This window comes from Oncorhynchus tshawytscha, unplaced genomic scaffold, assembly GCF_018296145.1.
Source record: "Oncorhynchus tshawytscha isolate Ot180627B unplaced genomic scaffold, Otsh_v2.0 Un_contig_8992_pilon_pilon, whole genome shotgun sequence".
Classification (NCBI taxonomy): domain Eukaryota; kingdom Metazoa; phylum Chordata; class Actinopteri; order Salmoniformes; family Salmonidae; genus Oncorhynchus; species Oncorhynchus tshawytscha.
This window is the reverse complement of record NW_024608909.1, coordinates 1-72,089: the sequence shown is the minus strand read 5'-3', so window position 1 is coordinate 72,089 and position 72,089 is coordinate 1. Positions and strand designations below refer to the sequence as shown.

Sequence of the window (72,089 nt, the reverse complement as noted above, 5' to 3'; positions counted from 1 at the left end):
TAAATTCACAGACTACACAAAGATTCCTTGATGTCCTTCCAGATTCCCTCTGTCTACCCAAGGACGCCAGAGGACAAAAATCAGTTAACCACCTAACTGAGGAACTCAATTTAACCTTGCGCAATACCCTAGATGCAGTTGCACCCCTAAAAACCAAAAACATTTCTCATAAGAAACTAGCTCCCTGGTACACAGAAAATACCCGAGCTCTGAAGCAAGCTTCCAGAAAATTGGAACGGAAATGGCGCCACAGCAAACTGGAAGTCTTCCGACTAGCTTGGAAAGACAGTACCGTGCAGTACCGAAGAGCCCTTACTGCTGCTCGATCATCCTATTTTTCAAACTTAATTAAGGAAAATAAGAACAATCCAAAATTCCTTTTTGATACTGTCGCAAAGCTAACTAAAAAGCAGCATTCCCCAAGAGAGGATGACTTTCACTTTAGCAGTGATAAATTCATGAACTTCTTTGAGGAAAAGATTATGATTATTAGAAAGCAAATTACGGACTCCTCTTTAAATCTGCGTATTCCTTCAAAGCTCAGTTGTCCTGAGTCTGCACAACTCTCCCAGGACCTAGGATCAAGAGAGACGCTCAAGTGTTTTAATAATATATCTCTTGACACAATGATGAAAATAATCATGGCCTCTAAACCTTCAAGCTGCACACTGGACCCTATTCCAATTAAACTACTGAAAGAGCTGCGTCCTGTGCTTGGCCCTCCTATGTTGAACATAATAAACGGCTCTCTATCCACCGGATGTGTATCACTAAAAGTGGCAGTAATAAAGCCTCTCTTGAAAAAGCCAAACCTTGATCCAGAAAATATAAAAACTATCGGCCTATATCGAATCTTCCATTCCTCTCAAAAATTTTAGAAAAGGCTGTTGCGCAGCAACTTACTGCCTCCCTGAAGACAAACAATGTATACGAAATGCTTCAGTCTGGTTTTAGACCCCATCATAGCACTGAGACGGCACTTGTGAAGGTGGTAAATGACATTTTAATGGCATCGGACCGAGGCTCTGCATCTGTCCTCGTGCTCCTAGACCTTAGTGCTGCTTTTGATACCATCGATCACCACATTCTTTTGGAGAGATTGGAAACCCAAATTGGTCTACACGGACAAGTTCTGGCCTGGTTTAGATCTTATCTGTCGGAAAGATATCAGTTTGTCTCTGTGAATGGTTTGTCCTCTGACAAATCAACTGTAAATTTCGGTGTTCCTCAAGGTTCCGTTTTAGGACCACTGTTGTTTTCACTATATATTTTACCTCTTGGGGATGTTATTCGAAAACATAATGTTAACTTTCACTGCTATGCGGATGACACACAGCTGTACATTTCAATGAAACATGGTGAAGCCCCAAAATTGCCCTTGCTAGAAGCATGTGTTTCAGACATAAGGAAGTGGATGGCTGCAAACTTTCTACTTTTAAACTCAGACAAAACAGAGATGCTTGTTCTAGGTCCCAAGAAACAAAGAGATCTTCTGTTGAATCTGACAATTAATCTTAATGGTTGTACAGTCGTCTCAAATAAAACTGTGAAGGACCTCGGCATTACTCTGGACCCTGATCTCTCTTTTGAAGAACATATCAAGACCATTTCAAGGACAGCTTTTTTCCATCTACGTAACATTGCAAAAATCAGAAACTTTCTGTCCAAAAATGATGCAGAAAAATTAATCCATGCTTTTGTCCCTTCTAGGTTAGACTACTGCAATGCTCTACTTTCCGGCTACCCGGATAAAGCACTAAATAAACTTCAGTTGGTGCTAAATACGGCTGCTAGAATCCTGACTAGAACCAAAAAATTTGATCATATTACTCCAGTGCTAGCCTCTCTACACTGGCTTCCTGTCAAAGCAAGGGCTGATTTCAAGGTTTTACTGCTAACCTACAAAGCATTACATGGGCTTGCTCCTACCTATCTCTCTGATTTGGTCCTACACGTACGCTACGGTCACAAGACGCAGGCCTCCTAATTGTCCCTAGAATTTCTAAGCAAACAGCTGGAGGCAGGGCTTTCTCCTATAGAGCTCCATTTTTATGGAACGGTCTGCCTACCCATGTCAGAGACGCAAACTCGGTCTCAACCTTTAAGTCTTTACTGAAGACTCATCTCTTCAGTGGGTCATATGATTGAGTGTAGTCTGGCCCAGGAGTGGGAAGGTGAACGGAAAGGCTCTGGAGCAACGAACCGCCCTTGCTGTCTCTGCCTGGCCGGTTCCCCTCTTTCCACTGGGATTCTCTGCCTCTAACCCTATTACAGGGGCTGAGTCATTGGCTTACTGGGGCTCTCTCATGCCGTCCCTGGAAGGGGTGCGTCACCTGAGTGGGTTGATTCACTGATGTGGTCATCCTGTCTGGGTTGGCGCCCCCCCTTGGGTTGTGCCATGGCGGAGATCTTTGTGGGCTATACTCGGCCCTGTCTCATGATGGTAAGTTGGTGGTTGAAGATATCCCTCTAGTGGTGTGGGGGCTGTGCTTTGGCAAAGTGGGTGGGGTTATATCCTTCCTGTTTGGCCCTGTCCGGGGTGTCCTCGGATGGGTCCACAGTGTCTCCTGACCCCTCCTGTCTCAGCCTCCAGTATTTATGCTGCAGTAGTTTATGTGTCGGGGGCTAGGGTCAGTTTGTTATATCTGGAGTACTTCTCCTGTCCTATTCGGTGTCCTGTGTGAATCTAAGTGTGCGTTCTCTAATTCTCTCCTTCTCTCTCTCGGAGGACCTGAGCCCTAGGACCATGCCCCAGGATTACCTGACATGATGACTCCTTGCTGTCCCCAGTCCACCTGGCCGTGCTGCTGCTCCAGTTTAAACTGTTCTGCCTTCTTATTATTCGAACATGCTGATCATTTATGAACATTTGAACATCTTGGCCATGTTCTGTTATAATCTCCACCCGGCACAGCCAGAGGAGGACTGGCCACCCCACATATGCTCTCTCTAATTCTCTCTTTTTTTCTCTCTCGGAGGACCTGAGCCCTAGGACCATGCCCCAGGACTACCTGACATGATGACTCCTTGCTGTCCCCAGTCCATCTGACCGTGCTGCTGCTCCAGTTTCAACTGTTCTGCCTTATTATTATACGACCAAGCTGGTCATTTATGAACATTTGAACATCTTGGCCATGTTCTGTTATAATCTCCACCCGGCACAGCCAGAAGAGGACTGGCCACCCCACATAGCCTGGTTCCTCTCTAGGTTTCTTCCTAGGTTTTGGCCTTTCTAGGGAGTTTTTCCTAGCCACCGTGCTTCTACACCTGCATTGCTTGCTGTTTGGGGTTTTAGGCTGGGTTTCTGTACAGCACTTTGAGATATCAGCTGATGTACGAAGGGCTATATAAATAAATTTGATTTGATTTTGATTTGATATCGGCAGACTGTTATAAGGCCATTTCTTGGAGAGACTCCTTCCCCTCCAGGAGACTGTCAAACATGATGACAATACCACCCCGACGTGTGTTGCTGGGCAGCTTCAATGTGGTGCTCTTATATAACTTGATGACCCTTCACATACCTAACCATTGCCTTGGCTTTCTTGTAGAGTGTATACATTGTTTTCAGTGCCATGATGTCCTTGAGGAGCAGATTCAATGCATGAGCAGCACAGCCAATGGGTGTGATGTGAGGGTAGGACTCCTCCACTTTAGACCAAACTGCCTTCATGATCATAACATTGTCTGTCACCAGTGCAAATACCTTCTGTGGTCCAAGGTCATTGATGACTGCCTTCAGCTCATCTGCAATGTAGAGACCGGTGTGTCTGTTGTCCCTTGTGTCTGTGCTCTTGTAGAAAACTGGTTGAGGGGTGGAGATGATGTAGTTAATTATTCCTTGCCCACGAACATTCGACCACCCATCAGAGATGATTGCAATACAGTCTGCTTTCTCTATGATTTGCTTGACCTTCACTTGAACTCTGTTGAACTCTGATTCCAGCAAAAGAGTAGATAAAGCATGTGTTAGGGTTTCTCCTAGGGGTCATGATAGGGGCTGTACCAAATGTGTGAGGTATTATAATAATTGATTATGCTTATGTTGTATTAATAGAAGGGGTGAGGTTATAAGACCCCTCCCTCCTTACATTTATAGGGTCCTTGACTACAGATTAACAATATATGTACATTATGAGGTTTAACCTCTCTGTGCACCGAACCCGTTAGCGGGATGAAATTCGACAACATACGGTGATCGCTACATAAATAGTCATATTAAACATTCATGAAAATACAAGTGTCTCACATGTTTCGAAAGCCTAGAATCTTGCTAATCCAACTGCGTTGTCAGATTTAAAAAAGGATTTACTGCTAAAGAATACGATGCGATTATCTGAGGATAGAGCCCCATAAAAACAACTATTTCAACCAGCACAGGCGTAACAAAATCACAAACTGCAATAAAATAAATTGTTTACCTTTGACGATCTTCCTCTGTTTACAATCCCAATGCTCATTGTTACACAATGAATGGTCTTTTGTTTGATAAAATCCGTTTTTATAGCCTAACACAAAACATTTTGTGAACCGCTTGTGTCGTGAATTCCGTCTCATTCCATTTTCGACGACACATTCGATGTAAATACACACACTAAACGTGACTTTCCAGTCATGTATGGTTTCATTGCAATCAACTGGTTTGTTTGTAACAAAACCAAACTTGATGGGTCATTTCGCGAGACGTATTGACTGAAAGAAACCGATTTGAAGACAACAAGTAATGACATCATTGTGCACCAATGATATGACCGCTGTTTCGTTGATTGACTGTATTTTAACCCAATGACCACTGATCGTCTTGAAATCTAGCTGGGTAGATAGCCAATGAGCTGAGGTAAACGGCAATATGTAATGTTTATGTGTTGGAAGACCAACCCACGTAGTAAACTCCGGTGTAAAGAGGGTCATTCGCCATTGAAGTTTCATTGAAGTTTCAAGGAGCAACGCATGTTACGCACAGTGTTGTTTTGGTAAAGCGCATCTTCAGCTGTTTATATATCAATCAGTATGGCGACTAAGTCAGGGAAAGCTAAATCTAAGTCTAGATATATATATATATATATATATATATTTTTTTTTTCACCTTTATTTAACCAGGTAGGCAAGTTGAGAACAAGTTCTCATTTACAATTGCGACCTGGCCAAGATAAAGCAAAGCAGTTCGACACATACAACGACACAGAGTTACACATGGAGTAAAACAAACATACAGTCAATAATACAGTATAAACAAGTCTATATATGATGTGAGCAAATGAGGTGAGATAAGGGAGGTAAAGGCAAAAAAGGCCATGGTGGCAAAGTAAATACAATATAGCAAGTAAAACACTGGAATGGTAGATTTGCAATGGAAGAATGTGCAAAGTAGAAATACAAATAATGGGGTGCAAAGGAGCAAAATAAATAAATAAACTAAATAAAGTAGGGAAAGAGGTAGTTGTTTGGGCTAAATTATAGGTGGGCTATGTACAGGTGCAGTAATATGTGAGCTGCTCTGACAGTTGGTGCTTAAAGCTAGTGAGGGAGATAAGTGTTTCCAGTTTCAGAGATGTTTGTAGTTCGTTCCAGTCATTGGCAGCAGAGAACTGGAAGGAGAGGCGGCCAAAGAAAGAATTGGTTTTGGGGGTGACTAGAGAGATATACCTGCTGGAGCGTGTGCTACAGGTGGGAGATGCTATGGTGACCAGCGAGCTGAGATAAGGGGGGACTTTACCTAGCAGGGTCTTGTAGATGACATGGAGCCAGTGGGTTTGGCGACGAGTATGAAGCGAGGGCCAGCCAACGAGAGCGAACAGGTCCCAACGGGGGGTAGTATATGGGGCTTTGGTGACAAATTGGATTGCACTGTGATAGTAGGGTATTGGAGGCTATTTTGTAAATGACATCGCCAAAGTCGAGGATTGGTAGGATGGTCAGTTTTACAAGGGTATGTTTGGCAGCATGAGTGAAAGATGCTTTGTTGCGAAATAGGAAGCCAATTCTAGATTTAACTTTGGATTGGAGATGTTTGATATGGGTCTGGAAGGAGAGTTTACAGTCTAACCAGACACCTAAGTATTTGTAGTTGTCCACGTATTCTAAGTCAGAGCCGTCCAGAGTAGTGATGTTGGACAGGCGGGTAGGTGCAGGTAGCGATCGGTTGTAGAGCATGCATTTAGTTTTACTTGTATTAAAGAGCAATTGGAGGCCACGGAAGGAGAGTTGTATGGCATTGAAGCTTGCCTGGAGGGTTGTTAACACAGTGTCCAAAGAAGGGCCAGAAGTATACAGAATGGTGTCGTCTGCGTAGAGGTGGATCAGAGACTCACCAGCAGCAAGAGCGACCTCATTGATGTATACAGAGAAGAGAGTCGGTCCAAGAATTGAACCCTGTGGCACCCCCATAGAGACTGCCAGAGGTCCGGACAGCAGACCCTCCGATTTGACACACTGAACTCTATCAGAGAAGTAGTTGGTGAACCAGGCCAGGCAATCATTTGAGAAACCAAGGCTGTCGAGTCTGCCGATGAGGATGTGGTGATTGACAGAGTCGAAAGCCTTGGCCAGATCAATGAATACGGCTGCACAGTAATGTTTCTTATCGATGGTGGTTAAGATATCGTTTAGGACCTTGAGCGTGGCTGAGGTGCACCCATGACCAGCTCTGAAACCAGATTGCATAGCAGAGAAGGTATGGTGAGATTTGAAATGGTCGGTAATCTGTTTGTTGACTTTTGAAGACCTTAGAAAGGCATGGTAGGATAGATATAGGTCTGTAGCAGTTTGGGTCAAGAGTGTCCCCCCCTTTGAAGAGGGGGATGACCGCAGCTGCTTTCCAATCTTTGGGAATCTCAGACGACACGAAAGAGAGGTTGAACAGGCTAGTAATAGGGGTGGCAACAATTTCGGCAGATAAGTTTAGAAAGAAAGGGTCCAGATTGTCTAGCCCGGCTGATTTGTAGGGGTCCAGATTTTGCAGCACTTTCAGAACATCAGCTGAATGGATTTGGGAGAAGGAGAAATGGGGAAGGCTTGGGCGAGTTGCTGTGGGGGGGTGCAGTGCTGTTGACCGGGGTAGGAGTAGCCAGGTGGAAAGCATGGCCAGCCGTAGAAAAATGCTTATTGAAATTCTCAATTATGGTGGATTTATCAGTGGTGACAGTGTTTCCTATCTTCAGTGCAGTGGGCAGCTGGGAGGAGGTGTTCTTATTCTCCATGGACTTTACAGTGTCCAATAACTTTTTTGAGTTAGTGTTGCAGGAAGCAAATTTCTGCTTGAAAAAGCTAGCCTTGGCTTTTCTAACTGCCTGTGTATAATGGTTTCTAGCTTCCCTGAACAGCTGGATATCACGGGGGCTGTTCGATGCTAATGCAGAACGCCATAGGATGTTTTTGTGTTGGTTAAGGGCAGTCAGGTCTGGGGAGAACCAAGGGCTATATCTGTTCCTGGTTCTAAATTTCTTGAATGGGGCATGTTTATTTAAGATGGTTAGGAAGGCATTTAAGAAAATATCCAGGCATCCTCTACTGACGGGATGAGATCAATATCCTTCCAGGATACCCCGGCCAGGTCGATTAGAAAGGCCTGCTCGCTGAAGTGTTTCAGGGAGCGTTTGACAGTGATGAGTGGAGGTCGTTTGACCGCTGACCCATTACGGATGCAGGCAATGAGGCAGTGATCGCTGAGATCTTGGTTGAAGACAGCAGAGGTGTACTTAGAGGGCAAGTTGGTTAGGATGATATCTATGAGGGTGCCCGTGTTTAAGGCTTGGGGAGGTACCTGGTAGGTTCATTGATAATTTGTGTGAGATTGAGGGCATCAAGTTTAGATTGTAGGATGGCTGGGGTGTTAAGCATGTTCCAGTTTAGGTCGCCTAGCAGCACGAGCTCATATGATAGATGGGGGGCAATCAGTTCACATATGGTGTCCAGAGCACAGCTGGGGGCAGAGGGTGGTCTATAGCAAGCGGCAACGGTGAGAGACTTGTTTTTAGAGAGGTGGATTTTTAAAAGTAGAAGTTCAAATTGTTTGGGTACAGACCTGGATAGTAGGACAGAACTGCAGGCTATCTTTGCAGTAGATTGCAACACCGCCCCCTTTGGCAGTTCTATCTTGTCTGAAAATGTTGTAGTTTGGGATGAAAATTTCAGAATTTTTTCTTCCTAAGCCAGGATTCAGACACAGCTAGAACATCCGGGTTGGCAGAGTGTGCTAAAGCAGTGAATAGAACAAACTTAGGGAGGAGGCTTCTAATGTTAACATGCATGAAACCAAGGCTATTACGGTTACAGAAGTCATCAAAAGAGAGCGCCTGGGGAATAGGAGTGGAGCTAGGCACTGCAGGGCCTGGATTCACCTCTACATCACCAGAGGAACAGAGGAGGAGTAGAATAAGGGTACGGCTAAAAGCAATAAGAATTGGTTGTCTAGAACGTCTGGAACAGAGAGTAAAAGGAGGTTTCTGGGGGCGATAAAATAGCATCAAGGTATAATGTACAGACAAAGGTGGTAGGATGTGAATACAGTGGAGGTAAACCTAGGCTCTGAGTGACGATGAGAGAGGTTTTGTCTCTAAAGACACCACTTAAACCAGGTGAGGTTACCGCAGGTGTGGGAGGTTAAACAAAGGGCTAGCTAAGGCATATTGAGCAGGGCTGGAGGCTCTACAGTGAAATAAGACAATCACTAACCAAAACAGCAATGGACAAGGTATATTGACATTAGGAAGAGACATGCGTAGCCGAGTTATCATAGGGTCCAGTGAGTAGCTAGGCGAGCTGGAGACACGGCGATTCAGACAGCTAGCGGGCCGGGGCTAGCAAGCTAGCAGAAAGGCCTTAGGGGGACGTCGCGACGGAAGAGTCTGTTGAAGCGCCCTTGGACGGTTACGTCGGCAGACCAGTCGTGATGGCAGGGCTCTGTGTAGGCAGTAAAATGGTCCAGGCCAATTGGCAAAATAGCTATTGTAGCCCAAGAGGTGGCTGATGGACCTCTTCAGCTAGCCGGGAGATGGGCCTAGCACGAGGCTAGCTCCAGGCTAACTGGTGCTTGCTTCGGGACAGAGACGTTAGCCAGGAGTAGCCACTCGGATAGCAGCTAGCTAGCTGCGATGATCCAGGTGAAAAGGTTCTGAGCTTGCGGTAGGAATCCAGAGATGTGGAGATGTGGTAGAGAAAAAAGCAGTCTGATATGCTCTGGGTTGAATCGCCCTGTGCAGACTGGTGGGAGTTGATCGGGCTGAGGTTAGCTGATGACCGCTAGCAGTGGCTAACTGACTATTAGCTAGTTAGCTGGCTAGTTTCTGTTGGGGGTTCCAGTTCTAAAGTATAGAAAATAGCAGATCCATACCACATTGGGTGAGGCGGGTTGCAGGAGTATGCTGAAATTGAGGTTAAAAATATTACAAATATATACGAAATATATACAAAGAAAAAAAGATATATACACGGGACACGACAAGACAAAGACGGCTGACTGCTACGCCATCTTGGATTTTTGTCCCACTCCATTGAAGTTCCACAGGACACAATCAACAGCCTGATCAACTTTATGCAAAGGAGATGTGATGCGCTGTATGAGGCAAATGGTGGTCACACCAGATACTGACTGGTTTTCTGAGCCACGTCCCTACTTTTTTTTAAGGTATCTGTGACCAACAGATGCATATCTGTATTTCCAGTTGTGTGAAATCCATAGATTAGGGTCTAATGAATTTATTTCAATTGACTGATATCCTTATATGAACCATAACTCAGTAAAATCTTTTAAATAGTTGCATGTTGCATTTACATTTTTGTTCAGTGTAACTGACTCCTATTAATGAAATGTATTATTCGTATATGATAATTGTTTTGAACAATCAAAAAGAGAATTGACTGTAATGTTCTTCATCAGCCCTGTTTCTTAGCCTTGTATTGTAACACCATCTAGTGTGGGACAACATTACTGTCCAATCCATTTTAATATTGGAGTTAAAGCTTTGATCTCCAGCTTCAGAAAAATAGAATTTGCCACTTTGTTAGCATCAGTCATTTTCATCCAAATGTTGTTGTTTTTTAACCTCATGAGTGCATAAGAAGTATAAGCATCACTGAGGTTCAGGCTCTGTCATTCCAACAGATGAAACACACCATAACTCTAAAATAACAGAAATATAACAGAAATTAAATAGAGAAATGCATTCCAAAGGGAAGGAGTGGTTATTACACTTAACCGTGTTTACTTTTCAAGATCCTTCATGCGTTCCATAACGGATATACTTTAGCTGTCCTTTGTGATTGGTTATTGTTCCTCATCCCTCGAGCCGCCAGAATTTAAAACTTAAATATGTACTTCCTGCATAGCAGAGTGACACCAGGAAGTCAAAGAACTGAAAAACAGACGGATCAAAACATTCAAATTCAGTACAATACTGGGTATGAGTTGAGTAGGCTTAAATGGACCAAATAGACATCATTCTGGATGGTACACAGTGGAATCATACCTCTCTTATCTGACTTGTAGGCATATATTTGGCATTTTAATATTGTATAATTTAATATCGCTGTAATCATAAATACTCAGTCATATTTGTGGTATATTTTCACAGTTGGCATGATTTAAATGTCTGTCGGGGAGGTCTGAGATGGTTGTCTTACTGTGGATGCTACCCAGCAGTTGTAGTTATGGCGTCCCTTAACAGCATGGCTGATTGAGGCTGCGTCCACTGCTGCTGCCACCACATACATCACTGTAGCACTACTGTTGAAGAACAGACCCTGTAGAACACCACATACATCACTGTAGCACTACTGTTGAAGAACAGACCCTGTAGAACACCACATACATCACTGTAACACTACTGTTGAAGAACAGACCCTGTAGAACACCACATACATCACTGTAACACTACTGTTGAAGAACAGACCCTGTAGAACACCACATACATCACTGTAGCACTACTGTTGAAGAACAGGCCCTGTAGAACACCACATACATCACTGTAGCACTACTGTTGAAGAACAGGCCCTGTAGAACACCACATACATCACTGTAGCACTACTGTTGAAGAACAGACCCTGTAGAACACCACATACATCACTGTAGCACTACTGTTGAAGAACAGACCCTGTAGAACACCACATACATCACTGTAGCACTACTGTTGAAGAACAGACCCTGTAGAACACCACATACATCACTGTAGCACTACTGTTGAAGAACAGGCCCTGTAGAACACCACATACATCACTGTAGCACTACTGTTGAAGAACAGACCCTGTAGAATGACAACAACAGGATTCCTGGCTGTCTCAGATACTGTAGGGTAGTACACATTATAGAATGATTTCATTTGATCACATTCATAAAGACTTGGTTCATCTATTTGCTCTCTCCCCCAAAACCATCAAGGCAGTTACCTTCATTGGTTTTCTGTTACGTTACATAAATAGTCCAAGATTATTCAATTACTAGATTTATAATAAACAACCTCAATCACTCAAGTTTCAAATAATGCGCTGTTGTATTATGTGTCGTAGTATGTGTCGTACCACAGTTGTCCAGGGGACCTGAGGGATCCTGTTGTAAGCCATGGTCAGGTAGATGATGAGGAAGATGACCGTCAGGACCCAGTACAAGATGGCCACAAACATGACCCACCCAAAGGCAGACACACGGAAGTACTCCGTCCCTGCTATCAGCATCCATACCAGCAGACCAAACACCTGAGGGGACAGGGAAGCATATAGCCAGCATTCCAAATGGTATCCTATTCCATTTATAGTGCACTACTTTTTAACAGGGCCCAAAGGGCTCCAGTAGAAAGTAGTGCACTATACAGGGAATAGGGTGCCACTTGGGATGCACACATAGTCGGATATGGCTGTACTCTGGTGGTGTCTACTTTATGGTGCATTTAAATGCATTTGCTCAAATCAAATTTGTATTTGCCACATGTGCCGAATACAACAGGTGTAGACCTTAAAGTGAAATGCTTACTTACAAGCCCTTAACCAACAATGCTTTAAGAAGTTAAGAAAAAAAGAAGTGTTAAAATAAAAATGAGAAAATAAAAGTTACAAATAATTAACCAGCAGCAGTAAAATAACAAGCGAGGCTTTATACAGGAGGTACCGGTACAGACTCAATGTGGAGGCTATATACAGGAGGTACCGGTACAGAGTCAATGTGGAGGCTATATACAGGGGGTACCGGCACAGAGTCAATGTGGAGGCTATATACAGGGGGTACCGGTACAGAGTCAATGTGGAGGCTATATACAGGAGGTACCGGTACAGAGTCAATGTGGAGGCTATATACATGGGGTCCCGGTACAGAGTCAATGTGGAGGCTATATACAGGGGGTACCGGTACAGAGTCAATGTGGAGGCTATATACAGGGGGTACCGGTACAGAGTTAATGTGGAGGCTATATACAGGGGGTCCCGGTACAGAGTTAATGTGGAGGCTATATACAGGGGGTCCCGGTACAGAGTCAATGTGGAGGATATATACAGGGGGTCCCGGTACAGAGTCAATGTGGAGGCTATATACAGGGGTCCCAGTACAGAGTCAATGTGGAGGCTATATACAGGGGTCCCAGTACAGAGTCAATGTGGAGGCTATATACAGGGGTACTGGTCAGAGTTAATGTGGAGGCTATATACAGGGGGTCCTGGTACAGAGTCAATGTGGAGGCTATATACAGGGGGTCCCAGTACAGAGTTAATGTGGAGGCTATATACAGGGGGTCCCAGTACAGAGTCAATGTGGAGGCTATATACAGGGGGTACTGGTACAGAGTCAATGTGGAGGCTATATACAGGGGGTACTGGTACAGAGTCAATGTGGAGGCTATATACAGGGGGTACTGGTACAGAGTCAATGTGGAGGCTATATACAGGGGGCACCGGTACAGAGTCAATGTGGAGGCTATATACAGGGGGTCCCGGTACAGAGTCAATGTGGAGGCTATATACAGGGGGTACCGGTACAGAGTCAATTTGGAGGCTTTATACAGGGGTACCGGTACAGTCAATGTTGGGGCTATATACAGGGGTACCGGTACAGAGTCAATGTGGAGGCTATATACAGGGGGTACCAGTACAGAGTCAATGTGGAGGCTATATACAGGGGGTACCGGTACAGTCAATGTGTGGGGGCTATATACAGGGGGTACCGGTACAGAGTCAATGTGGAGGCTACATACAGGGGGTACCGGTACAGAGTCAATGTGGAGGCTATATACAGGGGGTACCGGTACAGAGTCAATGTGGAGGCTATATACAGGGGTACCAGTACAGAGTCAATGTGGAGGCTATATACAGGGGGTACCGGTACAGAGTCAATGTGGAGGCTATATACAGGGGTACCGGTACAGAGTCAATGTGGAGGCTAGGTATTGAGTGATGAAGAGAGAGATATTGTCTCTAGAAACATCATTGAAACCAGGAGATGTCATTGCATGTGTGGGTGGTGGAACTAATAGGTTGGATAAGGTATAGTGAGCAGGACTAGAGGCTCTACAGTGAAATAAGCCAATAAACACTAACCAGAACAGCAATGGACAAGGCATATTATCTCCCTCACCAACATCAACAATCAAACATCAATCAAACAATCAAACATCAGCTATCTGAGCAGCTAACCGATCGCTGCTGCTGTACATAGTCTATTGGTAAATAGCCCACCCATTTTCACCTACCTCATCCCCATACTGTTTTTATTTATTTACTTGCTCTTTTGCACACCAATATCTCTACCTGTACATGACCATCTGATCATTTATCACTCCAGTGTTAATCTGCAAAATTGTAATTATTCGCCTACCTCCTCATGCCTTTTGCACACATTGTATATAGACTCCCCCCTTTGTTTTCTACTGTGTTATTGACTTGTTAATTGTTTATTCCATGTGTAACTCTGTGTTGTCTGCTCACACTGCTATGCTTTATCTTGGCCAGGTCGCAGTTGCAAATGAGAACTTGTTCTCAACTGGCCTACCTGGTTAAATAAAGGTGAAATAAAAAATATTGACATTAAGGAGAGGCATGCTTAGTCGAGTGATCAAAAGGGTCCAGTGAGTAGAGAGGTTTGTTGGGGGGTCACGGCGATTTAGACAGCTAGCCAGGCCATCGGTAGCAAGCTAGCATAGCACGGAGGTCTGTTATTAGCCACCTCTTGCGTTCCGTCAGTAGATTAGTGGGGTTCCGTGTGGTAGAGGGGATTAATCCAAATCACACAACAACAACAAAAAACAATAGATATAGTTATAGAGGCTCAAGAAGAAAAAAGAAAAACAATAATAATAAAAATAAATAAATAAATTGTCCGATTGTCTATTCAGATAGCAGCCGATAAGACAGCTAACGGTTAGCGGGCCGCAGATGGGCGTTCAGGTAACGCCGCGACGGAGGAGCCAGCCGGATAACTCCTTCGGGTAGATAACGTCGGCAGTCCAGTTGTGAAGGCCCGGTGGGGGTCCGCGTAGGCAGTAAAACGGGTCCGGATAGGTGATTGTAGCCCAGGAGTGATTGATGGAACTCTTCAGCTGGCTAGCTCCGGAATAATTGATGTTTGCTCCGGAATCGACGAAAGCCGATAGTCACACGGATAGCAGCTAGCTAGCTGTGAGATCCAGGTATGAATGTCCAGAGTTAGCGGTCGAAATCCAGGGACGTGGAGAGAAAAATTGGTCCGGTATGTTCCGTTCCGAGCCGCGCTGCGCCGTACAAAACTGCCGATAGATTTTCGAGCTAAAGGATAGCTGATGACCACAAACCGTGGTTAGCTGAATACTAACGATTAGCCAGTAAAGAATCTAACTAGCTTCTGATTAGCTTCTGATTAGCTTCTGGCTAGCTCCTGGCTAGCTTCTGGCTAGTTTCTGGCTAGCTTCTTGGAGGATTACAGATTTGAGGTAAATAATACTTTTTTTATAAATATAAATTGGTGAGGCGGGTTGCAGGAGAGTGTTTTGAAGATGAGTTTATGGAAAATTAAAAAATATATATAAAAAGGTATGTGAAAAAGTTGTAAATATATATATATATATATGGGACACGACAAGACGAGGACAAAAGACGTCTGAACTGCTATGCCATCTTGGAATCTAACTCATATACAGATGTACACACAATTTTAGAAGAAATTGATCGGGAAAGTGAGACAGAGATTGTTGGAGGACGATTAATTTAGCGATTCCCAAATGGAGGAATATTTTTTGAACGGAGAGGACATCGTTTTGGACTGGTAAGTTCTTCTCATGCTAATGCCGTTGTTTAAAATTGATATTATTAAATATTATTTGTGATTTTTTTTTTTCAATTTTAGTAGCAATATATTAAAATGTAATGTAATGAAATGTGAGATGCGTGTGTCTGCCGCCCCACCCCACCCCCACATGAAATAGCCTATTTGAGGCTGTTGAGGGGAGGGCAGGCCCACAACAATGGCCAAAGTGAAATGGAGACAGTAGATACAGCTGGTCTGTTGTAATATAATAAAGACAGTAGATCTAGCAGGTCTATAATAATATATTCAACCTTATGTTCCCTGTACTCTATATATATCTGTTTATTATACCTGTTGATATTGGGCTCATATGTGAAACTATTCTATTATTCTTATTATTCTTATTCTTATTATTATACTATTCTACTATTAACTGAACATTTTCTTTCACAGTGACACTGACTCCGAATGGGAGCCCCCAGTGCCAAGGTGTCCATCCCCCACTGAAGCTGGTTCATCCAGCTCCTGCCACAAGTGGTGTTCATCTGCCCAAATTTATTTCTGCAGGCATGGATGTGCCTCAGGGCCAAAAGGGCACAGCATGGAGGCGTCGCTGTGTTCTTTGCAAAATGATGTCCCCCATCACCTGCACCACATGCTTGGTGACCCTCTGCTTTACTTCAGAAAGAGACTGCTATGGCACCTGGCATCAGCAGCACAATATTGTGTAGAGGACTGAGGGTCTTCCAAATATTGAAAGTGTTATTTTGTAAATGTATATATTTTTTTCTTCATGTTTTTTCTCCATGTTTCGGGGGTGTTAGAATACCATTTTGGTATTTTGTATATAGTTACTCCATTCAAAATGTATAACTTCACCAATTTGGCCACTTGGGTACATTTGGGCTACTTGTGTGGGACACCTGGGTGACTTCATGATAAATGTCACGTAGCACACTCATTTTGGAAGTTATCATTCTGAAACCTTGCACAAGTACTGTTGCCCTCTTATGTTTTTCACTGAAATTGTCGCCATCATCCTATCTGAATGTTTGTTTGGTCTTTTTCATTTTAAAGATGATACAACAATAAAAATGAAAAAACACATGTTTTTTTCATTGTATTATCTAAACCAGATCTATTGTGTTATATTCTCCTACATTCAATTCACATTTACACAAACTTCAGAGTGTTTTCTTTCAAATTAAATCAAGAATATGCATATCCTTGGTTCTGAGCCTGAGCTACAGGCAGTTAGATTTGGGTATGTCTTCAGGCGGAAAGTGAAAAAACTAGAGCGCTCAGACACAAAAACAAGCCATACAGATATCTGCCATGTTGTGGAGTCAACAGAAGTCAGAAATAGCATTATAAATATTAACTTCGGTGATCTTCATCAGAATGCACTCCCAGGAATCCCAGTTCCACAATAGATGTTTGTTTTGTTCGATAATGTCCATCATTTATGTCCAAATACCTCCTTTTTGTTTGCTTGTTTAGTACACAATCCAAACTCACGAGGCACGGGCAAGTCCAGGTAAAAGTTCAGACGAAGAGTCATATTACAGTTGTAGAAACATATCAAACGAAGTATAGAATCAATCTTTAGGATGTTTTTATCAGAAATCTTCAATAATGTTTAACTGGAGAATTCCTTTGTCTGTAGAATTGCAGTGGAACACATGTCACTCTCACATGAGCACGCGTGATCAGCTCATGGCACTCTGCCAGAGCCCTGACTCATTCAGCTCTCATTCCCCCCTCCTTCACAGTAGAAGCATCAAACAAGGTTCTAAAGACTGTTTACATCTAGTGGAAGCCGTAGGAAGTGCAACATGACCCCATAGACACTGTATATTCGATAGTCAATGAGTTGAAAAACTACAAACCTCAGATTTCCCACTTCCTGGTTGGATTCTTTCTCAGGTTTTTGCCTGCCATATGAGTTCTGTTATACTCACAGACATCATTCAAACAGTTTTAGAAACTTCAGAGTGTTTTCTATCCAAATCTATTATTAATTATTATTAATATTAATTATTAATTATTAATTATATGCATATTCTAGCTTTTGTGGCTGAGTAGCAGGCAGTTTACTCTGGGCACCTTTTTATCCAAGCTACTCAATACTGCCCCCCAGTCCCAAAGAAGTTAACAAAAAATTATGTATGTCATATAAAATATATTCACCCCACCCAGTATTGTAATCAACATTGTTGTAGTCCTTGGCTCAGACAGTGTAGTACTGTGGGCTCAATAGCATCTCATTAGTGTGCAAGATCTTGAGAATCACCTGTACATGTGATGGAAGAGTGCACTGCACATGTGATGGGAAAATGCACTGCACATGCAGAGGGTTGCAATTCCATTTAATTAGTTTAACCACAAGACCTAGAACTGCCTTATGTGTGTCCCACAAAAAAACGTTCACTGTTATAAGCTAACTTTTTTGATGAATTCAAGCAAAATTCCCAAAATTCCCGGGCTTAACTTTCCATGGAACATTTTCTGAAAATGTACGGAAATTTACCGGAAAGTTTCCGACCCTTTGCAACCCTAGATGTCATGCATGTTTTCTTCTAAAGACAGGTGTAGGAGAGGCAGACAAAAACAGTAATACACTGTTATTGACTTGGTTGCAAAACTGGTAGAATGATGGTTAACTGACAGATGGCAGCAATTTCCTGCTATCTCTAACATTTAATGTGAATGTTTTGTAATTTTAAAACACACCTACGTGTGGAGATTAGAGGTCGACCGATTATTTGGAATGGCCGATTAATTTGGACCGATTTCAAGTTTTCATAACAATCGGTAATCGGCATTTTTGGACACCGATCATGGCCAATTACATTGCACTCCACGAGGAGACTGTGTGGTAGGCTGACTACCTCTTATGCAAGTTCAGCAAGGAGCCAAGGTAAGGTGCTAGCTAGCATTAAACATATTTTATAAAAAACAATCACTCTTAACATAATCACTAGTTAATTACACATGGTTGATGATATTACTAGTTTACCTAGCTTGTCCTGCGCTGCATATAATCATATAATCGATGCGGTGCCTGTTAATTTATCATTGAATCATAGCCTACTTCGCCAAACGGGTGATTTAACTTGTTATGGCTGCAATCCCACTAATAGGATAAGTGTCATCAACAACCGCTGAATAGCATAGCGCTACATTCAATAAATATTACTAAAAATATTTATATTCATGAAATCACAAGTGCAATATAGGCAAACACAGCTTAGCCTTTTGTTAATCCACCTGTCGTGTCAGATTTTGAAATTATGCTTTACAGTGAAAGCAATCCAAGCGTTTGTGTAAGTTTATCGATAGCACGAGAAAACATGAAGTACACTTAGCATCAGGTAGCTTGGTCACGAAAATCAGAAAAGCAATTAAATTAGTCGTTTACCTTTGATGATCTTCGGATGTTTTCACTCACGAGACTACCAGTTACACAACAAATGTTTCTTTTGTTCCATAAAGATAATTTTTATATCCAAAATATGTTTGACGCGTTATGTTCAGAAATCCACAGGAAAGAGCGGTCACGACAACAAAAATTCCAAATAGTTTCCATATGTCCACAGAAATATGTCAAATGTTTTCTATAATCAATCCTCAGGTTGTTTTAAAAAATATATAATTGATAATATATCAACCGCAAATGTCTTTCACAGTAGGAGAGGGAAAAGCAATACCTATCCAAACTCTTTTGCGCGAGCAAAACTCATGTGACCACTTGACCCGATGTTATCGTTCTGGCTCATTTTTCAAAATAAAAGCCTGAAACAATGTCTGAAGACTGTTGACACCTTGAGGAAGCGATAGGAAAATGAATCTGATTCATATCCCTTTAAATCCAGCAAAGGGAGGCTATGGAACATGGAGTTTTCAAAATAGAAGCCACTTCCTGTTTTGATTTTCCTCAGGGTTTCACCTGCAATATCAGTTCTGTTATGCTCACAGACAATATTTTGATAGTTTTGGAAATGCTAGTGTTTTCTATCCAATACTAATAATAATATGCATATATTAGCAACTGAGACTGAGGAGCTGGCCGTTTACAATGGGCACCTTTTCATCCAAGCTACTCAATACTGCCCATGCAGCCATAAAAAATTAACAAGCCCATTCGCGAAAAAAGCACTGTCGTTGCACCAATGTGTACCTAACCATAAACATCAACGCCTTTCTTAAAATCAATACACAAGTATATATTTTTAAACCTGCATATTTAGTTAATATTGCCTGCTAACATCAATTTCTTTTAACTAGGGAAATTGTGTCACTTCTCTTGCGTTCTGTGCAACACAGTCAGGGTATATGCAGCAGTTTGGGCCGCCTGGCTCGTTGCGAACCGTGAAGACTATTTCTTCCTAACAAAGACAGCCAACTTCGCCAAACGGGGGATGATTTAACAAAAGCGCATTTACGAAAAAAGCATAATCGTTGCACGAATGTACCTAACGATAAACATCAATGCCTTTCTTAAAATCAGTACACAGAAGTATATATTTTTAAACCTACATATTTAGTTAAAAGAAATTCATGTTAGCAGGCAATATTAAACTAGGGAAATTGTGTCAATTCTCTTGCGATCATTGCACGCAGAGTCAGGGTATATGCAACAGTTTGGGCCGCCTGGCTCATTGCAAACTAATTTGCCAGAATTTTATGTATTTATGACATAACATTGAAGATTGTGCAATGTAACAGTAATATTTAGACTTATGGATGCCAACTGTTAAGATAAAATACAGAATATATAGTATTTCACTGAAAGAATAAACGTTTTATTTTCGAAATGATACTTTCCGGATTTGACCATATTAATGACCTAAGGCTCGTATTTCTGTGTGTTATTATGTTATAATTAAGTCTATGATTTGATATTTGACAGAGCAGTCTGACTGAGTGGTAGGCAGCAGCAGGCTCATAAGCATTCATTCAAACAGCACTTTCGTGCGTTTGCCAGCAGCTCTTTGCAATGCTTCGAGTACAGGAGGGGACTGAGCACACACCCCTGCGGGGCCCCCGTGTTGAGGATCAGCGCGTCGGATGTGTTGTTACCTACCCTTACCTCCTGGGGGCAATGTATCCTCCAAACACCAGCTTCTCTGGCATTATCACTTTTATACAAAGGGTTACCAACATATTCAAATCATGATTGACATATTTTAATTAAAAATGTAATTTTGATTAATTTATTCATACTATTTCATCCACCACAAGATATAGTCCCGACACAAATCTAGGGTTGCTACCCAGCCGGCGTCGTTCGTTGTATCGGTTCGGTTGCCAGAGACGCAAGCCAGTCGTTCAGTCTTTTTGTTCCGTATCTATGAACACGACCCAGTCTTTCGATCTAAATGTTCTATTGCCATACTAGCTAGCAACGTTCACATCCCTTGCTTGCTAGCTAGCCAACTATGGCTAACTTTCAGTCACATCAAACAGTGCAGCCAGAAAACAACAAAGTAGCTGTATTTGCATTTGTTTACGCCGTTTTCTAGTGACATTTGGATACATCCGTAACAATGAGCTAATAAGCCGCGATTTCACCTGGCATAGGAAATGTGCTCTCTCGTCAGCACATTGTTGTTCAGAGGACCTAGCCAACAACACAGCTAACACAATCACTTCAAACTGAAGCTGTAAAAACTACATACGTTTTGTTTGGCCTGCTTTCAATTGACATTTCTTTGTATATATCCATAGAAATTAGGCCAGCTGATTCATGATTTCGACTGGCTGAGAAACGTGGCCTGCCTGTCTGTCTCCTCCCGACACATTACTATGAGACTGGAGATCGAATTTAAATATTGAAAAAATTTTGCCAAAGTCGGAGAGACAGACCCCAAGGTTTATACAAATCTCTGCTGTTGAAAACAAAATGTTAGTCTAAAAGAAAAAGTACTCTTGAGTAAATATAAAGATACCTTAAAGAAAATTACTAATTACTAGTAAAAGTCTAAAAAAGTATTTGGTTTTAAATATACTGAAGTACCAGTAACAAATGTAATTGCTATAATATACTTAAGTATCAAATGTAAAAGTATAAATAATTAAAAATTCACTATATGAAGCAAACCAGACGGCACAATTTTCATTTTTTATAAATTTACGGAGAGCCAGGGGCACACTCCAACACTCAGACATAATTTACAAACGAAGCATGTGTGTTTAGTGTGAATTGGTCTGTTCCTGTCCTGCTAAGCATTCAAAAGTACTTTGGGGTGTCATGGAAAATGTATGGAGTAAAAAGTATATTATTTTCTTTAGGAATATAGTGAAGTAAAAGTAAAAGTTGTCAAAAATATAAATAGTAAAGTACAGATACCCTAAACAACTACTTAAGTAGTACTTTTACTTAAGTACTTTAGACCACTGGACATGCCCCAGCAGGGTTACCTGAACACACGCTGTTATGTTTGACCAAAAGGCACACTCTACTGTATCTGTTTGAGCAAGTGTGCGACTACAGTTTAGTACATTAATAATCCACAGCTAACCTGCATTATGCACTCCTTTAGAAGTGAGACTCCACCAGCTGTCATAGCACTTACGAAAAAATATTGCAGTCAGAGTGCAGTATAACTGTTCAAAATAACACAGCTGACTGCAGTTACTGCACTTTTACTGCAGTTTCAAAACTGCAATCTGCATTCTACTGTCTAGGTCTCTCTTCAGTCGTTGGCTGTAGATTGTTCCTGCTCGGGTCCTCTGAAATACAGCACCCTATGCAAAACATTACCAACCATACCAGCATGAAAAGGCAATACTTTGATTTACCTATCATCAAAAATAAGTTCCTCTTTTTGCAACCACTCTCAACTCAGTGACATTTTGGAAATGGTGTAGGACTAACCGACCAAATTATGTTGAGCATACAGTAGGCTTTGTTATACGACAGAATAACATTCAGACAGGTCATAGATATTATTATCTAAAATAAACAAAAACGAATTGTTTCACAACAGTTCTGCAGATGTCTTGTCGTCTACTCAGGAAAGACGCGTCATGGCCATCACACAATTTGTTTTCTTAATTCAGGGGGGCAGGATCCAAACGAGGTAGATCGATATTGAAGATGGAAGGAGCAGTGACACTGTGATAATGTCTACCAGCAGCAGTGGACAACTTTTCCACCTCTAGTCTGGTTTACGACAGGCACTTTCTTCGCACTGTTTCGGGGCTCCTTGTTTTCGCAGACATAGTAAGTAGTCAAGTTTCAAGGTTCAAGCTGTAGGCTACGGGTAACGCATGGTACCTCTTCCAAAGACAGCAGCAGTTGTGATGTGTGTGCATCATGAATGTATATCTGTGTATGTTTGTGTGGGTGTGTGCATGAGTGAGTGCATGTGTGCTAAGTGGAGGAGAATCAGAGCAGGTGGTCAGTCCAGTTCAATTGTTCAGCAGTCTGACGGCTTGTAGATGGGACCTCATGCCAGATGTTAAGGGAGGGAGAGAACAGCTTGTGGCTGGGGTGTGTTGGGTCCTGGATGATGCTGCATGACTTCCTCTGTTTTGTGTAGATGTACTGGATGGGTGAGAGCACGGTCCCATGATGTACTGGGCCATCTTCACCACCCGCTGGAGGGCCTTGCGGTCGTAGACAGATCGATTCCCGTACCAGGCCGGGATGCAAACGGTCAGGACATTCTTGATGGTGCAGGGCTAGTATTTGGAGAGGACCCAAACTACAAACCATTCTTGAACGTGAAATGTTATAAAACAGCTTTAAAAAGATGAACCAACTCTTGTTTCCTACAATCAGTACTAAGCACTGCCAAATAGATGTCCGAGAATTGAATTTAAATTTAGAAGCAATAGGGCCAAAATGTTTATTTCTTTAGAGTCTAAGACAATGGGTGGGGGTTTTAAGGTGGTGATACCATGGATCATTTAGCTATTTGTTTTAGACTTTTAGGACCCCTTTAGGTATCCCCAAATAAATGATAAAATATTGATTTTCGCTGCTAAAGCCCATAGAAATGCATTGAATAATACATTCATAAATGGCAAAAAGGACAGTCCAAAAATAAATGATAAGAACCAAGGTTTTGAAGTGTCTGTCCTAAAACTAGGAGATATTAAAAATCTCTGAAAATAAATATATGCACAGATTGAACCGCTTTTCTGTGTAGGCACAAAACAACCTTCATACTGTACTTCTATTTGTTTGTTTTTTAAACCGGTACCGGTTACCTTTAGATGAGTCCCGTGACACTTGTGGTGTTATAGAGCAAAACGGAGAACACCATCGTGTTCGTGAGAATCTCAACCTTTCCACAGTGGGGTCCCAATAGTTTGTAGCCCAAACAGTTGGGACTCTACCAAACAGAAGTTGGCACATAGATGGTAGCGACTTCAGATGAGTCTCCTGCCACTTGTGTGGGTCGTAGAGGAAAATGAGTCTCGTCTCTCAATAGAGTGGTGATAATACCTTTGTGAGAAGACCGATGTTTGGCATGTCTCATGGTCTGACAAACACAGCTCCAGCTTTCTGAGCTGGTCACGGGTGCACCTCAGCCACGCTCAAGGTACTAAACGATATCATAACCGCCATCGATAAAAGATTGTACTGTGCAGCCGTCTTCATTGACCTGGCCAAGGCTTTCGACTCTGTCAATCACCGTATTCTTATCGGCAAACTCAACAGCCATGGTTTCTCAAATGACTGCCTTGCCTGGTTCACTAATTACTTCTCTGACAGAGTTCAGTGTGTCAAATTGTAGGGCCTGTTGTCAGGACCTCTGGCAGTCACTATGGGAGTACCACAGGGTTCAATTCTCGGGCTGACTCTTTTCTCTGTATAAATCAACGATGTCGCTCTTGCTGCGGGTGGTGTCTTCTGATCCACCTGTATGCAGAAGACACCATTCTGTATACATCTGGCCCTTCTTTGGACACTGTGTTAACAAACCTCCAAACGAGCTTCAATGCCATACAACACTCCTTCCGTGGCCCCCAACTGCTCTGAAATGCTAGTAAAACTAAATGCATGCTTTTCAACCGTTCGCTGCCTGCACCCGCCCAACTAGCATTACTACTCTGGACGGTTCTGACTACTCTGTACGGTTCTGACACCTAGGTGTCTGGCTAGACTGCAACAAAGCTTAATTCACTCACGCCGCCTAGTAAAACTGACTATCCTACCGATCCTTGACTTCGGCAATGTCATTTTCAAAATAGCCTCCAACACTCTACGCAGCAAACTGGATGCAGTTTATCACAGTGCCATCTGTTTTGTCACCAAAGCCCCATATACCACCCACCACTGTGACCTGTATGCTCTAATCGGTTGGCCCTCACTACATATTCGTCGCCAGACCCAGTGGCTCCAGGTCATATATAAGTCTTTGCTAGGTTAAGCTCCGCCTTATCTCAGCTCACTGGTCACGATAACAACACCCACCCGTAGCACATGCTCCAGCAGGTATATCTCACTGGTCATCCCCAAAGCCAACACCTACTTTGGCTGCCTTTCCTTCCAGTTCTCTGCTGCCAATGACTGGAATGTATTGCAAAAATAACTGAAGCTGGAGACTTATATTTCCCTCACTAACTTTAAACATCAGCTATCTGAGCAGCTAACCGATCGCTGCAGCCGTACATAGCCCATCTGTAAAAGCACACCAGTATTGCACACCAGTATTTCTACTTGCACATCATCTGCACATCTATCACTCCAGTGTTAATTTGCTAAATTGTAATTACTTTGCTGCTCTATGGCCTATTTATTGCCTTATCTCCTCACGCCATTTGCACACACTGTATATAGACTTTTTTTCTATTGTGTTATTGACTGTACGCTTGTTTATTCCATGTGTAACTCTGTGTTGTTGTTTGTGTCGCACTGCTTTGCTTTATCTTGGCCAGGTTGCAGTTGTAAATGAGAACTTGTTCTCAACTAGCCTACCTGGTTAAATAAAGGTGAAATAAAAAAATAAAATGTATAATGCAGAATAGACATTGGTTCCCAATCCCTGCCTGACATGGGTTGGAATGGGTATGTATGTATGTGTGTGTGTGTGTATGTATGTATGTAATGTATGTATGTGTATGTAATGGGTATGTATGTGTGTGTGTGTGTGTGTGTCTGTCTGTCTGTCTGTCTGTGTCTCTCTGTGTCTCTCTCTGTCTGTCTGTCTGTCTGTCTGTCTGTCTGTCTGTCTGTCTGTCTGTCTGTCTGTCTGTCTGTCTGTCTGTCTGTCTGTCTGTCTGTCTGTCTGTCTGTCTGTCTGTCTGTCTGTCTGTCTGTCTGTCTGTCTGTCTGTCTGTCTGTCTGTCTGTCTGTCTGTCTGTCTGTCTGTCTGTCTGTCTGTCTGTCTGTCAGTCACTGACCTTAACGTCCTAACAATAGGAAAGTCCACCCCAGAGCCAGAAGTTCATGAAGTCACTGCAGTGTCTAGCTTGTTGGACTACTTTATGGAGCAGAAAAATGCTTGGCACTGCTTTTAGGGGAAATATTTTTAATTCATGGCACAAAAAAAGTACTTTTGTCATTGTTACAAAGTTCAACAAAGGCCCCAATAGATGTTGCAAATTAGTACAAATCTAGGAAGGGTATAAGAGCAACAATGCTTTTAATACTTTAATACTGAAAACATGAAAGTGAAGACATCAATTATTTATCTCTATTCCATTAAATATTCAAGTGTGGTGAGACACACATAGACACCATTCCTTAAACATGATGATATAAAACACAGTACATTCCACACACACACACACACACACAGCAATCCACTATATAGGCAAATAATATCCATAACAGTGTTCTGAAGTGTATTCAGTCTAGGCCATCAGGCTTCTCTGCCCACAGTGCAGACTAAGAGAGCAGTACACTGATTCACAACATGTTAACAGGAATACCTTACCCATAGAAGAACAATACACAACAGATACATGAAAGAGACAAATGAGAGTCAAATGAAAAGAGAAATGAAAAATGAGAGACAAATGAAAAAATAAATGAAAGCCAGACAAATTAAAGTCTTTCAAAAGCCCCAAATCTTACATTCATATCCTCTTCATGTAACCCACTTCTACAGTTTGATTCATTGCAGAGCTGGTGCTCAAACAATCAATGTATTTCAAGAGGACATGTAAGCACCAGAAAGTCAGAATCCAAGTTCCTCATAGAAAACAAAATTAGGTTGCTATTTTTTAAGTCAAAGTACAAACAATTATCCCACCTTCTATTTTGTGTTTCCGTCACACCTGTTGGACAGTACTTTACTTTATCGCATAAAAACAGTTGGATGGAAACATGACTAATGATGCCAATATGTCTATGGACAACGTACCCAACGACAGTCACCAAAAGGTCCTCTCAGAAGTCTGCTGGTCGTATCATCATGGTAGTAGCACGGAGAGAGTAACTAGACCCTTTGAAGTAGTGCCACCTAATCCCATTCAGTTTACCCATGTTCTGACCATGACTGTAGTACATCCCATTCAGGTTCGATGGTCCACAGGCATCGAACCACCAACCTGAAGGCATAGAGAGAAACGTAGAGAGAAACAGAGAAAATAGATTTTAGGCTTGATGATGTTACACTATCAGAGAACTATCAAAGTCATAACTGTGTGACCTCCCTGTAACCTCTGATTATCTCTGGATAGCTTTGTTGCAACGCCAAGAAGTCAACACTAGAGCAGACTCCAGTACTCCTCTCTTTGGATAGCTTTGTCCCATTCTGACCTCTGACCTTTCATTACAGGTGAGAGCGGAGTATGAGGGCAACTAACAAAACATAAATAGTCTACAAGAATCTCTGTGAGCCCAACATGTTTGGACCAGCTACTTGGAGGGGGTGATTGGGAAATGCTGCTCTAGACATTGATAAGAGGATAAAGACATGTATGTTTGTCATGTATTTTCAGATGTACATTCTGGATCTAAATCCTGATGAGATTGTAGCTTCACATTCATTCTTAATAGGAATTTCACTGTCATTTTGATTTATTCTGCTGGCCAGTTCCCTGGACTTCTAAACCAGCCATGGCATGTGTCAATCATTCTGTAAAATGCTGAGGGCTGCCACCTGGGTTCACCAGCTGAGATACCATTCTCTGCTGTGATATGTCAGTAGCAGTGCTGAATACATACTAACTGGCTCTGGCCTGCTCTGTAGTTCTTCTAGACGGGAGATAAAGTGGGTAGGGGGACCGGGAGGTCAATGGGTTGAAAATGTTTTACCAAAATGACAAAAGCTTCACCTAGCATAGTGTGGGTGGGTGGTTGTTGTTGTCTTATAGCTTCTACTTATCCAGTTGTTTCAGTTCTACAGGAGTACATACAGAGTGCATGTGTTTAGGGGTTAATGTGGACTTTAACCTCAGACATACCCCCAGTGAGCATGAGAGCACATTTGCAGATGCAGTTGTCGTTGTCCATATCCTTGGTACTGAAGTCTGCTCCGTTGATGACCAAGCTGCTCTGTCTGCCTGCCGTTCCACTGTGACTCTTCAGGAACAGCCTGACACAGTCGCCAGGGAAACACAGAGGGAAATAAAGCAGAAACACAATGCTAGTGCCCTTTAGCTGCTGGAGAATGCTTTTGTTCTTCTCACTGTGTGCACGGTGGAGGACAGAAATTCACCACCACGCTGTTCTTCTAATCTAAATAATATGTACCTCCCCTTGCAACCTGGTCTCAGAGCATTTTATATTATTATGTACATAAATCCGAGACACTCCATTTAATATTATATGTTTAGTTTCGTATGGCTACATGAGACAGATTGTTACTTAAGGCAAAAATGTACCTCCCCTTGTTCTCACTGTGTGAACGTTTGAAGACATAAATTCACCACCACACTGTTCTTCTAATCTACTACAAAGAATATGTACCCTTTCAAATAAGTGTCTTTGAAATTCTCGTACACTATATTAAAACCCAATCACACCAGTTGCTTTTATAAAGAACATCCTGGTTTATGAGGACATTGTCGGTTTCCTCGTTTGTCTCAAGCCGTTTGTGTACTTCCCTGCGAACTCTTTGCACTCCCTCCTCCTGCATTGTTTGTCCCCATCTACTGTACAGCATGTCAAGCAGCTCCAACTGTGGTTTATGACTCTTTCAGGTCTTGCCAGAACCAGGTGATGGATAATTCACAGAAGAGAGAGGCCCTATTCTTAGTCAGTGGTCTTACTGGTATACTGTGTCTATGTTGAATACTGTGTCTATGTTGAATACTGTGTCTATGTTGAATACTGTGTCTATGTTGAATACTGTGTCTATGTTGAATACTGTGTCTATGTTGAATACTGTGTCTATGTTGAATACTGTGTCTATGTTGAATACTGTGTCTATGTTGAATACTGTGTCTATGTTGAATACTGTGTCTATGTTGAATACTGTGTCTATGTTGAATACTGTGTCTATGTTGAATACTGTGTCTATGTTGAATACTGTGTCTATGTTGAATACTGTGTCTATGTTGAATACTGTGTCTATGTTGAATACTGTGTCTATGTTGAATACTGTGTCTATGTTGAATACTGTGTCTATGTTGAATACTGTGTCTATGTTGAATACTGTGTCTATGTTAAACCATCATAGATACAGTACAACAGACTTTGAGAGGGTTGATTAGTTCAACACATCAGGCCTCGCAGCAAGAAACAACATTTCTATGATCTTAACGTATTTAACAAACATTGTTCAATTAATTCATCTGTTACACGAATATGAATGACACAGATAATGAAAGAATTTAATACATATCACAATTGAACTTGACCTGAACACTGGTGTTCATCAATTATAACGTCTCTATTTATCTGTGGTCCCTCTGTGTGGTCATATATCTGACCCATCAAAGTGTCAGGCTGATCATTAATGTGGCTTGGCTGCTATGGTGACCAGGTGTTTGGCTCCTGTACAGTGATTCTGAGTCACATTAAGTCCTGTAGTTATGGAAGGCAGCCTGGCTCTCTGAAACCCAGTGTGTCTGAAGAGCTGCAAAGTTGCTTAGGAGCCATGAACAGAGCGACCATGTCTATCTGCGCCATCTTGTTATCAGATGTGTGTGTATTGTTATGTATTGTTGGATACTACTGAACTGTTGGAGCTAGGAACACCAGCATTTAGTTAGGTATTACTGAACTGTTGGAGCTAGGAACACCAGCATTTAGTTAGGTATTACTGAACTGTTGGAGCTAGGAACACCAGCATTTAGTTAGGTATTACTGAACTGTTGGAGCTAGGAACACCAGCATTTAGTTAGGTATTACTGAACTGTTGGAGCTAGGAACACCAGCATTTAGTTAGGTATTACTGAACTGTTGGAGCTAGGAACACCAGCATTTAGTTAGGTATTACTGAACTGTTGGAGCTAGGAACACCAGCATTTAGTTAGGTATTACTGCACTGTTGGAGCTAGGAACACCAGCATTTAGTTAGGTATTACTGCACTGTTGGAGCTAGGAACACCAGCATTTAGTTAGGTATTACTGAACTGTTGGAGCTAGGAACACCAGCATTTAGTTAGGTATTACTGCACTGTTGGAGCTAGGAACACCAGCATTTAGTTAGGTATTACTGAACTGTTGGAGCTAGGAACACCAGCATTTAGTTAGGTATTACTGAACACTGTTGGAGCTAGGAACACCAGCATTTAGTTAGGTATTACTGAACTGTTGGAGCTAGGAACACCAGCATTTAGTTAGGTATTACTGAACTGTTGGAGCTAGGAACACCAGCATTTAGTTAGGTATTACTGCACTGTTGGAGCTAGGAACACCAGCATTTAGTTAGGTATTACTGAACTGTTGGAGCTAGGAACACCAGCATTTAGTTAGGTATTACTGAACTGTTGGAGCTAGGAACACCAGCATTTAGTTAGGTATTACTGCACTGCACTGTTGGAGCTAGGAACACCAGCATTTAGTTAGGTATTACTGCACTGTTGGAGCTAGGAACACCAGCATTTAGTTAGGTATTACTGAACTGTTGGAGCTAGGAACACCAGCATTTAGTTAGGTATTACTGCACTGTTGGAGCTAGGAACCCCAGCATTTAGTTAGGTATTACTGAACTGTTGGAGCTAGGAACACCAGCATTTAGTTAGGTATTACTGAACTGTTGGAGCTAGGAACACCAGCATTTAGTTAGGTATTACTGAACTGTTGGAGCTAGGAACACCAGCATTTAGTTAGGTATTACTGCACTGTTGGAGCTAGGAACACCAGCATTTAGTTAGGTATTACTGAACTGTTGGAGCTAGGAACACCAGCATTTAGTTAGGTATTACTGAACTGTTGGAGCTAGGAACACCAGCATTTAGTTAGGTATTACTGAACTGTTGGAGCTAGGAACACCAGCATTTAGTTAGGTATTACTGAACTGTTGGAGCTTTAGTTAGGTAGGAACACCAGCATTTAGGAACACCAGCATTTAGTTAGGTATTACTGAACTGTTGGAGCTAGGAACACCAGCATTTAGTTAGGTATTACTGCACTGTTGGAGCTAGGAACACCAGCATTTAGTTAGGTATTACTGCACTGTTGGAGCTAGGAACACCAGCATTTAGTTAGGTATTACTGAACTGTTGGAGCTAGGAACACCAGCATTTAGTTAGGTATTACTGCACTGTTGGAGCTAGGAACCCCAGCATTTAGTTAGGTATTACTGAACTGTTGGAGCTAGGAACACCAGCATTTAGTTAGGTATTACTGAACTGTTGGAGCTAGGAACACCAGCATTTAGTTAGGTATTACTGAACTGTTGGAGCTAGGAACACCAGCATTTAGTTAGGTATTACTGAACTGTTGGAGCTAGGAACACCAGCATTTAGTTAGGTATTACTGCACTGTTGGAGCTAGGAACACCAGCATTTAGTTAGGTATTACTGCACTGTTGGAGCTAGGAACACCAGCATTTAGTTAGGTATTACTGAACTGTTGGAGCTAGGAACACCAGCATTTAGTTAGGTATTACTGAACTGTTGGAGCTAGGAACACCAGCATTTAGTTAGGTATTACTGCACTGTTGGAGCTAGGAACACCAGCATTTAGTTAGGTATTACTGCACTGTTGGAGCTAGGAACACCAGCATTTAGTTAGGTATTACTGAACTGTTGGAGCTAGGAACACCAGCATTTAGTTAGGTATTACTGAACTGTTGGAGCTAGGAACCCCAGCATTTAGTTAGGTATTACTGAACTGTTGGAGTTTTAGTTAGGTATTACTGAACTGTTGGAGCTAGGAACACCAGCATTTAGTTAGGTATTACTGAACTGTTGGAGCTAGGAACACCAGCATTTAGTTAGGTATTACTGAACTGTTGGAGCTAGGAACACCAGCATTTAGTTAGGTATTACTGAACTGTTGGAGCTAGGAACACCAGCATTTAGTTAGGTATTACTGAACTGTTGGAGCTAGGAACACCAGCATTTAGTTAGGTATTACTGAACTGTTGGAGCTAGGAACACCAGCATTTAGTTAGGTATTACTGAACTGTTGGAGCTAGGAACACCAGCATTTAGTTAGGTATTACTGAACTGTTGGAGCTAGGAACACCAGCATTTAGTTAGGTATTACTGAACTGTTAGGTATTACTGCTAGGAACACCAGCATTTAGTTAGGTATTACTGAACTGTTGGAGCTAGGAACACCAGCATTTAGTTAGGTATTACTGAACTGTTGGAGCTTTAGGAACTGAACTGTTGGAGCTACCCCAGCATTTAGTTAGGTATTACTGAACTGTTGGAGCTAGGAACACCAGCATTTAGTTAGGTATTACTGAACTGTTGGAGCTAGGAACACCAGCATTTAGTTAGGTATTACTGAACTGTTGGAGCTAGGAACACCAGCATTTAGTTAGGTATTATTTAGTTAGGTATTACTGCACTGTTGGAGCTAGGAACACCAGCATTTAGTTAGGTATTACTGAACTGTTGGAGCTAGGAACACTTTAGTTAGGTATTACTGAACTGTTGGAGCTAGGAACAGCATTTAGTTAGGTATTACTGCACAGCATTTAGTTAGGTATTACTGCACTGTTGGAGCTAGGAACCCCAGCATTTAGTTAGGTATTACTGAACTGTTGGAGCTAGGAACACCAGCATTTAGTTAGGTATTACTGAACTGTTGGAGCTATGAACACCAGCATTTAGTTAGGTATTACTGCACTGTTGGAGCTAGGAACACCAGCATTTAGTTAGGTATTACTGAACTGTTGGAGCTAGGAACACCAGCATTTAGTTAGGTATTACTGAACTGTTGGAGCTAGGAACACCAGCATTTAGTTAGGTATTACTGAACTGTTGGATTTTAGTTAGGTATTACTGAACTGTTGGAGCTAGGAACACCAGCATTTAGTTAGGTATTACTGAACTGTTGGAGCTAGGAACACCAGCATTTAGTTAGGTATTACTGAACTGTTGGAGCTGGAACACCAGCATTTAGTTAGGTATTACTGAACTGTTGGAGCTAGGAACACCAGCATTTAGTTAGGTATTACTGCACTGTTGGAGCTAGGAACACCAGCATTTAGTTAGGTATTACTGAACTGTTGGAGCTTTAGTTAGGAACACCAGCATTTAGTTAGGTATTACTGAACTGTTGGAGCTAGGAACACCAGCATTTAGTTAGGTATTACTGAACTGTTGGATCTAGGAACACCAGCATTTAGTTAGGTATTACTGAACTGTTGGAGCTAGGAACACCAGCATTTAGTTAGGTATTACTGCACTGTTGGAGCTAGGAACACCAGCATTTAGTTAGGTATTACTGAACTGTTGGAGCTAGGAACACCAGCATTTAGTTAGGTATTACTGAACTGTTGGAGCTAGGAACAACAGCATTTAGTTAGGTATTACTGCACTGTTGGAGCTAGGAACACCAGCATTTAGTTAGGTATTACTGCACTGTTGGAGCTAGGAACACCAGCATTTAGTTAGAACTGAACTGTTGGAGCAGCATTTAGTTAGGTATTACTGCACTGTTGGAGCTAGGAACCCAGCATTTAGTTAGGTATTACTGAACTGTTGGAGCTAGGAACAGCCAGCATTTAGTTAGGTATTACTGAACTGTTGGAGCTAGGAACCCCAGCATTTAGTTAGGTATTACTGAACTGTTGGAGCTAGGAACACCCAGCATTTAGTTAGGTATTACTGAACTGTTGGAGCTAGGAACACCAGCATTTAGTTAGGTATTACTGCACTGTTGGAGCTAGGAACCCCAGCATTTAGTTAGGTATTACTGCACTGTTGGAGCTAGGAACCCCAGCATTTAGCTAGGTATTACTGCACTGTTGGAGCTAGGAACACCAGCATTTAGTTAGGTATTACTGCACTGTTGGAGCTAGGAACACCAGCATTTAGTTAGGTATTACTGAACTGTTGGAGCTAGGAACACAAGCCTTGTGTACACAACCAGTAACATGTTATTGGATTTGAGCTGTAGGCCCATTAAACGCCACACTCCATAGAATAGCTTTCCTTTTAAAGGCTGTGATCGTCCTCTATAAACCATGTTTAAAATAATGGTCATTATTTACATACATTCCCAATAACGGATTGCACAGTATATACTGACTGCTATGTACTGTAAATGACTTTTCAATTTTCACTGATGGACACTGTTTACTCTCCCTCTCAATACTACTCAAGAGTTATTCTAATAGCTCTTTGTACATCCTTCCATCCTTCCTTGTCTTTAACTGGTTAGTAAAAATGTGAGCCAGGTCAACAACAAAAAATGGTACAAGTGTGTTCGTTTGTGTGATCACATATCCGTATGTGGGTGAACTAAATCAGATTGAGACAAAGCTTGCTGGTCATCATTACATTTGATTTAGTTAGTAATGGCATTGTGAAATGAGGTAGAGCCTCTCTTTCCCTAAGAAGCTGTGTGACAATACTTTGTTTTGGACCATCACCATGACAAGTATTACAGAATGGCAATGAAATACGAATCTAGAGACCAAAATTGATTCCATTCCAGAACTCAAAAAGATTATCCAGTATGTTTTTGAAGAGACAATAAATGAAAAAGTAAGAATTATGATCTGCTGAAGTCCTAGAAGCCTCAATCAGAAGGTTATGGACAATAAAGTCAACAAACTGAAAAATGTATACATGAATTGATTACAAATCATGATCAGAGTCACCAGTGCCTCACCATCGTTACTGTGATGGAAATACAACACCAAGCACATCATTATCAGTGATAGAACCAAGTCCAATATCTCATTCCCACTTCATTAAAAATATACTGCAGGTCCTGAAGCAAGTAAAGGCAACCACAGTTGAGTAGTTGAGTGACTATTTAAGTAGGAATGTGGGCGTATTTAGTGGGGAATGTCCTATGATCCTAAAAACTGTACTGTAGGTATGATACAATGCGATGAGATATGACAAAACTTAATTTCCTCCACTTAGGGTACATACAGATGTAGGATCTTAATTTGAGCCAGTTTTCTAGAGCAGGAAAATAATCCTGCAGCAACAGGAAATGTGAATTATGTGGATTATAATTAATGGACATTTATGTCGGGGATGAAACATTTTTCTTTAGTGCAAATCAAGTCTGAGTATTCAAAGTGGAAATTACAAACTTTAGAAGCTTTTTTAAAACTCAAATATACCACAAGTTAGCATTTCCTTCTATGCAGGAAAATTCTCAGCAACAAAAGAGTTATCAAATTAAGATCCTACATCTGTAGCTGATATCAGCACTCCTACTGTGAGACTCTTTAAGAATACGGCCCAGAACACATTGCTGGTATCCCACCTGTAATTCTGCTTCTCGCTGCCGATGTAGAAACGGTCATAGTGGGAGAAGGCCTGCTGTCCGTCCCAGTCGGTCACTTCCACCCTCAGGTTGTAGGGCCTTTGGCTGGTCAGCAGGAACACAAACTCATTTCCCAGCCAGTGTTCTCCAAACAGACTCCCAAAGCCCTGCAACAACACAACAGCACAGGAACACTTGTCTTCTGTTTCTGTAGTGTAAGGCAGCTTGATGTACAAGTACACCCCTTGGACAGGACACTAGTCTGTCGCAGGTCCTTGTCCCAGCAACACATGGAGCTATAGAAAAATAATTAATGTCATATCGGGTTCTTCTACAGGGACAAGATCACAAACTCCATATGGTTCTAGGTAGAATTAAGACTGTTAGAGGGATGTTCTACTCAGTGACTCTGTTCTCTTTTTTTAAAGGAATTCTGTTCTGTGTTTTCCTCTCTTAAAAAAAAAACTATGTTCTGTGTTTTACTCTTTTTTGACAGTGGAGAATTGAGGGAGACGATGAGTAGATAAAGATATATTTATTTAACTAGGCAAGTCAGTTAAGAACAAACTCTTATTTACAATGATGGCCTAGGAACAGTGGGTTAACTGCCTTGTTCAGGGGCGGAACAACAGATTTTTTACCTTGTCAGCTCGGGGATTTGATCCACCAACCTTTTGGTTACTGGCCCCCCGCTCTAACCACTAGGCTACCTGCCACCCCTATAGAGAGATATATATATATATATATAGAGAGAGAGAGATATATAGAGAGATATATAGATAGAGAGATATAGCTAGCGAGACATAGATAAAGAGGTGTATAGATAGAGAGAGAGATATATAGAGATATAGCCTCCAGTATTTATGCTGCAATAGTTTGTGTCGGGGGGCTAGGATCAGTCTGTTATACCTGGAGTATTTCTCCTGTCTTATCCGGTGTCCTGTGTAAGAATGCTCCCTCTAACTCTCTTTCTCTCTTCTCTCGGAGGACCTGAGCCCTAGGACCATGCCTCAGGACTACCTGGCCTGAAGACTCCTTGCTGTCCCCAGTCCACCTGCTGTCCCCAGTCCACCTGCTGCTGCTCCAGTTTCAACTGTTCTGCCTGCAGCTATGGAATCTTGACCTGTTCACCGGGTGTGCTACCTTGTCCTGGACCTGCTGTTTTGGACTCTCTCTCTCTACCGCACCTGCTGTCTCTAACTCTGAATGACCGGCTATGAAAAGCCAACTGACATTTACTCCTGAGGTGCTGACCTGTTGCAACCTCTACAACCACTGTGATTATTATTTGACCCTGCTGGTCATCTATGAACGTTTGAACATCTTGGCCATGTACTGTTATAATCTCCACCCGGCACAGCCAGAAGTGGACTGGCCACCCTTCAGAGCCTGGTTCCTCTCTAGGTTTCTTCCTAGGTTGCTGCGTTTCTAGGGAGTTTTTCCTAGCCACAGTGCTTCTACATCTGCATTGCTTGCTGTTTGGGGTTTTAGGCTGGGTTTCTGTATAGCACTTTGTGACATCGGCTGATGTAAAAAGGGCTTTATAAATACATTTGATTGATTGATAAAGAGATAGAGATTTAGATATAGACAGATATAGACAGAGATAGAGATATAGATAGGTTGGATTCTGCAGCACCAGTACTAGACCAGACCTTGGAATTAATCTTTCTTTACCAGAGACATTTTACAATATATCAACATTTGAATGGTGATCTAAGCACACCATGTTTAGACTCAACTTAAACAGTTTCCTCTCTCCTGTCATTTTCTCTCAGAAGTGTTCAATCAGAGGCCATTAGCGTCATTATGAAACACTCCCAACAGAGGGGTCAACGAGCGAACACATACCCGTTGTATGCCAGCGTCTTTGCCAGGCTACACTCCACACTTCCTTAGCCCCTGACTGGAGGACAGTCCTCTCTCGCTCAGCCCAGAGGCAGAGGCCTTTTTAGCCACAGGGCTCTTTCAAGGCCTAATGGGGCTGGCAGTGGCAACACAGTGGATTCGTCCTAAATGGCCCATATTCATTTTAAACTACAATACTTTTGACCAGGGCCCATAGGACACCCTATTTCCCCATAGGGCTCTGGTCAAAAGTAGTGCACTATATAGGGAATAGGGTGCCACTTGGGATGTGCTATGCGTTTGTACTTGCTCCTTTTTCTGTTGTAGTTTGACATATACATTCATATGTTGTGCAATGTAGAGATTCCTATTTTCCCAAAAATCTACAAAATTTCAATACCGGGAATAATCCCTATTTATCCCGAGAGTCCTGGGAAATACTTCAAAAATTAGAAGTGCCCTTTTAAAACCAAGATGGTCACTATGCCAGGGTTCTCCCCAAATAAGAGGGGTGCTGCGCCACTATGGAAAGATTTCAGAGCAAATTAAATGTAAGTTTAGTCATGATAGTTACTCTATCTTTGATCGCCAGCGCATTTCAGAAGTAGCCCCACAGAGCGCACTCCGAGTATAGCGTTGTTTCTTTGTAACGGCAGTCAAACAAAAGTCAAATGACCAAAGTTGCTAAACTTGCTAGATAACCTCCTTCAACGAATGACAGAATATCTCCCATATTTGGCTAAATCAAGTTGATGATTATACCGATAGCAGATCAGCTCATGAATAACAGGGAGAGGAAGTGGAAATAGTTTATATAATATCAAGGTATCTTAACGAGGACTGTTTAAAAAATATCCATATCTACTCTCATATCGTTTGTTGATCACACATTCTCTATGAGACAGCACAGAGAAGGGGGGAAAGAGGTATTTTGACATGCATAGGCGAGAGGCGTGCTTTGATAATGCATCCAATGAGCTACAGGAGTCAGGATTTTGGGTTTCATTAGGATTGGAATTGGATAGGGAAATCATTAGGAATTGGATAGGGAAATAGCCTAGGTTCTAGGATGAGAATATAGAATTTTCCCTCATGCCTTATTAACGGACTTCATGCCTGTGACAGAGATGCTTATGCAGTGAATTGTACATAGGCCTATCAAATTTGTGACTGTCTGAAGATTTAAAATCAAATCAAATCAAATCAAATTTTATTTGTCACATACACATGGTTAGCAGATGTTAATGCGAGTGTAGCGAAATGCTTGTGCTTCTAGTTCCGACAATGCAGTAATAACGAGCAAGTAATCTAACTAACAATTCCCCCAAAAAAACAGCACAGGAACTACTGTCTTATACACAGTGTAAGGGGATAAAGAATATGTACATAAGGATATATGAATGAGTGATGGTACAGAGCAGCATAGGCAAGATACACAAACTCATTTCCCAGCAGTAGATGATATCGAGTACAGTATATACATATGAGATAAGTATGTAAACCAAGTGGCATAGTTAAAGTGGCTAGTGATACATGTATTACATAAGGATGCAGTCGATGATATAGAGTACAGTATCAACGTATGCATATGAGATGAACAATGTAGGGTAAGTAACATTATATAAGGTAGCATTGTTTAAAGTGGCTAGTGATATATTTACATAATTTCCCATCAATTCCCATGATTAAAGTGGCTGGAGTAGAGTCAGTGTCATTGACAGTGTGTTGGCAGTAGCCACTCAATGTTAGTGGTGGCTGTTTAACAGTCTGATGGCCTTGAGATAGAAGCTGTTTTTCAGTCTCTCGGTCCCAGCTTTGATGCACCTGTACTGACCTCGCCTTCTGGATGACAGCGGGGTGAACAGGCAGTGGCTCGGGTGGTTGATGTCCTTGATGATCTTTATGGCCTTCCTGTAGCATCGGGTGGTGTAGGTGTCCTGGAGGGCAGGTAGTATTTCTCTTGGTGTCATGCACCATACCTTGCCCCCGGTGATGCGTTGTGCAGACCTCACTACCCTCTGGAGAGCCTTACGGTTGAGGGCGGTGCAGTTGCCATACCAGGCGGTGATACAGCCCGCCAGGATGCTCTCGATTGTGCATCTGTAGAAGTTTGTGAGTGCTTTTGGTGACAAGCCTGAATTTCTTCAGCCTCCTGAGGTTGAAGAGGCGCTGCTGCGCCTTCCTCACGATGCTGTCTGTGTGAGTGGACCAATTCAGTTTGTCTGTGATGTGTATGCCGAGGAACTTAAAACTTGCTACCCTCTCCACTACTGTTCCATCGATGTGGATGGGGGGTGTTCCCTCTGCTGTTTCCTGAAGTCCACAATCATCTCCTTAGTTTTGTTGACGTTGAGTGTGAGGTTATTTTCCAGACACCACACTCCGAGGAATCACCTCCTCCCTGTAGGCCGTCTATATCAACATTTGTTGGTAATCAAGCCTACCACTGTTGTGTCGTCCGCAAACTTGATGATTGAGTTGAGGGGCTTTACATTTTATTGATAATATATCAAGATGGTCATCTAAGCATGCATGGCCACGCAGTCGTGGGTGAACAGGGAGTACAGGAGGGGGCTTTGCAGAACGCACCCTTGTGGGGCCCCAGTGTTGAGGATCAGCGGGGAGGAGATGTTGTTGCCTACCCTCACCACCTGGGGCTGGCGGCCCGTCAGGAAGTCCAGTACCCAGTTGCACAGGGCGGGGTCGAGACCCAGGGTCTCGAGTCAAAAGATGACGAGCTTGGAGGGTACTATGGTGTTGAATGCCGAGCTGTTGTAGTCGATGAACAGCATTCTCACATAGGTATTCCTCTTGTCCAGATGGGTTAGGGCAGTGTCAGTGTGGTTGAGATTGCATCGTCTGTGGACCTATTTGGGCGGTTTTAAGCAAATGGAGTGGGTCAAGGGTGTCAGGTAGGGTGGAGGTGATATGGTTTGACAAATAAATGTCTCTCAAAGCACTTCATGATGACGGATGTGAGTGCTACGGGGCGGTAGTCGTTTAGCTCAGTTACCTTAGCTTTCTTGGGAACAGGAACAATGGTGGCCCTCTTGAAGCATGTGGGAACAGCAGACTGGTATAGGGATTGGTTGAATATGTCCGTAAACACACCGGCCAGCTGGTCTGCGCATGCTCTGAGGGCGCGGCTGGGGATGCCGTCTGGGCCTGCAGCCTTGCGAGGGTTAACACGTTTAAATGTCTTACTCACTTCGGCTGCAGTGAAGGAGAGACCGCATGATTCCGTTGCAGGCCGTGTCAGTGGCACTGTATTGTCCTCAAAGCGGGCAAAAATCATTATTTAGTCTGCCTGGGAGCAAGACATCCTGGTCCGTGACTGGGCTGGGTTTCTTCCTGTAGTCCGTGACAGCTTAAAGAGGCTCATGCTCTTTAAAAGGCTACACTGTCAGGTTTCCTGTGGGGTTTATTAACTGTATTCGGGTCATGTGTGCAGTCCAGAGCAACCGGCAGTGTCAATTATGCGTGCGCTTCGGAATTTATAGCGACTTTGTGTCAAATATGCTAGACTAAAGGCTTCAATGTGACAACTTGTTTGGATAATGTCCAATAAATGTTTTTGTTAATCTTTTTCTGAGGGATTTCATTAGTGCAGACATTGGGGAATTTTATTGTAATTTCCCGGGTCTTGTCATGTATTTTGGGGGGTAAACGTGAAGAGTGTTCCCGGTAATGTCCCGGGATCCCGATTACCTATGTTAATCCCTGGTGCTACAGTGAGGGGGAAAAGTATTTGATCCCCTGCTGATTTGCCCACTGACAAAGAAATGATCAGTCTATAATTTTAATGGTAGGTTTATTTGAACAGTGAGAGACAGAATAACAACAAAATAATCCAGAAAAACGCATGTCAAAAATGTTATACATTTATTTGCATTTTAATGAGGGAAATAAGTATTTGACCCCCTCTCAATCAGAAAGATTTATGGCTCCCAGGTGTCTTTTATACAGCTAACGAGCTGAGATTAGGAGCACAGTCTTAAAGTGAGTGCTCCTAATCTCAGGTTGTTACCTGTATAAAAGACATCTGTCCACAGAAGCAATCAATCAATCAGATTCCAAACTCTCCACCATGGCAAAGACCAAAGAGCTCTCCAAGGATGTCAGGGACAAGATTGTAGACCTACAAGGCTGGAATGGGCTACAAGACCGTCGCCAAGCAGCTTGGTGAGAAGGTGACAACAGTTGGTGTGATTATTCGCAAATGGAAGAAACACAAAAGAAATGTCAATCTCCCTCGGCCTGGGGCTCCATGCAAGATCTCACCTCGTGGAGTTGGAATGATCATGAGAACGGTGAGGAATCAGCCCAGAACTACACGGGAGGATCTTGTCAATGATCTCAAGGCAGCTGGGACCATAGTCACCAAGAAAACAATTGATAACACACTACGCCGTGAAGGACTGAAATCCTGCAGCGCCCGCAAGATCCCCCTCCTCAAGAAAGCACATATACATGCCTGTCTGAAGTTTGCCAATGAACATCTGAATGATTCAGAGGACAACTGGGTGAAAGTGTTGTGGTCAGATGAGACCAAAATGGAGCTCTTTGCATCAACTCAACTCACCGAGTTTGGAGGAGGAGGAATGCTGCCTATGACCCCAAAAACACCATCCCCACCGTCAAACATGGAGGTGGAAACATTATGCTTTGGGGGTGTTTTTCTGCTAAGGGGATAGGACAACTTCACCGCATCAAAGGGACGATGGACGGGGCCATGTACCGTCAAATCTTGGGTGAGAACCTCCATCCCTCAGCCAGGGCATTGAAAATGGGTAGTGGATGGGTATTCCAGCATGACAATGACCCAAAACACACAGCCAAGGCAACAAAGGAGTGGCTCAAGAAGAAGCACATTAAGGTCCTGGAGTGGCCTAGCCAATCTACAGACCTTAATCCCATAGAAAATCTGTGGAGGGAAAATCTGTGAAGGTTCGAGTTGCCAAACGTCAGCCTCGAAACCTTAATGACTTCGAGAAGATCTGCAAAGAGGAGTGGGACAAAATCCCTCCTGAGATTTGTGCAAACCTGGTGGCCAACTACAAGAAACATCTGACCTCTGATTGCCAACAAGGGTTTTGCCACCAAGTACTAAGTCATGTTTTGCAGAGGGGTCAAATACCTATTTCCCTCATTAAAATGCAAATCAATTTATAACTGTTTATAATTTATAACTGTCTCTCACTGTTCAAATAAACCTACCATTAAAATTATAGACTGATCATTTCTTTGTCAGTAGGCAAACGTACAAAATCAGCAGGGGATCAAATACTTTTTTCCCTCACTGTATGTATTCACCAACATCAGAAGAATGCTGTGAGGATATCCCACCCTGTCCTCCTCACCATCTTGTACTCCTTCCACGTCCTCTGGAAGTCCATGGTTCCATCTTTTCTCCTCTGAATGACGGACCATCCTCCCCCTGCTGCCTCCATGTTACAGTAAACCTACAGAGAGAGAGACAGAAAGACCGTGACATGAGTAGCTTACACACTACTCTCACACATGCAGTGCATATCATGACAATAAAGTAAAACTAGTGACTCCTGTAGATGAGGCTCCCTGGTCCTTAGTTTTGTGTACCATGGTCAGAGGCCACAATGACAGAATGTGTCCTAAGCCCAGGGATGTAGCTTAGTATAACCATGGACACTGACAGCAGCACAGCTGATAATGGACAGGAACACACTGTTGCCAGTCAGCCATCTGCGGCTTGGCAGGACACTACTGAGGAGGAGGACATCTGCTGTGTAGCTGTGCTGAAGAGGCCAGCCAAGAGTATTTCCAGCTCCAGCATATCAGCCAGCCAGTCAGCCAATACCTGACATATTCCTGGGATATTGCTGTTGAATGTTTTGGCAAGTGGCTTTAGAGTACCGTATAATAATTGCTGCCACTTGCACGTAAACTAAAGTAGGTTACAGTCAAAAAGTGCAGCTATTTAATTGTTCATGTCTGTTTTTGCTGTTTCCATGCAGAGGTAAAGCCAGGCCTGCATATATCATCTAATATATGCCTCTATATTACACATTCTGCTAATAGAATTTACATCTCTTTTCCCCCTCTAATATTTATTGAAGATAATATATCAAGTTTTCCGTACCTTTTTGGTCTCCTGGGTGTTGATGTGAATAGTATATAATCCACTGTTGTTGAAGCCAGCTTGAAAGACTTCAGAGCAGTCCTGATACTTTCTCTCCTCATGAGATGAATCTCTCTGCTTAAAGGCAAGGTTGCTGTTTGCCACCACTGTTTAAATACATCATGAAACAAGAGCAAACACATTATCAGCTAGGCTCCAATTTGAATGCATCCAAAATCCTTTGTAATCAACAGCCTAGACTGGGTCAGGTCCTATTAGAACAGGTTATTATGTAATCAACAGCCCAGACTGGGTCAGGTCCTATTAGATCAGGTTATTATGTAATCAACAGCCCAGACTGGGTCAGGTCCTATTAGATCAGGTTATTATGTAATCAACAGCCCAGACTGGGTCAGGTCCTATTAGATCAGGTTATTATGTAATCAACAGCCCAGACTGGGTCAGGTCCTATTAGAACAGGTTATTATGTAATCAACAGCCCAGACTGGGTCAGGTCCTATTAGAACAGGTTATTATGTAATCAACAGCCCAGACTGGGTCAGGTCCTATTAGATCAGGTTATTATGTAATCAACAGCCCAGACTGGGTCAGGTCCTATTAGAACAGGTTATTATGTAATCAACAGCCCAGACTGGGTCAGGTCCTATTAGATCAGGTTATTATGTAATCAACAGCCCAGACTGGGTCAGGTCCTATTAGAACAGGTTATTATGTAATCAACAGCCCAGACTGGGTCAGGTCCTATTAGAACAGGTTATTATGTAATCAACAGCCCAGACTGGGTCAGGTCCTATTAGATCAGGTTATTATGTAATCAACAGCCCAGACTGGGTCAGGTCCTATTAGATCAGGTTATTATGTAATCAACAGCCCAGACTGGGTCAGGTCCTATTAGAACAGGTTATTATGTAATCAACAGCCCAGACTGGGTCAGGTCCTATTAGATCAGGTTATTATGTAATCAACAGCCCAGACTGGGTCAGGTCCTATTAGAACAGGTTATTATGTAATCAACAGCCCAGACTGGGTCAGTTCCTATTAGAACAGGTTCTTATGTAATCAACAGCCCAGACTGGGTCAGGTCCTATTAGATCAGGTTATTGTGTAATCAACAGCCCAGACTGGCTCAGGTCCTATTAGAACAGGTTATTATGTAATCAACAGCCCAGACTGGGTCAGGTCCTATTAGATCAGGTTATTATGTCATCAACAGCCCAGACTGGGTCAGTTCCTATTAGAACAGGTTCTTATGTAATCAACAGCCCAGACTGGGTCAGTTCCTATTAGAACAGGTTATTACGTAATCAACAGCCCAGACTGGGTCATTTCCTATTAGAACAGGTTCTTATGTTCTGGAATGCATCTTCTTATGATCTTAGAACATGTGGACATTGAAATTAAGGCCGGTCCGTTCCACGTTTCAACCTATTTTCAACATCCATGGACGTCAGCCGGTGCTCACTGGGTTAGTCCAGCCTTCTTAGTCCAGTTATATGCTTTATCTGTGCCCAGAGAATATCTTGTCTGGACCTGTGAACATTTGACACAATATATCCTCCAGTACCTCTGTTGTATTTTACCCTACCTAGAGTTTTTAAAGCCAACTCCTTCTTCCTGCAAAGAAATACTATCTATGCTATGATATTCATACCCCAGAGTATTTAATTTATACTTTCTGTAACAGGAAACATTGGCCCCAGTATCCATCCAGTACCTCCAGACCCTCTGTCCTTAGAGCAGAGTTTCAGCAGACTGTTGACGGTCTCAGTGAGCTGCTGTTGTTGGCTAAGCAGGATACTGTTGTTGCCAGTGGCCTGGTCCAGATGGGTCTGCAGCTCTGTGATCACACTGCTCTGTCTGGCTACCAGCTGCTGCAGGCTGGACCTCTCCTCCTGGAAGGTGACCAGCTCCTCATGGTGCCCAGACTCCAGCTCCTGCATCTTCTGCTCTAAGAGCCTGATCAATACAAGTGATTTGAAAATCAGTTGATCAGTCGATCAGTCAGTCAGCCAATAAATCAATACAGAACTTTTCATGGGAAGAAAATCATTCATGTTGATTTGACCTGTTCTTGTCGTGCAGCTTGCTGATCTCTGTAGATTGGTGGAGGAGCTGGGTCTCCAGTTTGTTGGTGGACAGAGAGTTCTCCAGGAGCTGAATCTCCAGCCTGGAGGTCTGATTCAACACCTGTCCATCAGGAAGCTGTTACTATCATTCATATTCACCCAGTCAAGTGTATAGAGTGTATCTATATAGGCTAAAAGTGGCACCATGTATTTTAATGTCATAGGCCTATTCATCCAATCTAATGAAGATAATTGCTGAGTAGGCTACATGATTAATAGTAAGTGTTACTGATATCATAACATGCACTTGAATGTTCTTTGGAGAGGGATATTTGTATATGATTCATACTGCACCTGGATCTCTACGTCTGTCAGTTTCCGTGTGTGCTGGGCAGTCTGGGTCAGGAAGTTGGTGCCTAGATTCAAGATGGCAACTGTGTGATTGTGGACAGCACTCTGCTGCAGCTGAGCCATCTCCACATTCAGACTGTCCTTCACATATCTCTCAATCTGACACACAAACACAGAGGAGGTATGAAGGGATGTTTAGGGCTTTACCTCTCTCGCCAGACTCCAGGTGTTCTGGACACTCACAATTAATGTCCTAGGAACGTTCTCCAACTGGCTTAACATTGAACATGTTCTCACATAGTTCAGAGAACGTTAAGAAACAACTTCCTTCTGTGGGAATTTCAGTACTTCAGCATAACGTTTCATACGGGTTTCCTCTTGGTTCTATTTAAAGTCATGTTCTCAAATTGTTCCAAGAACTTTAAGAAAACTTTCCATAAAAAACACAAGAAAACTTTTGTAATGTTCAGAGAATGTTCTAAATGTTTTATTTAAAAACATACGTCCCGTTCTCAGAACATTAAGAAAGCGTTCCATTCTCAGCATCAACAAAACTCTATCCTCTGTCTTGTTAAGTGTTTGATCTTAATGAGTGTTTGTTTCCTTTTAAAATGGGGTCTGTTTGAATAGACAAAAAGAACAACTGTGAATGCGTTGTTATTAGTCCACGCTAGCTCCATACTGGTGGCGCAGTGGACTAATTCCTTGGATAGACGACAGAAGATGATGCCATGTCACAATAATGAAGAAATGTGTTTGGATGATTAATGCAAACACATTTATAGGGTTAATGTCCGATAGATCAGTTGTCTGACAACGTCATGAAAATGTGCTTTGTTATGATTCTGAAACATCAGATAGCAAGCAACAATGACAAAGAATCTGCCATGCGGGCAATCGTAGATTTATCTTGTTCTTGAAACCATGTCGTGTTTTGACTGATTTCATGTCAATGCTTATATGGCTAAAATTCGATAGTTAGCTAACCAACAACTGTAACGATGTATTTGTGCTCGTTGTGAAAATGTATTTATGTTTTCAATAAACATTTGAAGACACATTATAGTTTACATGTTGTCAACAATCTAAGCCAACCCTGTCTGTTTTACCCCATATTTGTGCACACATTGGTTTTGTTGCTAGACAACCAACTGGTCTATCTGTGCTTGCAGTTCAAAAAGTAAACCCCAAATAAGCTAGTAGTGTTATTAAAAGTCTTACTGAAACACAACTTCCAAGGAACCATCCATAAATAACCTAATTATATCCAGGGAAGAAAAAAGATTGGATATGTATTCATTCCCTTCAGCAATTGTGGATTGAAGGATTTACTGCATCGATATGGTCCTGTCTAAGGATTTCCTTGGCCCCTGGTCAGCTACTTAGGGAGGGATCTTTCAGGGTTGTTGAGTTCAGTCATTTCCTTCTAGTCAACCAGGAGAGATCAGTCATGGGACTGCATCTGTATGTTTTCTGCCACAGATGCATCATGTGGACAGGGCTCAGCTGCCAATGACATTATCCATCTGAAGTTCACTGTCCTGATGATGATTACAATGAGGAGAGGTCTTTCCCAGCAATGTGCTTTAAAAATGTATCGGTTTTTTTTTGTGATAGCTCAGGGTCATTCAGTGATTCATTGAAGTTTAGAGTTTTCCTGTTACCCCGGCTTTCAAGCCATGGCCTTTTCAGTTCATGTGAATCAGTTTAGCCTTGGACAGCTTTTTAAACTATGTATTTTCAAAAATGTACAGTTTGGAAATTACAGTTAAGTAGTCACAATAATGGTATATGAAATATTTACATTGCAAAGTTAGAATTTCATGTCTCACTTTATCCCTGATTTAACGTAACAGATCACCCTAAGTATGATTTTCAACTTAAGAATGTCTACTTTGTGGCTAGATTCCCTCTGCACAGACAGAGGAAAGGCCTGGTCTCTATGACACTTACTGAAAGATTCCTTCTGCACAGACAGAAAAAGGCCTGGTCTCTATGACACTTACTGAAAGATTCCCTCTGCATAGACAGAAAAAGGCCTGGTCTCTATGACACTTACTGAAAGATTCCCTCTGCACAGACAGAAAAAGGCCTGGTCTCTATGACACTTACTGAAAGATTCCCTCTGCACAGACAGAAAAAGGCCTGGTCTCTATGACACTTACTGAAAGATTCCCTCTGCACAGACAGAAAAAGCCTGGGTCTCTATGACACTTACTGAAAGATTCCCTCTGCACAGACAGAAAAAGGCCTGGTCTCTATGACACTTACTGAAAGATTCCCTCTGCACAGACAGAGGAAAGGCCTGGTCTCTATGACACTTACTGAAAGATTCCCTCTGCACAGACAGAAAAAGGCCTGGTCTCTATCACACTTACTGAAAGATTCCCTCTGCACAGACAGAAAAAGGCCTGGTCTCTATCACACTTACTGAAAGATCCCCTCTGCACAGACAGAGGAAAGGCCTGGTCTCTATGAACTTACTGAAAGATTCCCTCTGCACAGACAGAAAAAGGCCTGGTCTCTATCACACTTACTGAAAGATTCCCTCTGCACAGACAGAAAAAGGCCTGGTCTCTATGACACTTACTGAAAGATTCCCTCTGCACAGACAGAAAAAGGCCTGGTCTCTATCACACTTACTGAAAGATTCCTTCTGCACAGACAGAAAAAGGCCTGGTCTCTATGACACTTACTGAAAGATTCCCTCTGCATAGACAGAAAAAGGCCTGGTCTCTATGACACTTACTGAAAGATTCCCTCTGCACAGACAGAAAAAGGCCTGGTCTCTATGACACTTACTGAAAGATTCCCTCTGCACAGACAGAAAAAGGCCTGGTCTCTATGACACTTACTGAAAGATTCCCTCTGCACAGACAGAGGAAAGGCCTGGTCTCTATGACACTTACTGAAAGATTCCCTCTGCACAGACAGAAAAAGGCCTGGTCTCTATCACACTTACTGAAAGATTCCCTCTGCACAGACAGAAAAAGGCCTGGTCTCTATCACACTTACTGAAAGATTCCTTCTGCACAGACAGAGGAAAGGCCTGGTCTCTATGACACTTACTGAAAGATTCCCTCTGCACAGACAGAAAAGGCCTGGTCTCTATCACACTTACTGAAAGATTCCTTCTGCACAGACAGAGGAAAGGCCTGGTCTCTATGACACTTACTGAAAGATTCCTTCTGCACAGACAGAGGAAAGGCCTGGTCTCTATGACACTTACTGAAAGATTCCCTCTGCACAGACAGAGGAAAGGCCTGGTCTCTATCACACTTACTGAAAGATTCCTTCTGCACAGACAGAGGAAAGGCCTGGTCTCTATGACACTTACTGAAAGATTCCCTCTGCACAGACAGAGGAAAGGCCTGGTCTCTATGACACTTACTGAAAGATTCCCTCTGCACAGACAGAGGAAAGGCCTGGTCTCTATGATACTTACTGAAAGATTCCCTCTGCACAGACAGAGGAAAGGCCTGGTCTCTATGACACTTACTGAAAGATTCCCTCTGCACAGACAGAGGAAAGGCCTGGTCTCTATGATACTTACTGAAAGATTCCCTCTGCACAGACAGAAAAAGGCCTGGTCTCTATGACACTTACTGAAAGATTCCCTCTGCACAGACAGAAAAGGCCTGGTCTCTATGACACTTACTGAAAGATTCCCTCTGCACAGACAGAGGAAAGGCCTGGTCTCTATGACACTTACTGAAAGATTCCTCTGCACAGACAGAAAAGGCCTGGTCTCTATGACACTTACTGAAAGATTCCCTCTGCACAGACAGAAAAAGGCCTGGTCTCTATGACACTTACTGAAAGATTCCCTCTGCACAGACAGAAAAGGCCTGGTCTCTATGATACTTACTGAAAGATTCCCTCTGCACAGACAGAGGAAAGGCCTGGTCTCTATGACACTTACTGAAAGATTCCCTCTGCACAGACAGAGGAAAGGCCTGGTCTCTATGATACTTACTGAAAGATTCCCTCTGCACAGACAGAAAAAGGCCTGGTCTCTATGACACTTACTGAAAGTGCAGTGTCAGACTTTATCTCTGCTGCTATGTGGTCTGAGCAGCTTCCCACGAAGACAATTGCATAGTCAGCTAATGGAATCATTCAGGAATGAATTCATCTGTAAGATCAGAGTGCATTAAGATGTCAATGTTAATGCAGAGGAAAGGAAGAGAAGGTCTAGTGCAGTGTACACATGTGTACACATGTTGAGCAGGATAAAACGTGTCAAGTGGCAGTCTCCTTATTACAATGTCCAGAGTCCTCAAATAATCACACACTACATTAGACATAAGAAACCCAGAGGAATAGTTGCATGGCCGGATTACCACATTAGGGGTCCCGGGGCACCTACCAAATATACAGTAACAGTCAAAAGTTGGGACACACCTACTCATTCAAGGGTTTTTCTTTGTTTTTACTATTTTCTACATCAAAACTATGAAATAACACAAATGGAATCTTGCAGTAAACAAAAACGTGTTAAACAAATTAAATATATTTTATATTTAAGATTCTTCAAAGTAACCACCCTTTACCTTGATTACAGCTTTGCACACTCTTGGCATTCTCTCAACCAGCTTCATGAGGAATGCTTTTCCAACAGTCTTGAAGGAGTTCCCACATATGCTGAGCTCTTGTTGGCTGCTTTTCCTCAGTACCACACTATAGCATTCATTTAATCAAAGAGGAAAACACATTACCTCAGTACCACACTATAGCGTTCATTTAATCAAAGAGGAAAACACATGACCTCAGTACCACACTATAGCGTTCATTTAATCAAAGGGAAAACACATGACCTCAGTACCACACTATAGCGTTCATTTAATCAAAGGGAAAACACATGACCTCAGTACCACACTATAGCGTTCATTTAATCAAAGGGAAAAACACATGACCTCAGTACCACACTATAGCGTTCATTTAATCAAAGGGAAAAACACATTACCTCAGTACCACACTATAGCGTTCATTTAATCAAAGGGAAAAACACATTACCTCAGTACCACACTATAGCGTTCATTTAATCAAAGGGAAAAACACATTACCTCAGTACCACACTATAGCGTTCATTTAATCAAAGGGAAAAACACATGACCTCAGTACCACACTATAGCGTTCATTTAATCAAAGGGAAAAACACATGACCTCAGTACCACACTATAGCGTTCATTTAATCAAAGGGAAAAACACATTACCTCAGTACCACACTATAGCATTCATTTAATCAAAGGGAAAACACATTACCTCAGTACCACACTATAGCGTTCATTTAATCAAAGGGAAAACACATTACCTCAGTACCACACTATAGCGTTCATTTAATCAAAGGGAAAACACATGACCTCAGTACCACACTATAGCGTTCATTTAATCAAAGGGAAAACACATGACCTCAGTACCACACTATAGCGTTCATTTAATCAAAGGGAAAACACATTACCTCAGTACCACACTATAGCGTTCATTTAATCAAAGGGAAAAACACATTACCTCAGTACCACACTATAGCGTTCATTTAATCAAAGGGAAAAACACATTACCTCAGTACCACACTATAGCGTTCATTTAATCAAAGGGAAAAACACATTACCTCAGTACCACACTATAGCATTCATTTAATCAAAGGGAAAACACATGACCTCAGTACCACACTATAGCGTTCATTTAATCAAAGAATGGCCATGGAGAGGAACTCCTGAAACTATGAAGACAGTGAAACTGATATCCCACAAATACACTGAAGTTGAAGTTCTCTGAAAAACATGGCCCCACATAAAAACTATATTATTGTTGCTTTCTTAACTGTCGACTGTTCTCCTGGTCGTTTTCAGATGCACACATCAAAAACATTTGATGGTGCAGTGAGATGAAGAATAGTTTGTCATTTTATATTCACTGCATGTATGCAGGGTTCCAAGTGCTCACCCTTAAGCATAGCCTGTATTACATTATACCAAATGCAATTACCAAACTCAACACTGGTAATACTGAAGTGGTAGTCTGTTACTACTGAAGTGGCCTTGTTCTCCCTGACAGAATCATCTCTGGTATTCCTTGGAATGTGAATGCTGCTGGCCTAGGTCCCGGTGGGTCAGGGAACACATAGACAGACAGAGACAGACAGACAGACATAAACAGACAGACAGACAGACAGACAGACAGACAGACAGACAGACAGACAGACAGACAGACAGACAGACAGACAGACAGACAGACAGACAGACAGACAGACAGACAGACAGACAGACAGACAGACAGACAGACAGACAGACAGAAACAAACACAGACAGATAGACAGATACAACAGACAGACAGACAGACAGACAGACAGACAGACAGACAGACAGACAGACAGACAGACAGACAGACAGACAGACAGACAGACAGACATAAACAAACACAGACAGATAGACAGATAGAGACAGAGACAGACAGACAGACAGACAGACAGACAGACAGACAGACAGACAGACAGACAGACAGACAGACAGACAGACAGACAGACAGACATAAACAAACACAGACAGATAGACAGATAGAGACAGACAGACAGACAGACAGACAGACAGACAGACAGACAGACAGACAGACAGACAGACAGACAGACAGACACAGACAGACAGACAGACCACAGACAGACAGACAGACAGACAGACAGACAGACAGACAGACAGACAGACAGACAGACAGACAGACAGACAGACAGACAGACAGACAGACAGACAGACAGACAGACAGACAGACAGACAGAGCACTGCCTAACGCTGAGCCCATTCCTTGAAATTGACTCCCCAGCCCTGGATTGGGCCAATGTGACATAGTGTGAGAGGGTTCAGACAGACAACACAGTGTTTTCTTAAGGACAGCCAGGCCAGCCGGACACACTCAGAACATCACAACCCAGCGACCAAGAGCCACAGCCTGTCTGTCACAGTCAAACAAGTCCCTGTCATCAATCTCTCATCCCTGGGGCTGCAACATAGTCCCTGGGTCCACACACACTTGAACAACAGTCCTTTTGAAATGACAGTGTTTTTAATTAATAATGCGGGATATGGTGCATTCCTCACTTATGGGGTAAGAGAGAGATTTTTTAGTATCCTTAAGGTTTCTGTTTCTGTTGGGTTGGTGCTCATGTCATTTAGAGTTGTTCGGTGTAATGGAGTAATCCAAACAACAGATCTCCCCAAATATACAGTATCTATTGTATACTGTACTATGGGGAGTAAAATGTAGATAGGCTGTAAAGCAATGATGAATTGTACTGGGGTATCTTATATCTTATTGCTCTTGAGTAAACAGAGACAGACGAAAGAGATGGATCCAGGTGGGACTGAGCCAAATGTTGTCCTATAATAATAATATTCATTATGGCAGGACACATTTGGCTCGGCCCAAATAGTTCATGGGGTTGAAACACACTCAATGCTGATAATGTGCACTTAAAGATGCACTGTGCAGAAATCGTTCACCCATTTCCTGGTTGCTAAAATTCTAATTGTTTGCCAATCTACCACTTCTTAGACTTGCTTTCAACGACAATGACATATCTATAACTTACATTTCTATGTGAATTTGTTCGGGTCGCTCAAAAGGTTAGATATTTAATACAGTATAAAACACTACAGATAGATTTTCAAGTGATGAAATGCAGTATACTTTCTAGCTTTGGCCAGATGTTCCACCTCTATATAACTTTGATAACAACAATGGCTAATGTGTTATAAATGCAATAGCACATAGTTGAATCGGATAAAAAGCTGATCATTTTGACCTGCACAGCCATGGGACATGGCATGCATTTCCTTCTAGAGTATAAATATCTGATAAAGCTCTGTTTAGACTGAAACGTCAGGCTTTAATCTTTATATCAACTACTACTATACTGTATGCTTGGAGAACATGCTCTTACATTGTGAAGCCACTGTGTGTAGTTGTCCATGACGTTCTCCAGGTGTTGGATCCTCTGGTTCCCCAGAGCCGGGGCCAGTCCTGGGAGCTTGGGCTTTTTCAGGGGGGCATCTCCCTGTAGAGTGTTCCCCTGGTACTGTCCCTGTCCCTGTCCCTGGCTGGTGCTGGAGCTGCCGACCCCCTCCGCCTCCGTCAAGCACGGCCTGTTCCCCCCAGCGTTATCTGGTAGCAGGAAGGTATAGGTGCAGGATCCGTGCTGGATAGAGTTGTACTGGCGAGCGTTAGTGTTAGTGCTGGCGCTCATGGACCCGCTGCCAGCTATGTCCCCTGGGCCCTTAGGCAGCTCTTCCAGAGACACAGACACATAGCCTGTCAGTAGCAGCAGAAGGGCAGCCAGAACCAGCCAGATCATGTGGCAGCTGGGCAGGCAGGGCAGGAAGTACCACGGCATGGCAGCAGGAAACACAGGCTAACGGTCCTCTTTTATGGCTTCTGTCTGTCTTCTGTCTCTCTTCACAGCATGTCTTCCTGTCCTGTCGTCAATCAGACGGTTGGGAGGTAGACCGTCGATCCAGAAAGATGGCCGCTTCCCATCAGTAGGAATGGATGAGTAGTCCTGTCAAGTGTCAGTGTGGAACTCATCCCAATTTATCACCAGTTGTCTTGTTAGTTGTTGTTGCTGGTCCAGATCCAGGACAGGGATCCACACTACACAGTTGTGTGATGTAGACTACATTGTCAGTCAGTGGAGTGATCTGTGTTGTATCCTCCTCCTCAGGGCTGGCTGTATGTAGTGCTGTTCCTCATGTCTGCCTGTCTGTATGTGAGTTTAGAGTGCTTTAACGGGGGGGGGGGACACTGGAACGTCCAACTCTGGGCAGGCTCTGTGCCTCCCATACTGAGGGACTGATCGAATGGAATGTGAGAGAGAGAGAGTATGGGTTGTGTGTGTTTGAGAGAGAGCGAGAGAGAGAGGTATGAGATTCAGTTCTATTAATATAGTCCTGATTTGAAAACACTTCCACAACACAGGCTTGAATGAATGCCTGGTCCATATATAATGACCCCACAGCCTGTAATTCAGACAGATATCTACAGAGAGCAGGAGATGGGCTCTCAGACACTCTTTATGTACAGTGTCTTAATTTCATCTTCATTTAATCATGCAATCATATCCAAATCTCCCTCATAGGAATGTAAACGTCTCCCATATAGAAAATAAATGTATGGAAGGAGGATGGTTTTCTGGGGAAATGAGGGCCAACTCTGAGGGCACGCTCTGCCATCTTTAAAAGAACAGAGTGTTTTCGGTTTTACGGTACCCTGATTTGGTACAACAAGCTTTTTTCTATTTTTTTGTTAGACAGTGTCGGTAATTACATTGACATCCAGAAAGTCGATTTAAACATGACATGAACAAAATGGAGAACCCAATAGAATCATGTCACTGAGCAGACACATTTTGTAGCCTACCATTGTTTACTATGGCATGCAAGATTACATATTTACTTGTGAAAAAAAAAAAAAAACAAGTGTTTGAACATGAAAAAGAATGTGTGTGTTTCCCTAGACTCCTGTTAGACTTCAGGACTGAAGAGGAGGTGTAGGAATCAAACTAAAGACTCCTGTTAGACTTCAGGACTGAAGAGGAGGTGTAGGAATCAAACTAAAGACCCCTGTTAGACTTCAGGATTGAAGAGGAGGTGTAGGAATCAAACTAAAGACTTCCTGAAGAGGAGTTAGACTTCAGGACTGAAGAGGAGGTGTAGGAATCAAACTAAAGACCCCTGTTAGACTTCAGGACTGAAGAGGAGGTGTAGGAATCAAACTAAAGACTCCTGACTTCAGACTTCAGGACTGAAGAGGAGGTGTAGGAATCAAACTAAAGACTCCTGCTAGACTTCAGGACTGAAGAGGAGGTGTAGGAATCAAACTAAAGACTCCTGCTGAAGAGGAGGTGTAGACTTCAGACTGAAGAGGAGGTGTAGGAATCAAACTAAAGACTCCTGTTAGACTCCTAAAGACCCTGTTAGACTTCAGGACTGAAGAGGAGGTGTAGGAATCAAACTAAAGACCCCTGTTAGACTTCAGGACTGAAGAGGAGGTGTAGGAATCAAACTAAAGACTCCTGCTAGACTTCAGGACTGAAGAGGAGGTGTAGGAATCAAACTAAAGACTCCTGCTAGACTTCAGGACTGAAGAGGAGGTGTAGGAATCAAACTAAAGACTCCTGCTAGACTTCAGGACTGAAGAGGAATCAAACTAAAGACTGTTCAGGAATCAAACTAAAGACTCCTGCTAGACTTCAGGACTGAAGAGGAGGTGTAGGAATCAAACTAAAGACTCCTGCTAGACTTCAGGACTGAAGAGGAGGTGTAGGAATCAAACTAAAGACTCCTGTTAGACTTCAGGACTGAAGAGGAGGTGTAGGAATCAAACTAAAGACCCCTGTTAGACTTCAGGACTGAAGAGGAGGTGTAGGAATCAAACTAAAGACCCCTGTTAGACTTCAGGACTGAAGAGGAGGTGTAGGAATCAAACTAAAGACTCATGCTAGACTTCAGGACTGAAGAGGAGGTGTAGGAATCAAACTAAAGACTCCTGTTAGACTTCAGGACTGAAGAGGAGGTGTAGGAATCAAACTAAAGACTCCTGTTAGACTTCAGGACTGAAGAGGAAGTGTAGGGATCAAACTAAAGACCCCTGCTAGACTTCAGGACTGAAGAGGAGGTGTAGGAATCAAACTAAAGACTCCTGCTAGACTTCAGGACTGAAGAGGAGGTGTAGGATCAAACTAAAGACCCTGCTAGACTTCAGGACTGAAGAGGAGGTGTAGGAATCAAACTAAAGACTCCTGCTAGACTTCAGGACTGAAGAGGAAGTGTAGGGATCAAACTAAAGACCCCCTGCTAGACTTCAGGACTGAAGAGGAGGTGTAGGAATCAAACTAAAGACTCCTGCTAGACTTCAGGACTGAAGAGGAGGTGTAGGAATCAACTAAAGACTATAGACTCCTGCTAGACTTCAGGACTGAAGAGGAGGTGTAGGAATCAAACTAAAGACCCCTGCTAGACAGGACTGAAGAGGATGTGAGGAATCAAACTAAAGACTCCTGTTAGACTTCAGGACTGAAGAGGAGGTGTAGGAATCAAACTAAAGACCCTGTTAGACTTCAGGACTGAAGAGGAAGTGTAGGGATCAAACTAAAGACCCCTGCTAGACTTCAGGACTGAAGAGGAGGTGTAGGAATCAAACTAAAGACTCCTGCAAGACTTCAGGACTGAAGAGGAGGTGTAGGAATCAAACTATAGACTCCTGCTTCAGGACTTCAGGACTAAAGAAGAGGACTGAAGAGGAGGTAGGAATCAAACTAAAGACCCTGTTAGACTTCAGGACTGAAGAGGAAGTGTAGGGATCAAACTAAAGACCCCTGCTAGACTTCAGGACTGAAGAGGAGGTGTAGGAATCAAACTAAAGACTCCTGCTAGACTTCAGGACTGAAGAGGAGTGTGTAGGGAATCAAACTAAAGACCCCTGCTAGACTTCAGGACTGAAGAGGAGGTGTAGGAATCAAACTAGACTTCAGACTCAAACTGACTAGACTTCAGGACTGAAGAGGGGGTGTAGGAATCAAACTATAGACTCCTGCTAGACTTCAGGACTGAAGAGGAGGTGTAGGAATCAAACTAAAGACTCCTGTTAGACTTCAGGACTGAAGAGGAGGTGTAGGAATCAAACTAAAGACCCCTGTTAGACTTCAGGACTGAAGAGGAAGTGTAGGGATCAAACTAAAGACCCCTGCTAGACTTCAGGACTGAAGAGGAGGTGTAGGAATCAAACTATAGACTCCTGCAAGACTTCAGGACTGAAGAGGAGGTGTAGGAATCAAACTATAGACTCCTGCTAGACTTCAGGACTGAAGAGGAGGTGTAGGAATCAAACTAAAGACTCCTGTTAGACTTCAGGACTGAAGAGGAGGTGTAGGAATCAAACTAAAGACTCCTGTTAGACTTCAGGACTGAAGAGGAGGTGTAGGAATCAAACTAAAGACTCCTGTTAGACTTCAGGACTGAAGAGGAGGTGTAGGAATCAAACTAAAGACTCCTGACTTAGACTTCAGGACTGAAGAGGGGGGTGTAGGAATCAAACTATAGACTCCTGTTAGACTTCAGGACTGAAGAGGAGGTGTAGGAATCAAACTAAAGACCCTGTTAGACTTCAGGACTGAAGAGGAGGTGTAGGAATCAAACTATAGACTCCTGTTAGACTTCAGGACTGAAGAGGAGGTGTAGGAATCAAACTATAGACTCCTGTTAGACTTCAGGACTGAAGAGGAGGTGTAGGAATCAAACTAAAGACCCCTGTTAGACTTCAGGACTGAAGAGGAGGTGTAGGAATCAAACTATAGACTCCTGTTAGACTTCAGGACTGAAGAGGGGGTGTAGGAATCAAACTATAGACTCCTGCTAGACTTCAGGACTGAAGAGGAGGTGTAGGAATCAAACTAAAGACTCCTGTTAGACTTCAGGACTGAAGAGGAGGTGTAGGAATCAAACTAAGGACCCCTGCTAGACTTCAGGCCTGAAGAGGAGAAGTAAAAGGATGGAGCAGAAGCTGACGTTTTCTATGTCCTCATTCTAGTGACCATGCTGGGGTTGTTGTCAGAAAGCTGCTCTTTCACCCATTTGGCTCGTAGACCCTGCTATGCTCCTTACTCTCCTGCCACAGACAGTCACAGTGGAGCCTCAGAGAGGCTCGACTCTCTCCTCCTCATCGTTTTAGTTCTAGAATGAAACCCTGTGTTACTGAGAGGTATGTGCCAAAGCCAAACTTGGAACTGGACTCCAAGTTCACACTTTAAATGACTCCAGTGCATAAATACAGTACACACATTTGTCTAGAGACCCATAGTGCTGTTTGTTCGACACACTTTCAAGTTAAGTGATAGTGATAATATTCAAATCAGGACATTGGTGAGGTAGGTGTTTGGCTACTGCAGGGGTAGTCAACCCTGTTCCAACCAGGCATCACACTGAGCTACTTAGCTAATTGATCAGTTCAGTGATTGCCTAAATTCAACACACGTGGTCGGTAAAATGAAAAACATGAAGCGACAGCTGCACTCCAGGACCAGGGTTGCCTACCAATGGGCTTCAGCTACGGGAATCCATGGAGTAGCAATGTAGGTCTACATGAAATGATGAGAAAGGCTTCCCTGCATTGTTATTGTTACAGTAACACAGGCCTTACTAAACTATCATCAGGAGAGCTTGTGTGAACACTGTGTGCAGACTCAGAACACATCAAACACCACCACAAATGATTCTCATGTCATCGAGGCTTGGCAACCAGTGTGTCTCACTCTGTATAGTTTGTTTTGGAAAGGGTGTGTGTGTGTTTCACTTGATTGAATGAATCAGACTTTAGAGATCTGGTGTGAACTATTTGTGAATGAAGTCACCCTTGTGAAGAGGGTCAAATGAAGCAACAAGTGATGGCTTCATATCCCCCTAGTGATGGCTTAATATCCCCTTAGTGATGGCTTCATATCCCCCTAGTGATGGCTTCATATCCCCCTAGTGATGGCTTCATATCCCCCTAGTGATGGCTTCATATCCCTCTAGTGATGGCTTCATATCCCCCTAGTGATGGCTTCATATCCCCTAGTCCCCCTAGTGATGGCTTCATATCCCCCTAGTGATGGCCCCTAGTGATGATGGCTTAATATCCCCTAGTGATGGCTTCATATCCCCTAGTGATGGCTTCATATCCCCCTCGTGATGGCTTCATATCCCCTAGTGATGGCTTCATATCCCCCTAGTGATGGCTTCCCCCTATGATGGTTTCCCCTAGTGATGGCTTCATATCCCCTAGTGATGGCTTCATAGCCCCCTAGTGAAGGCTTCATATCCCCCTAGTGATGGCTTCATATCCCCCTAGTGATGGCTTCATAGCCCCCTAGTGAAGGCTTCATATCCCCCTAGTGATGGCTTCATATCCCCCTAGTGATGGCTTCATATCCCCCAAGTGATGGCTTCATATCCCCCTAGGCTGACCAACTGAGGGAAAATTAGAATCAATACTGTAACTGTCCACTTGATGGTGACCAATTGAGGGAAGCTTAAAGTCAATACTGTAACTGTTCACTAGATGGTGACCAATTTAGGAAAGATTAGAGTCAATACTGTAACTGTCCACTAGATGGTGGCCAATTTAGGAACGATTAGAGTCAATACTGTAATTGTCCACTAGATGACAATCCAACACCTATTATATTGTAAAGATTGAAGAAGTGGAATGTTGAGCTGAGGACTTCACAGAGAGAAGATAAAACAGTAAGATAACTCTTTATAATATATCCATATACTACACTTAAAAATACAAGATTATTCTACAATTATTACAGGAAGGAAAACCTCATGAATTTATATATTGAGCAAAAACATAAACAACACTTTTACAGTTACAGTTCATATAAGGAAATCAGTCATTTTAAATCATTTCATTAGGCCCTTATCTATGGATTTCACATGAAAGGGCAGGGGCGAGCCATGCGTGGGAATAGGAGGGCATAGGCCCAACCACTAGGGAGCCAGGCCCAGCCAATCAGAATGGGCTTTATTACAGACAGAAATACTCCTCAGTTTCATCAGCTGTCCCGGTGGCTGGTGTCAGACAATCTCGCAGGAAAAGAAGCCAGATGTGGAGATTCTGGGCTGGCATGGTTACATGTGGTCTGCGGTTGTGAGGCCGGTTAGACGTACTGCCCAATTCTTTAAAACAATGTTGGAGGCAGCTTATGGTAGAGAAGTTAACATTAAATTATCTGGCAACAGCTCTGGTGGACATTCCTGCAGTCCGCATGCCAATTGCACGCTGTCTCGAAACTTGAGACATCTGTGGCATTGTGTTGTGAGACAAAACTGCACATTTTAGAGTGGCCTTTTGTCCCCATCACAAGGTGCACCTGTGTAATGATCATGCTGTTTAATCAGCTTCTTGATATGCCACACCTGCCAGGAGGATGGATTATCTTGGGAAAGGAGAAATACTAACAGAGATAAAGAAATGTGTGCACAACATTTGAGAGAAATATGATTTTTGTGTCAATGAAACATTTCTGGGATCTTTTATTTCAGCTCATGAAACATGGGACCAACACTTTACATGTTGCGTTTATATTTCTGTTCAGTGTACATCTGCCCTCACAAAGGGGACCTTCAGGCTTCAACTAATAAAAACAATGTCAAGAAAGAGAGCGCTGATGAATAGTTCAATGCATAGGGGAGGAAGAAAATAGAGAGCGAGAGAGAGAGAGGGTTAAGAGAGAGAGGGTGAAGAGAAGGAGAGGGTGAAGAGAGAGAGGGTGAAGAGAGAGAGGGTGAAGAGAGAGAGGGGTGAAGAGAGGGAGAGGGTGAAGAGAGAGAGGGTGAAGAGAGAGGAGAGGGTGAAGAGAGAGAGGGTGAAGAGAGGGAGAGGGTGAAGAGAGAGAGGGTGAAGAGAGAGAGAGGGTGAAGAGAGAGAGGGTGAAGAGAGAGAGAGGTGAAGAGAGAGAGGGTGAAGAGAGAGAGGGTGAAGAGAGAGAGGGTGAAGAGAGAGAGGGTTAAGAGAGAGAGGGTGAAGAGAGAGAGGGTGAAGAGAGAGAGGGTGAAGAGAGGGAGAGGGTGAAGAGAGAGAGGGTGAAGAGAGAGAGAGAGGGTTAAGAGAGAGAGGGTGAAGAGAGAGAGGGTGAAGAGAGAGAGGGTGAAGAGAGAGAGGGTGAAGAGAAGGAGAGGGTTAAGAGAGAGAGGGTGAAGAGAAGGAGAGGGTGAAGAGAGAGAGGGTGAAGAGAGGGAGAGGGGGTGAAGAGAGAGAGGGTGAAGAGAGAGAGGGGTGAAGAGAGAGAGGGGGTGAAGAGAGAGAGGGTGAAGAGAGAGAGGGTGAAGAGAGAGAGGGTGAAGAGAGAGAGGGTGAAGAGAGGGAGAGGGTGAAGAGAGAGAGGGAGAAGAGAGAGAGAGGGTTAAGAGAGAGAGGGTGAAGAGAGAGGGTGAAGAGAGAGAGGGTGAAGAGAGGGAGAGGGTGAAGAGAGAGAGGGTGAAGAGAGGAGAGAGGTGAAGAGAGAGAGGGAGAAGAGAGAGAGAAGAGAGAGAGGGTGAAGAGAGAGAGAGGGGTGAAGAGAGGGAGAGGGTGAAGAGAGAGAGGGTGAAGAGAGGGAGAGGGTGAAGAGAGAGAGGGTGAAGAGAGAGAGAGGGTGAAGAGAGAGAGGGTGAAGAGAGAGGGTGAAGAGAAGGAGAGAGGGTGAAGAGAGAGAGGGTGAAGAGAGAGAGAGGGTGAAGAGAGAGAGGGTGAAGAGAGAGAGGTGAAGAGAGAGAGAGGGTGAAGAGAGAGAGGGTGAAGAGAGAGAGAGAGAAGAGAGAGAGAGAGGGTGAAGAGAGAGTTGAGAGAGTGAAGAGAGAGAGGGAGAAGAGAGAGAGAGGGTGAAGAGAGAGAGGGTGAAGAGAGAGAGAGAGGTGAAGAGAGAGAGAGGGGTGAAGAGAGAGAGTGAAGAGAGAGAGAGGGTGAAGAGAGAGAGGGTGAAGAGAGAGTTGAAGAGAAAGAGGGTGAAGAGAGAGAGAGGGTGAAGAGAGAGAGAGTGAAGAGAGAGAGAGAGGGTGAAGAGAGAGAGAGGGGGTGAAGAGAGAGAGAGGGTGAAGAGAGAGTTGAGAGAAAGAGTAAAGAGAGAGAGAGAGGTGAAGAGAGAGAGGGTGAAGAGAGAAGAGAGTGAAGAGAGAGAAGAGAAGAGAGAGAGGGTGAAGAGAGTTGAGAGAAAGAGTAAGAGAGAGAGAGAGGTGAAGAGAGAGAGGGTGAAGAAGAGAGGGTGAAGAGAGAGAGGGTGAAGAGAGAGAGGGTGAAGAGAGAGAGAAAGAGTAAAGAGAGAGAGAGAGGGGTGAAGAGAGAGAGGGTGAAGAGAGAGAGAGAAAGAGTAAAGAGAGAGAGAGAGAGTGAAGAGAGAGAGAGGTGAAGAGAGAGTTGAGAGAAAGAGTGAAGAGAGAGAGAGAGAGTGAAGAGAGAGTTGAGAGAAAGAGTAAAGAGAGAGAGAGAGGGTGAAGAGAGAGTTGAGAGAAAGAGAAAGAGAGAGAGAGAGGGTGAAGAGAGAGAGAGAGAGTGAAAGAGAGAGAGAAAGAGTAAAGAGAGAGAGAGAGAGTGAAGAGAGAGAGGGTGAAGAGAGAGTTGAGAGAAAGAGTGAAGAGAGAGAGGGTGAAGAGAGAGTTGAGAGAAAGAGTGAAGAGAGAGAGTTGAGAGAAAGAGTAAAGAGAGAGAGAGAGTAAAGAGAGAGAGAGGGAAAAGATGAGTCAGATGCATTAACATATAAAAAGCTTCAGCTCAGGACAATCTAAAGGGATTGTATGGGATATTTGCATAAAGGAGATTAAAGCAGAATATTAAATCAATAAAGGCTTCCAACTGGGTACAAATGTCAATTCAACGTCTATTCCAAGTTGGTGCAACGAAATGGTGTGGACACAATGTTGATTCAACCAGTGTGTGGCCAGTGGGTTGTATTTCTGACAGGAAAAGATCATTATAGACCCATTGAATTGCACCATCTAGTCTTCAAGAGGCTCCTTAGTTCCTTTAAGACGCAAATCAAATACTTTGTGAGGTGAGCAGGAAAATGCTTTGTCTTCTAAAATGGTATTTTGACGTTTAATGCAAAGGGGAGGTGTGGGGAGTAATGCACAGCAAAGCAAAGCACAATGCCATTTAGAAATGCCATTTATGTCATTTGAACAAGATGCATTTTCCTTTGTAGTTCATTTCCCCCACAGAATTATACTGCACATTCCCAAGCAATGGACATTGGTTATGAGTTGATAATAAGCTTATAACAAGTAATAATGTATCAAATATAGTGATTTTATGTCAATTGTTAAACATTGAGCTACTCCACCTTTCAGTTAACTCTGACTCTAATTCTAACCCTAATTCTTACCCTAATAACACTAAACCCTAAGTTTAAAATAGCCTTTGTCCTCATGGGGACATGGGAAATATCCCCACTAGCATTTCCCTTGTTTTACCTTCTAGCCATGGTGGCCAAAATAATGTTAATAATGATTAAAGTTAGGGTTAGGTAAAGGTTATGGTTATGGTAAGGGTAGGGGTTAAGTTTAGGGTTTAGGGTAGGAGTGTCAAGTTCGTCGTAAGGATTAGACCAAGGCACAGCGCAAGTAGAGTTCCACATCATTTTAATAAATCGAACTGTACAAAACAACAAACAACCAAACGAAACGTGAAGCTACTGAATGCACTAAGGCAACTATACATAGACAAGATCCCACAACACAAATGAGGAAAATGGCTACCTAAATATGATCCCCAATCAGAGACAATGATAAACAGCCGTCTCTGATTGGGAACCATATCAGGCCAATATAGACATACAAAAACCCTAGACATACAAAAACTAGAGTACCCACCCAAGTCACACCCTGACCTAACCAAAATATATAGAAAAACAGAGATATCTAAGGTCAGGGCATGACAAGGAGTTAGGGTTAGGTAAGGGTTATGTTAAGGGTTACGTTTAGGGTAGGGGTTAGGTAAGGGTTATGGTTATGGTAAGGGTAGGGGTTAAGTTTAGGGTTTAGGGTTATGGTAGGGGTTAAGTTTAGGGTTTAGGGTAGGGTTTAGGGTTATGTTATGGTAAGGGTAGGGTAGGAGTTAGGGTTAGGTAAGGGTTATGGTAAGGGTAGGGGTTAAGTTTAGGGTTTAGGGTAGGGGTTAGGGTTAGGTAATGGTTATGGTAAGGGCAGGGGTTCAGGTTAGGGTTTAGGGTAGAGACGTCCCAAGGATTCCGGGTAGCACTAACCCCAACGTAATTGGCAACTGGGCATTTGTATACATGACCCTAAGCATGATGGGATGTTAATTTCTTAATTAACTCAGGAAACACACCTGTGTGGAAGCACCTGCTTTCAATATACGTTGTATCCCTCATTGTCTCTTTATGTTGGCAGTTACCTGTATACAGTGGGGGAAAAAAGTATTTAGTCAGCAACCAATGGTGCAAGTTCTCCCACTTAAAAAGATAAGAGAGGCCTGTAATTTTTATCATAGGTACACTTCAACTATGACAGACAAAATGAGGAAAAAAAATCCAGAAAATCACATTTTAGGATTTTAAATGTATTTATTTGCAAATTATGGTGGAAAATAAGTATTTGGTCAACAACAAAAGTATCTCAATACTTTGCTATATACCCTTTGTTGGCAATGACAGAGGTCAAATGTTTTCACACACTGTTGCTGGTATTTTGGCCCATTCCTCCATGCAGATCTCCTCTAGAGCAGTGATGTTTGGGGGCTGTTGCTGGGCAACACGGACTTTCAACTCCCTCCAAAGATTTTCTATAGGGTTGAGATCTGGAGACTGGCTAGGTCACTCCAGGACCTTGAAATGCTTCTTATGAAGCCACTCCTTCGTTGCCCGGGTGGTGTGTTTGGGATCATTGTCATTCTGAAAGACCCAGCCACGTTTCATCTTCAATGCCCTTGCTGATGGAAGGAGGTTTTCACTCAAAATCTCATGATACATGGCCCCATTCATTCTTTCCTTTACACGGATCAGTCGTCCTGGTCCCTTTGCAGAAAAACAGCCCCATGCTTCACAGTAGGCATGGTGTTCTTTAGATGCAACTCAGCATTCTTTGTCCTCCAAACACGACGAGTCCCTGGCGGCGTAGTGTGTTACTGATGGTAGGCTTTGTTACTTTGGTCCCAGCTCTCTGCAGGTCATTCACTAGGTCCCCCCGTGTGGTTCTGGGATTTTTGCTCACCGTTCTTGTTATCATTTTGACCCCACGGGGTGAGAAGCTGCTTACCTATTGCAGATTCAGTCTTCCCAGCCTGGTGCAGGTCTACAATTTTGTTTCTGGTGTCCTTTGACAGCTCTTTGGTCTTGGCCATAGTGGAGTTTGGAGTGTGACTGTTTGAGGTTGTGGACAGGTGTCTTTTATACTGATAACAAGTTCAAACAGGTGCCATTAATACAGGTAACGAGTGGAGGACAGAGGAGCCTCTTAAAGAAGTTACAGGTCTGTGAGAGCCAGAAATCTTGCTTGTTTGTAGGTGACCAAATACTTATTTTCCACCATAATTTGCAAATAAATTCATAAAAAATTCTACAATGTGATTTTCTGGATTTTTTCTTTCTCATTTTGTCTGTCATAGTTGAAGTGTACCGATGATGAAAATTACAGGCCTCTCTCATCTTTTTAAGTGGGAGAACTTGCACAATTGGTGGCTGACTAAATACTTTTTTTGCCCCACTGTATCTCTACACGGTGTATGGCTCTGCTACAAACGGGAAAATGCAGAACAGCTGAACTGCACAGTAAAGTTACCATATTTCATGGTTAGCTATAGACTTTCTCTCTCCTTAATCTCTCCCTCTATTTCTCCTTTTCCCCATTTCCTTCCTGTAAATGTGATATTGGTAGTTTTAGCTGAGCTTGCTGGTCCTGTGCCTAGCACAGCTCCTGGGCAATAAGTGAGTCTCTATTGATGGCTTTCCAATCCATCAGCTCAGGAGTCCTGATAGAGAGCAACAGTCTACTTTCAATCCAGCCAACAACACTGTCACATCTCATTCAGCTACCTGCCTGGCCTTCCTGACCACAGGTTTATGTCTCTAACCATGTTTCTGTGCCTGTGTCCCAAATGGCATCCTATTGGTCCATAATGGTACCACTACACTCTTAGAAAGAAAAGTGCTATCTAGAACCTAAAAGGGCTCTTTAGCGCTCCCTAAAATAGAACCCATTGAAGAACCCTTGTAGGTTCCAAGTAGAACCCTTTTGGGTTCCATGTAGAACCCTATGTGGAAAGGGTTTTACCTGGAACCAAAAAGGTTTCTTCAAAGGGTTCTCTTTTGGGGACAGCCAACGAACCACTTAATGTTCTAGATACTCTCTTAGGGGGGAAAGTCATATGTAAAATAAAAATATATGTAAAAAACGGTTCTTCAAAGTGGACTGGTCCCTTGTCAAAAGTAGTGCACTACATAGTGAATAGGGTGCCATTTGAAACTGAGCCCATACCTTACCTCTACACTGACAACACAGGAACTAAAACCAATGGGACAATGTGTACACAATAACACAGATATTGCTCAGGACTAGATGGAGGCTTGTTTGTAGGGCACTGCATCACAGCCACACAACAGATGGGTTGCAGTACAGACACAAACAACAAACCATGTGGTCTGTAAAAGTGTAGATGACTGGAGAGTAGCCAAAACGAAATGCATGCTTTTCAACCGATCGCTGCCCGCACCCGCCCGCCTGACTAGCATCACTACTCTGGACGGTTCTGACTTAGAATATGTGGACATCTATAAATACCTAGGTGTCTGGCTAGACTGTAAACTCTTCTTCCAGACTCATATTAAACATCTCCAATCCTAAATTAAATCTAGAATCGGCATCCTATTTCGCAACAAAGCATCCTTCACTCATGCTGCCAAACTTACCCTCGTTAAACTAACTATCCTACCAATCCTTGACTTCGGCGATGTCATTTACAAAATAGCCTCCAACACTCTACTCAGCAAACTGGATGCAGTCTATCACAGTGCCATACGTTTTGTCACCAAAGCCCCATATACCACCCACCACTGCAACCTGTATGCTCTCGTCGGCTGGCCCTCGCTACATATTCGTCGCCAGACCCACTGGTTCCAGGTCGTCTATAAGTCTTTGCTAGATAAAGGCCCACCTTATCTCAGCTCACTGGTCACCATAGCAACACCCACCCATAGCACACGCTCCAGCAGGTATATATCACCGGTCATCCCCAAAGCCAACACTTCCTTTGGCCGCCTTTCCTTCCAGTTCTCTGCTGCCAATGACTGGAACGAATTGCAAAAATCACTGAAGTTGGAGACTTATATCTCCCTCACTAACTTTAAGCATCAGCTATCTGAGCAGCTTACCGATCGCTGCAACTGTACACAGCCCATCTGTAAATAGCCCATCCAATCTACCTACCTCATCCCCATATTGTTTTTATTTACTTTCCTGCTCTTTTGCACACCAGTATTTCTATTTGCACATCATCATCTGCACATCTCTCACTCCAGTGTTAATATGCTAAATTGTAATTACTTCACTACTATGGCCTATTTATTGCCTCCTCACACCATTTGCACACATTGTATATAGACTTTTTCTATTTTGTTATTGACTGTACGTTTGTTTATTCCATGTGAATCTCTGTGTTGTTGTTTGTGTCGCACTGCTTTGCTTTATCTTGGCCAGGTCGCAGTTGGAAATGAGAACTTGTGTGTGTATATATACACAAGTTCTCATATATATATATATACATTGTTTAAATAGAGTAATATACAAATTATGGCACCATACTCCCTATATAGTGCACTACTTTTGACCAGAGCTCGATGGGCCCTATGGGCCCTGGTCTAAAGTAATGCACTATAAAAGGGCATAGGGTGCCATTTGGGACAGATCCATTGTGTTTCTACTGTTGACAGCAGCTAACACCAGTCGTTTATAAAGCAGTCTTATCTTTGCCCGGGGAGTTCTGCTCTTACTTTGTCTCAGTGCTGCTGTAGTGTTTGTTTTCCCAGAGAAGTGAAGAAGCAGTGTTTTTGCTAAACATACTGTATATTATCTCTGGGCCAACAGCACAGTAATGAGGCCAGCCTGGATCTAGCTCCCACATCATTGTGGCTTGTGAGGGTACTTGTGGGCTACGTGCTGGAACTAGAATCTTGGGTAAATAAATGAAAATTCCATTATGAACATTCCATCTCAACCTCAGTCTCTGTTGGAAACACACAGAACCTCCACCATTTATATGATGCTATTGAATTCCAGAATGTGACCACAGATAATGTGACCACAGATAATATGACCACAGAAGCTCAATCAAGATAAATAGCATAACCCACTTCCCAAATTGAAAGGGCAACATTGTTCTGAAAAATTCAGCGTCAATTATCTGATATATGACGAATAACATATACATCGCTACCTCCCCTCAAAAGAAACCCCCCGCTTTTTGAACGAACAATGACTTTTACTCTTAAATGATCTCTATGTACTAAAGGTGTTGGCTAAGATACCTGCTACAGCTCCAGTTAAACATCCCTGTTAGAGCAACATCTATTTAAGAGGTCAGCTCCAGTTAAACATCCCTATTAGAGCAACATCTATTTGAGAGGTCAGCTCCAGTTAAACATCACTATTAGAGCAACATCTATTTAAGAGGTCAGCTCCAGTGAAACATCCCTATTAGAGCAACATCTATTTAAGAGGTCAGCGGCACATCAGTAAACATTATCAGACAGACAGTAATATCATCCTTTCAGTCTTGCTCAGGGTTGCATCAGCATAGAGATCATTTTTCTTTCTATGAATTATGCAAATCCTTTCAGACAGTTTCTTCCAAGGGATGTACGTAACATATACAGACTGAACTGGTGCTATGATTAAAAGGAAGTGACTGTTAGACATATCTGTCTGGTCTGTTTCCATTGCAGACATATCAACAAGCCCCAGCGTGTTTTCCTAACTCCTGGTCTGTTTCATGTAAACACAAGGCAAAAAGACGTTGCCCTCATTTCATCGTTATTCAGAGCCTTGAAAAGACAGTGGATGAAGAATTTTAATTATGTTCAATTATATATTGAGTTTCCTTTAAACATGTTCGTCTTCTGCTTAATGACCCTCGTGACAGAAAAATACATGAATTGGGGTCAATTGCATCTAAATTCCAGGCAATTTAGACATGGAGTTGCACTCAAAGGAAGCAGATGTCCTATGTCCAATTCAACTGACAGGAATGGATCCCAGCTCTGACATCATTCCAACAGGCACAGGGAAGTCCTATGTCCAATTCAACTGACAGGAATGGATCCCAGCTCTGACATCACTCCAACAGGCACAGGGGAAGTCCTATGTCCAATTCAACTGACAGGAATGGATCCCAGCTCTGACATCACTCCAACAGGCACAGGGGAAGTCCTATGTCCAATTCAACTGACAGGAATGGATCCCAGCTCTGACATCACTCCAACGGGCACAGGGGAAGTCCTATGTCCAATTCAACTGACAGGAATGGATCCCAGCTCTGACATCACTCCAACGGGCACAGGGGAAGTCCTATGTCCAATTCAACTGACAGGGATGGATCCCAGCTCTGACATCACTCCAACAGGCACAGGGGAAGTCCTATGTCCAATTCAACTGACAGGAATGGATCCCAGCTCTGACATCACTCCAACAGGCACAGGGGAAGTCCTGATAGATTGTTTGTTTTCTCACCCTCTCCTTGTGGGGAGGAAAATGCAACCTTTGTGAAAGCACATGGCTATGCATGCCAGGGCTCAACAGGGCATCAGAGTAACACAATCTTTACCCCTGGCTCCAAGTGGCAGTTCTCCACTGAGTTCCTGTGTGTTTCCAGTGAGGGTCTGACATTGACTAATGTAGTGACCAAGGGGAGAGAACTAGAACCTTTTCACAAGTAACTTTTACATCCATTCACAGCCATTCCTCATTTAACTTCCTGCTCTTGATGGTTATTTTTTCTGTTCTTCACTGAGTCTGTCTGTGGGCCTGGAGTCTGGGTCCGTTCTCTGATATCTGGCGGTGCTCAGGAGAATTACATGCAGCTTTAGGATCTTTACCATCATCAGTCACTTCATTTCTGCAGTCTGACTGCTTGGTGTTTCCTCTCTTCCTACCATGTCCAAACAGCAACACTTTAGAGACATTATCTGCAGTCTGACTGCTTGGTGTTTCCTCTCTTCCTACCATGTCCAAACAGCAACACTTTAGAGACATTATCTGCAGTCTGACTGCTTGGTGTTTCCTCTCTTCCTACCATGTCCAAACAGCAACACTTTAGAGACATTATCTGCAGTCTGACTGCTTGGTGTTTCCTCTCTTCCTACCATGTCCAAACAGCAACACTTTAGAGACATTATCTGCAGTCTGACTGCTTGGTGTTTCCTCTCTTCCTACCATGTCCAAACAGCAACACTTTAGAGACATTATCTGCAGGCCAGCGTCTCCTTTAAAAGTGTGATTGTAAAACCCCCAAGTCAAAACACTCTGGGGGAGGAAAGACCATCTGTCAGATGACTTCTGTACTAGTGTTTGTGTGAGGTTCAACCTTCAAACTGACTGTTTGCTCCCTGTTCCAATACTTGTATTGTTGTGCAGTAAGTTCACTCATGTGGGACCAACTATTTCACTAAATCTGACTGGTTCTACATTTAGCAGGTTCTACATTTAGCAGGCAGAAACATGACCCAACTATCTGCCATCCTTAACATCTCCACTGACACGGACCTAAACATCCTGGAGGTGTTTTACTGTCTGTCTGCCCAATGATAATCCTCTCCAGACAATTCCACTCATTCCCCAAGCTGATCTCCATTCCATCCACTAGAGGACTAACCATCTACATTACAATGCATTTAGGCTCTTAGTTCAACCAGTCCCCTACATATTCTGTTCTACCAGTTAATGGAGGGTGAGATTTAACCAGTCCTCTACATATTCTGTTCTACCAGTTAATGGAGGGTGAGATTTAACCAGTCCTCTACATATTCTGTTATACCAGTTAATGGAGGGTGAGATTTAACCAGTCCTCTACATATTCTGTTCTACCAGTTAATGGAGGGTGAGATTTAACCAGTCCTCTACATATTCTGTTATACCAGTTAATGGAGGGTGAGATTTAACCAGTCCTCTACATATTCTGTTATACCAGTTAATGGAGGGTGAGATTTAACCAGTCCTCTACATATTCTGTTATACCAGTTAATGGAGGGTGAGATTTAACCAGTCCTCTACATATTCTGTTATACCAGTTAATGGAGGGTGAGATTTAACCAGTCCTCTACATATTCTGTTATACCAGTTAATGGAGGGTGAGATTTAACCAGTCCTCTACATATTCTGTCATAGCAGTTAATGGAGGGTGAGATTTAACCAGTCCTCTACATATTCTGTTATACCAGTTAATGGAGGGTAAGATTTATTCATTTTTAAAATTGGGAATAGGGTACCGTGTGGCTCAGTTGGTAGAGCATGGTGCTTGCAATGTCATGGTTGTGGGTTCGATTCCCATGTGGGACCAGTATGAAAAAGTATGCACTCATTACTGTAAGTTGCTATGGATAAGAGCATCTACTAAAATTTACATTTGGTATTCCATTTAACTCATGCTGCAGAGCCCTGAGGCTGCTTTCACTACTTGTTGATTCTCGTCAGGTGGCTTCTATCCAACATAGCTCTATTCAGGTGGCTTCTATCCTACGTAGCTCTATTCAGGTGGCTTCTATCCTACGTAGCTCTATTCAGGTGGCTTCTATCCTACATAGCTCTATTCAGGTGGCTTCTATCCTACGTAGCTCTATTCAGGTGGCTTCTATCCTACGTAGCTCTATTCAGGTGGCTTCTATCCTACGTAGCTCTATTCAGGTGGCTTCTATCCTACGTAGCTCTATTCAGGTGGCTTCTATCCTACATAGCTCTATTCAGGTGGCTTCTATCCTACGTAGCTCTATTCAGGTGGCTTCTATCCTACGTAGCTCTATTCAGGTGGCTTCTATCCTACGTAGCTCTATTCAGGTGGCTTCTATCCTACGTAGCTCTATTCAGGTGGCTTCTATCCTACATAGCTCTATTCAGGTGGCTTCTATCCTACGTAGTTCTATTCAGGTGGCTTCTATCCTACGTAGCTCTATTCAGGTGCCTTCTGTCCTACGTAGCTCTATTCAGGTGGCTTCTATCCAACATAGCTCTATTCACCATGACCAAG

At 42.8% G+C, this 72,089-nt stretch overlaps 2 protein-coding genes across 2 annotated transcripts; both read right to left on the bottom strand.

Annotated features, from left to right (window-relative positions):
* Window positions 1-10,581: 10,581 nt before the first annotated feature.
* Window positions 10,582-11,678, bottom strand: LOC121843945 (CKLF-like MARVEL transmembrane domain-containing protein 8). The gene is made up of 2 exons (XM_042313842.1): window positions 11,515-11,678; window positions 10,582-10,740 (listed from the first exon to the last, which is right to left on the bottom strand). Exons 1-2 carry the CDS (start codon window positions 11,665-11,667, stop codon window positions 10,582-10,584), a joined length of 312 nt encoding a protein of 103 aa, XP_042169776.1. The 5' UTR covers window positions 11,668-11,678.
* A 13,988-nt stretch (window positions 11,679-25,666) lies between these two features.
* On the bottom strand, window positions 25,667-54,098 carry LOC112240943 (angiopoietin-1). Its single transcript, XM_042313843.1, has 9 exons — window positions 53,275-54,098; window positions 45,345-45,500; window positions 44,990-45,111; window positions 44,639-44,880; window positions 42,925-43,070; window positions 42,167-42,268; window positions 34,959-35,125; window positions 27,566-27,696; window positions 25,667-26,707 (listed from the first exon to the last, which is right to left on the bottom strand). The coding sequence occupies exons 1-9, from the start codon at window positions 53,722-53,724 to the stop codon at window positions 26,547-26,549; spliced, it is 1,677 nt and encodes a 558-aa protein (XP_042169777.1). The 5' UTR covers window positions 53,725-54,098; the 3' UTR covers window positions 25,667-26,546.
* Window positions 54,099-72,089: the final 17,991 nt, after the last annotated feature.

Excerpts from the sequence above, each read along its gene's own strand:
- LOC112240943 (XM_042313843.1), bottom strand. The coding sequence starts at position 53,724 with ATGCCGTGGTACTTCCTGCCCTGCCTGCCCAGCTGCCACATGATCTGG. Across the intron at positions 45,501-53,274 it reads ACACACAGTGGCTTCACAAT|ATTGAGAGATATGTGAAGGA; the intron begins GTAAGAGCATGT and ends TTTGTGTGTCAG. Across the intron at positions 26,708-27,565 it reads TGCTCTCATGCTCACTGGGG|GTTGGTGGTTCGATGCCTGT; the intron begins GTATGTCTGAGG and ends CTATGCCTTCAG.
- LOC121843945 (XM_042313842.1), bottom strand. The coding sequence starts at position 11,667 with ATGCTGATAGCAGGGACGGAGTACTTCCGTGTGTCTGCCTTTGGGTGG. Across the intron at positions 10,741-11,514 it reads AGGTCCCCTGGACAACTGTG|GGTCTGTTCTTCAACAGTAG; the intron begins GTACGACACATA and ends GGTGTTCTACAG.